The sequence below is a fragment of the Dunckerocampus dactyliophorus genome, chromosome 6 (assembly GCF_027744805.1).
Source record: "Dunckerocampus dactyliophorus isolate RoL2022-P2 chromosome 6, RoL_Ddac_1.1, whole genome shotgun sequence".
NCBI lineage: Eukaryota > Metazoa > Chordata > Actinopteri > Syngnathiformes > Syngnathidae > Dunckerocampus > Dunckerocampus dactyliophorus.
In genome coordinates this window covers 31,095,131-31,152,364 of record NC_072824.1, presented here as the reverse complement: position 1 = coordinate 31,152,364, position 57,234 = coordinate 31,095,131, and the positions used below count along the sequence as shown (strand labels likewise).

The 57,234-nt window shown below is 41.7% G+C and overlaps 1 protein-coding gene across 2 annotated transcripts; it reads right to left on the bottom strand.

Moving 5' to 3' along the window:
* Positions 1-13,723: 13,723 nt before the first annotated feature.
* Positions 13,724-47,908, bottom strand: LOC129183166 (high affinity choline transporter 1-like). Of its 2 annotated transcripts, none has more exons than XM_054780095.1 (9): positions 47,622-47,908; positions 36,014-36,215; positions 35,822-35,935; positions 33,483-33,638; positions 25,131-25,279; positions 20,546-20,689; positions 20,136-20,289; positions 19,817-20,034; positions 13,724-17,320 (listed from the first exon to the last, which is right to left on the bottom strand). In XM_054780095.1, the coding sequence occupies exons 2-9, from the start codon at positions 36,195-36,197 to the stop codon at positions 16,790-16,792; spliced, it is 1,650 nt and encodes a 549-aa protein (XP_054636070.1). In that variant the 5' UTR covers positions 36,198-36,215; positions 47,622-47,908; the 3' UTR covers positions 13,724-16,789. The 2 variants fall into 2 exon arrangements, with proteins under 2 accessions (XP_054636070.1, XP_054636071.1); XM_054780096.1 differs by having other exon boundaries at positions 47,685-47,908.
* Between the last annotated feature and the right edge of the window lie 9,326 nt (positions 47,909-57,234).

Here is a 57,234-nt window from a genome sequence, read left to right as displayed (position 1 = left end):
AATATCTGTTTTTTAAAAACAGCAAAAATGTAAAAATCAGATCAGGTTTTTCAATTTTTGGAATTGAACAATCAAAAGAGAATTTTAGTAGCATTAAGTTAAAATATTAGTTCTGTTTTTAATGTTGTAATATTGTGACAAACAAACTAAACTAAACAAAATTGGCATTTTTGGAAAATTGGTTTGGGGGGGAAATATGTTACGAGACTAAAGTCATCATTACCAGAAGAACTTTTACAAGAAGAAAGTTGAAATAGTTGGAAAATAAATTTTAAAAAGACCAGCAGAAACGGAACAAAACAGCTGTCATTCTACAAGAATAAAGTCGAAATATTAAAATAAAATAAAATAAATATTAAATAAATAAGTCAGAATTTTACGAGAATAAACTCGTAAAAAAATTATGTAGCATTGAGTTGAAATATTAATATTGTGTGTGTGTGTGTGTGTGTTTTCATTTTTGCTGTTTTTTTGTTTGTTTTTTGTATAATTGTGTTTACAATGTGCTGAGGACCAGCTTAAAAAAATTAAAAAAAAAATAGCAGCGGGCTGCAAATGGCCCTCGAGCGGCACTTTGGACACCACTGTCATAAAGGGTACTTAATTGTGACCCCCAAATCTCGCTTCTGAGCACTTCATTGTCTGGGAGGTTTTACATAAAATGTATTTCTCATCTCTAAGGTACAGCAAGTAGGGTTGTTTTTTGGCCCCACAGAGGCGCACTTGTGCCCCACAACCCCTGCACACACACACACACACACACACACTCACACGCCAATGCAGACGGGTGGCTCAGGCAGTGGAAAAGTACTGGGCATAGCAGCACTGGGAGTGTGCATGGACTCATATCACTGCTATCACAAACCAGTGGGAGCCTCCATGTGTATCTGCACATAGGAGAACAACACAATCCTTGATTAGGCGCTCCGGGGAAATTCTATTTTACGTTCTTTTATATGGAGGCTATAACAGAATCCAATGGCCGTGCAATCCTGAAGACAAGTCCTCCAGCAATCTGTGGGACCTTCTCCAAAACCGGTTCATAGCATTGATGAACTAGACGGCGTAGATAGAGATCATTGAACGAATTATTGATAAAACGGGCTTATTTTTGGGGAAAACCCGCCGCTTTGTGCTCATCGTCTCCATCGTTTTGCTGTTGGTAACGAGCAACACATGTAGAACAGACAGAATAGACGCACATGCACACTAATGCACATGCAAAACAATACTACTTTAGACGGGTGGTGCAGTTACATTGTGTGTGCTACAAGGCTTGCTTGTTTTTATTTGCACCGTGAGAATTTATGTTGGGCGACTATATGGGTGTCATTTGATGTTACGTACAGTAGCACCACAGATACCCCCTGGCTATAAATAGATGTTTTTATGGGCGTGTCAATTACTCTCGGATTTTCACCGTGCACGGGTGGGGTGGTCTGACAACGCAATCTACTACGACTGTATACGCATAGGGTAATCCCTCGCTATGTGGTGGTTCCAATATCACTCCCTCACTATATCGACATCACATAAGAATTAATCAAATAACCGATGGCTGTTTGGTGGTTGACTATGGCCTGTTATTCGTCCAAAAATATGTATCGTTTACCACACTCATATCAAAGCTCTTGCTGACAAGAGTTCTCGTTTGGAGCAAAGCTGTATCCTGAGAACAGGGCAGCCGGAAGCCAATCAGACTGTGAACTATGGCATGGCTTCTATGAACGATAATACAGTAATATGGAGGTGGCAGTGTGCAAGGCATTATTGGAAGTGCACCTTATGTGCTTGAGGCACACCTTGCAATCCAGCCAACTTGGTGTTCACAGCGTCAGCGAATGACATGTGACAGATGCTTGCTACTTGTTGATGTCTAAGCAGAAGCTGTAGTAGTTCTACGTTTGGTTAATTTTACTTAAGATTTGTCAGATCAACCCACGAAGATGTTTGGACTTGTCTGCACCCTTAATCACTGAGGGTTTCTATTGACGCTCATTGCATTTGGCTGAGGGCCAACTTCCAAGCACCGCCGATCACTAGTTTTGCGTCATAACACACCTCATCCATAGATGACAATTTAGCGACATGGTCGCTAAATCTAGCGAGTAAGGGTGCGCGTATAAGTGTTTCTTGCGTCATACATTTATTCAGCCATCAACAAAGGTGGAATGAGCAGCCGAGCGGGAGTGAGTGCAATGCACGTCTGAAAGCTGTAAAAACCCCTCCACAATGCAACCCTGCCCTTGATCAACAGCGCCAAATAAGCAGGGTTTGGACACAATCCTTCATCGCCTTGCAACACCCCGCCTTCCTGGCAAAACATGCATGGGTGTCAACAAAAACCCAGCAAAAAAAAAGAAAATAGAAAAATAGAGCAAAAAGGCATAATGTAACTACAAAAAGCTAAAATGTTGATACTAAAACCTAATCCTTTGGTGTGTGCAGGACTCTTTTACGGACCTTTTATGACTCTGTGGTGGCCTCAGCCATCTTCTATGCTGTGGGCTGCTGGAGAGGGGGCAGCACGGACAGGGACAGGAGCAGGATCAATAGGCTGATCAGGAGAGCGAGCTCTGTCCTGGACGGTCCTCTGGACTCCGTGGAGGAAGTGGGGGAGAGAAGGATGTTGGCTAAGCTGACATCCATCATGGACAACACCTCTCACCCGCTACATGACACTGTGGGTTCCCTTAGCAGCTCCTTCAGCAGCAGACTGTTACACCCACGGTGTAAGAAGGAGAGGTTCCGCAGGTCCTTCATACCGACCGCTGTCAGGCTCTACAACACCTGAACCACCTGAACCATGTTGTAGTCACTATGCGTTCTTTACTTGCGTATCTTGCTTGCTGCTGTAAGTGAATTTCCCTGCTGTGGGATTAATAAAGTACAACACAATACTATACAATACTATACAATACAATACTATACAATACAATACAATACAATACAATAATAAAAACAGAAATACTTGTTTTTATAAGTGAGAACAGTGAGCTGTATTATTATTATGATCTATTATTATATAATATCATAACATTAGTGATTTATTTGGTCTCACAAAATGTTGACAATAATATTTGTATCTTTGAGCATCAATTTGGGGGACGGTAAACATTTCAAAACGCACCTGCAGTGTTTTCTGACTATGATAAAAAAAAAGTGTCTTTGTTCAGTCCTATTTTTTTCATTGCATTTTTCTTAAAATGAATGTTAAAAATCTTGTCATATTTTTTTACTGGAGTTGATTGAGCAAAAAGATGTCTACCCTAAACAGTCAACTGTTGGTGTGTCCGTTTCATGGTTTCTGTTGGCTCTAATTACAAACCTGCAGAAACTCCTTCTGGACGGGTGTACTCCTGATTCCCACTAAAAGTCTGCTACTCTTTGTAGTCAGCCCCACCCAGTAGTCCAGCTTGATTTTTGTAGTTAAGGCATAGAAAACCTGTTTTACAATCTTGTATATGTTTTTTTTAACATTATTAGAGCCCTCCAGACATGACATAACACCCCTATAGCCACCTTTACATTCATATTACCCATTATAGTAGATATAATCAGAGAAAATAAGACATATTAGACATAAATAAGATAACATGATATGATCAGAAAAAATAAGACATATTAGACATAAATAAGATAATATAGACTCACATTTTAGCAGTTCCTTGTTGCTATTTTCTGGACAGCGTACTTCCTGCAGTGGCTATTGTGTCATCAGTGTATTGTAACGGCAGCTTGAAATGGGTTTACACTGGTATTTCCCAATATAGTAGACATGAGAAGACATTTAGGACTCCTGCTTGTGTGTTTCACAGTAAACGGGTTCCTTAGGGGACATTAGTCCCAGGTGGACAGGAAGTGACGTTGGAGGTTTCAAATTGAGTTTTCGGGGGTTATGGCCCCAACATTAGCCCGTGCTATTACTATGATTATTATTATTATGATGTTGAATGTTATTATTGTGTGAGATAATTCACACCTACAATAACTGCCTGCTCTGGTGATCACGTCTCACATTCTGGCGACACCTAGTGGCCAATGTAGAGTATGTAGAACGGTTCTTCTGCCTTGTATTTGTATTTTAGTTCATTTAGCTTGTCTGTGCTTGAAAATGTTTAATGTAGGCCATTTCTTTAAAAACTAATAATAGGGTATTGAACCACAAAACATGAATCTTTTTTTTTAAAACATGAGGGAGCGATATTTGAACCACGATGTAGCGAGGGACAACTGTGTATCTGTAAATTCACGCAATTCAGTGCGTCACCTTTATTCACCCGTTATGGAAACACATTTTTCCTTGTATGAAAAATGTCAATAATTGATGTTCAATGGAGGAAACCAAACATGGGGTTGTGTCCTCTTCAGGAAGACCTTGGCATGACTCAGATGTCAGGTCTCAGATGACCACAGCAGGTGACATTTCACATCAAGTGCTTAAGATTAGCGAGAGGGAATACAAGGGCATCACCGGGCCTTGACCGCATCACACAAACCTAAACTGTACAACCAAAACTGTGTTTACGTTATCAAGCGGCAATACATCCTATGCAGTCCACGGTGGGGCCTGGGGCCCATTTGTGGCCAGCGGCTGTTTTTTTTATTGACCGACGACAAAAATATAATTCATAAAATATAATTTAACAAGAAAACCTTTTTTTAAAAAAGGAAAAATCAGCAGTAATTTAATTTTAGTAGCATAAAGTTGAAATGTTAAAGAAATACAACATCATTTTTTTTTTTAAATGTCGTAATAATACGATAAACAAAACAAACATTTTTGTAAAACTGGGTTGGGAAAAAGTTATATTATTACGGGAATGAAGTCAAAATGTTATGGGCATAAAGTCATAACATTAAGAGCAAAACATTTACAAGAAAAAAGTAATCATTTTACGAGAATAAAGTTTAAAAAAATGAAATTTCAGAAGCATTAATTTGAAATAGTAAAGAAAAAAAGGGGTTGTTTTATTCTTGTTATAATAACAAAATAATGCCCAAATATTATGGGCATAAAGTTAAAAGTACATATATTTTTTTATTAATTTTAAAAACATAAAGTTGAAATATAAAAGAAATGAGATGTTTTTTTAAATTATTGTAATACTATGAGAAACAAACAAAACAAAAATGTAGCAATTTTTGGAAAATTGGTTTGGGAAAATGTACAATGTTATGAGAATAAAGTCAAAATATGATGGGCACAAAGTCATAATATTGCGCTGATCTTTATAATGAGGATAAGCGGCATAGAAAACGGTTGGATGGAGAATAAAGTCAAAATCCATCCCATCCATTTCTACTGCTTATCCGAGGTCAGGTCGCGGGGGCAGGGAAGCCCAGATTTCCCTCTCCCGGCAGATCCTGAGGCGTTTGCAGCCATAGTCTCTCCTACTGTACGTCCCCGAGGCCTTCTACCGGTCAGACGTGCCTTGAAGACCTCCCTGACCAGATGCCCGAGCCACCTCCTCTCAATGCTACTCCAAGTTCTTCTGTCAGTGCTTCTCACCTTATCTCTTGGAGAACCCAGCCATTCTGAAAACTCATTTCAGCTGCTTGTACCCTCAATGTTGTCCTTCCAGTCACTACCCAAAGCTCACGACCATAGGTGAGGGCGGGAACGTAGATCGACCAGTAACGGACCAATGCAGAATCATCACTGCAGACGCCGCACCAATCCGCCTGTCAAGCTCGCGTTCCATCCTTTCCCTCACTCGTGAACAAGGCCCCGAGGTACTTAACTCCTCCACTTGGGGGCAGGATCTCATTCCCGACCCACAGATGGCACTCCACCCTTTTCCGGGCGAGAACCATGGGCTCGGACGCCGGCTAAAATGTATCAGATCACCAACTAAAAACAAGTTTAACTCAAAATGTGCCCAGGGTATGAATAATGCGTCCTTACATGTTCCTTTTTTGAAGCACCTTCAAACTGCCTTGAAAGATGACATCGATGTTGTGTGAAAATTGTTTTTCCAGGCAGATGATCTTCACTGATACCAATCCGCTGGGGAGCAGCGGCAGCAGATGCTGTGAAACTTATCTTCTCTTTATTGGAGCCGTTTGCTGATTGCATCCACCTGTTCTAATGCTTCCACCGGCAGCTAAATAAAACAGCTGCTGAGCTTGTCTTATGCTGTCTTCAGAGTTTATTCTTAGCCTTTTTAAGTAAGATGATATGTGATCTCCCTTTCTTTTTCTCCTGGCCCCTTTAGATTTTGAGACGTTGTCCAGAAGTTTAAGAACAGTGAGGTCAACTCCTTTTATTTTTGAGATGTTGTTTCAGAGATGAGCCTCAAAAATTCATCAGTCTATGAAACTTTGTCTCAGACTTTTTAGGCTCATCTCAGTATGTTTTGGTCATTTCCTTGCTATTCTTCTTGCTCATTAGTGGTTTGCATCTTCTGGTGTATCTTTTGTTGAGGAAGTCTTCCAGGAACAGTACATAGTGATGCTATCACTCCTGCCCTCTGATGTCACTAACAGCTTTAAGCTCTTTCTTCAGATCTCTCACAATGTTTCTGTCATCACCTGCTGATGTTTTTCTTGGTCTACCTGTTCCACGTCTGTTACCAAAAACACCCGTGGTTCTGTCTTCAGAACCTGTCGTCATTTGAAATGGTTGTACCGGGTATCCCACCCAACCTGAAACAGAGCCTCGACATTCATTGCTATTTATTGACTGAATAAGTAATGTAATAGGACACACCTGGGCAACAAAACACATCTGTCAGTCCCATCTTCCATTACTTTTGCTCACATGAAAAATGGGTGAGTTCAAACAAAAGGCACTATCTTCTAAGTTGTGCACCCGATCCGGATACCTGGTCTCATAGACATCTTCTGATCTCAAACCCAAATGTTTTCAGTCTACAGCAAAAATAAAGGAATTGACCTCACTGCTCTAATACATTTGGAGGGCAGTGTGTAGTTTTGGGCAGTGTAGAGCAGACCAACATGTGAGTTTGACAAGTCCAAGCTACTGAGAGAGTCAGCAGCCTGTCTTATCAGTCAGCTGCAGACTGTTCTCATGCAAATGAGGCAGAGACGCCACTCAACATAGCTGATGGTTTGGCTTACAGCTAACACATTTAGAACACATTTAGGCAGTCAGAGGCTGTTGCTTATGAACTAGAAGTTTCAGTTCCCTCCACAGATTTGAATGGGATGAAGGTCTGGAGACTGGTTAGGCTACTCCAGGATCTTTACGTGCTTCTTCTTGAGCCACTCCTTTGCTGCCTTGGCTGCTTGTTTTCAGTCACAGAAGACTCACCCAACACCCACCTTCAATGTTCAGGCTGCGCCCTGGAGGTTGTAGTCCAAGACTGAACTGTGCATGGCCCCCTTCATCAGCCCCTCAATGAACGAGGGATGTTTTCACCTCCATGTTTGACAGGAGGGATGCTGTTCTCGATTTTGGTCTATTGTTGGTCCGCATCACATTCTTCCAAGCTTTATCTGAATCATTCATTCTTGAGCAGGGGGACCTTCTGAATCCATTACAACAAAGTGCATTACTAATGTTTGCTTGTTTTTATGACTGTGCGTGTGTTTTGTGGACTTTGTGGAGAAGGCATTCCACCGTGTTCCTCAAGGAGTCCTGTGGGGAGTACTCTAGTATAATGGGGCACCGGACCACCTAATTCAGGCCGTTCACTTCCTGTATGACCGGTGTCAGAGCTTGGTCCGCATTGCCGACAGTAAGTTGGGACTCATTTCCAGTGAGGGTTGGACTCCGCCACGGCTGCCGTTTGTCACTGATTCTGTTCATTGCTTTTATGAACCGAATTTCTAGGCGCAGCCAGAGAATTGAGGGAATCCAGTTTGGTGGCTGCAGGTGATGTGGTCCTGCTGGCTTGATTGGGCTATGATCTGCAGCTCTGACTGGATCGGTTCACAGCCGAGTTTGAAGCGGCAGGGATGCGTTCATGGTTCTCGCTCAGAAAAGTACTTTAGGGTCTTGTTCATGAGTGAGAGAAGGATAGAACGACGGATTAGTGCTGATGTGGATTCTGCTTTGGTCCGTTGTGGTGAAGAGAGAAGTGAGCCAAAAGGTAAAGCTCTCAATTCAGCAGTCGATCTACAATTCTACCCTCACCTATGGTCATAAGCTTTAGGGAGTGACCGAAGGAACAGGATTGCAGGTACAAGCGTCCAAGTTTCCTCCGTAGAGTGGCTGGGCTTTCCTTTCGAGATAAGGTGAGAAAGGTGAGAAGAACTGTCATCTGGGAGAACCGCTGCTCCTCCACATTGAGAGGAGCCAGATGAGGTTGATTGGGGATCTGGTCAGAATCCACCTGGATGCCTCCCTGGGGAGGTGTTCAGGGCACGTCAAACACGTTGGAGAGACGATGTCTCTCAACTGGCTTGGGAATGCCTCGAGATCTGCCGGGAGGAGCTGGGAGAGGAGGAGGAAGTCTGGGCTGTTCTGCTTTGGCTGCTGCGCCCGCGACCCGATCTCGGATGAGCAAAAGAAGATGAGGTTAGGGGTACTTTCTTAAAGGGTTCTCAGGACATTGCATGATGGCATCTGAACTATTCAGATTGTCTTAGAAGACATCTTTCCTGTCATCTGGGCAGGTTTCAGCAGTTTATGCTCAAAGACTAGGTCGGACAGCTCTAGTCTGACTAGTCTATGGGGTAAGAAGGCTTGCTGGATGGTCAGGATTCAAATACTGGACTCAGTCAAATACAAATTATTTCAAAACAACAATTTTTTTCAGAATTTTTTTACTTCATCTTTTGTTTCACTTAAAAATGTTGGACTGTTCATGTTTTTGCAAGGGGATCAAGTCATGATTTGCACATGCTTGCTTGCTAGGACTGGATGGTGCAGTTCCATGTTAATCAGCTCAGTTGTAAATTGGGTATATTCTTTCTGGACGGGGTTGGATTGGAGATTACAAAGTGACTGACTGATGCCACCGACATGACACATCGTCACTTGTGCACCTCAGACTCATTGAGTGTTTCGGTTTCTGTGTTTTGGTGCTTGCGTGGCACTGGGGCCCCAAACTGTCTCCTTTCTCTTCAGCCACAGGCACAGCCAGTGACTTCATCTTTCTGCATGGCTGGTGAGCTCCAACAGTAGACACGTGTATGCTTTTTCACAACCTTTCAATATAATAACAATGTCAGAAACATGGATCAATGGTGAAAGAGGAATAGATTTAGAAATGGAGGGTTATGATCTCACATATAAAAATTGCGAAAACAAGCGTGGTGGAGGAGTGGCTATACTGCATATGTCGATAAAACATTAGACTTCCAGGTTATAGAGGAAACGACAACTGTGGTGGATAACGTTCTTGAACGTATGTCAATGGAAATCTGCAAGAAAAATACAAAAAATATTATTGTGAGCTGTAGACTCGAGTATCGGAACCTTCAATGAATGAATGGAAAGTATGTTTTCAAATATAGGTAACAAAACAGTTTGTTATATGTGCGGATTGGAACATTGACCTTTTAAATACCAACAACCATAAACCTACAAGTGAATATGTCGATACAATGACCAGTATGAGCTTTTTTCCCCAGAATCACCAGAGCCAGCAGGATTACATCTAATTCTGCTGCTCTTGTTGACAACATATTCACCAATGACTTAGATAATACGGAAATTAGTGGATTATTGATTCATGATATGACTGATCATCTGCCAGAATTTACAATTAATCAGACAAACCTTGAAAAAAAAATAGACAAAAAACTGAATATAGATGAGTGAATCCATAAATGCACTAAAAAATGAACTTTGGGAACAGAATTGGGATATAATATATAATGATAACAGTGTTGACCGTGCATAATATAATAAATTCTTACAAATATTTATCTAATTATATAATCAACACCGTCCTATAAAGAAACACAGCAGAAAGTTAGCATATAATAGTTGTACTGGATAACAACAGGGCTACAAAATACATGTAGAAAGAAAAAAGCACTTTACAGAGATTTCATTAGACATTAGAGAACTATAGTGGCAGAACAAAAATATTTTTAAAAATCTAAAAACAGGTTAACTAATATTATAAGAGTGAGTAAGAAAGATTATTATAAGAGGATATTAGAGGATACTAAAAATAACATTAAACAAACATGGAAGATACGAAATAATATTATAAAATACAGAAATACGCACGGTACTTTACCTTTACCAGAATTAGCAAAACAAATCCCTGATACTGGGAATTATGGAAATACGCACGGTACTTTACCTAAGTATTTTCTTGGTAAGGATGCAGAATATTATAACATGGATGAAGTAGCTAATAGATGGAATGAATTCTTTGTAAATGCTGGACCAGAATTAGCAAAACAAATCCCTGATACTGGGAATTATGGAAAGTATCTACCGGAGAGAAATCCTTGTTCTTTATGTCCGAAAGCTTCGACAGAACAAGAAATATTGGATACTGTCATTAAAAGCAAGAATCTACAGATTGTAGTGATATTGATACGTTGGTGGTGAAAATCATAAAGCATCTCCAAACCATTAACACACGTACTGTATGTAATGTTTCATTTCAAGCTGGTTCTTTCCCAAATAAAATGAAAATAGCCAAGGTCATACCTCCGTGTAAAGCTGGGAACAAGCATCATTTCACTAACTACAGATCGCTCTCATTATTAGCACAATTTTCAAAAATATTGGAAAAACTTTCACAAAAGATTGGACTCATTCTTGGAAAAACACAACGTACTTGCAGAGAATCAGTAAGGATTGAGGTCAAATAGGTCAACAATAGAAGCAATAGAACTAATTACAGATGCTGTAGACCATAAGAAATAAGCGGCCGGGTGTTCATAGATTTCAAGAAAGCTTTTGACACGACCAATCCTAACATTTTAATCAGTAAACTAGGAAGAAATGGGATCAGGGAAATAGTGCTTGATTGGGTCAAAAGCTATTTCAGCGGAAGAAAACACTTTGTGAAGTTGGGTGATTGTTCCTCATCGTGTCTGGGCATTGTTTGTGGTGTCCCCCAGGGGTCAGTATTGGGCCCCAAAGTCTTTATTTTGTGTACAAGGTTTCTAAGCTAATGCATTTTGTATTACAGTAAGTTTTTTACTTTTTCTCACTGCTTTTAGAATATATAATTGATTATGTTTGTTTTCATTTATTCTAATTTATTCACATTATTATTATTATGTGTAGAGGGAAACTGTGCTTTTTTTGGGGGCCTGATTCAAATATTCAAAATAAACATTTCCGTCAATCAATCAAATCAAGGCGTTGGTGGTTACCCTCTTATTATCCATTGACAACATGAATCATGTGCTGAATTGCATTCAAATTCCAAAACAAAAAGTGTCAGCTACACCGGGGAGCAACATGTTCTTGTGTCAGCGCTGGTTGAAGAGCAGAACATCAGAGGCTTTATGTTGTTTTACCACAAGCACTGTGTGTGTAAAATGTGGCTTAGCTGCTGTCGCACTAATCTCTGCTTGTTTTAACAAGTCAGTCACTTTAAGCCAACTTCATCCAATCTAAGCAGCTCGCTTTAGGCTCACACTCCCGTTGAGAAAACAAATTTTGGACCTACAAATACAAATGCCATTCTCCCGTTAAATTGAAAAGCTGGCATGTTTCAAGCTTTTATGAAGATTGCTGTTGTGTATAAAATGCACTTCAACTGAATGGGGGGGACTCTAAATAGGTGAGAATGTATGTTTGTCGGCCAATGTCTACTAAGATTCCAAATGTTAGTAGACGTAATAAGAGCAAATAAGCCATTTAAGACATAATGTACTTCCTGTGGTGGCTATTGTCTCATCAATGCAATGTAATGACCCTTAAGGCCATTATTATTATCCATCCATCCATCCATCCATCTTCTACCACTTATCCGAGATCGGGTCACGGGGGCAGCAGCCTAAGCAGAGAGGCCCGGCCACTTCGTCCAGCTGCTCCCGGCGGATCCCGAGGCGTTCCCAGGCCAGTTGGGAGACATTGTCTCTCCAACGTGTCCTGTGTCTTCGCCGAGGCCTTCTACCGGTCGGACTTGCCCTGAACACCTCCCCAGGGAGGCTCATGACCATAGTTGAGGGTAGGAACGTAGATCAACCGCTAAATTGAGAGCTTGCAGACGCCGCACCAATTCGCCTGTCGATCTCGCGTTCCGTCCTTCCCTCATTCGTGAACAAGACCCAGGGGTACCTAACTCCTCCACTTGGGGCAGGATCTCATCCCCAACCCGGAGATGGCACTCCACCCTTTTCCTGGCAAGGACCATGGACTCGGACTTGGACGTACTGATTCTCATCTGGGCCGCTTCACACTCGGCTGCGAACCAATCCATTGAAAGTTGAAATTCACGGCTCAATAAAGCCAGCAGGACCACATTATCTGCAAAAAGCATGGCACGGCCCATTCAGACTCAATGTCCGCCACCTCCCTCAGAACACGGTCGACGCTCTCCCGGAGGTGGGAGTTGAAACTCCTTCTGACAGGGGACTCTGCCCGTTGTTCCCAGCAGACCCTCACAATACGTTTGGGCCTACCAGGTCTGACCGGCATCCACCCCACCATCGGAGCAACTTACCACCAGGCGATGATCGGTTGACAGCTCCGCCCCTCTCTTCACCTGAGTGTCCAAAACATATGGCCGCATGTCCGATGGTATGACCACAAAGTCAGTCATCGAAGTGCGGCCTAGGGTGTCCTGGTGCCAGGTGCACATGTGGACACGCTTATGCTTGAACATAGTGTTTGTTATTGACAATCTGTGACGAGCACAGAAGTCCAATAACAAAGCACCGCTCAGGTTCAGATCAAGGGGGCCGTTCCTCCCATTCACGCCTCTCCAGGTCTCACTGTCGCTGCCAACGTGAGGTCTGAAGTCCCCCAGCACAACAAGGGAATCCCCTGAGGGAGCACTCTCCAGTACTCCCTCCAGAGACTCCAAAAAGAATGTGTATTCTGAACTGCTGTTTGTTGCATAAGCACAAACAACAGTCAGGACCCCAATGCCCACCCGAAGGCGAAGGGAAACTACCCTCTCGTTCACCCGGTTAAACTCCAGCATACAGGCCAAAGGCCGGGGTGCAACAAAAATTGCCCGTCGCCTCTCACTGCTGGCAACGCCAGAGTGGAACAAAGTCCATCCCCTCTCGAGAGGACTGGTTCCAGAGCCCTTGCTGTGCGTTGAGGTGAGTCCGACTATATCTAGGCGGAACTTCTCAACCTCGTGCACCAGCTCAGGCTCTTTCGCTTGGCGTGGGTTACAGGGATTATTGTGCCTGTTGTGAGGCCATTCAAACCTGCAATAAAAGCTGGTTGCTCCGGCGATCGGGTCTGGTGATTTGTTACATTACATTAACATGAGTGACACCTCGTACCAGTATCCAATAATACTACATACTGTATCATCACGACGTCTTTGAACGTGTCTTCTGAATGCCTTAAATTTGTATTTTACTTCATTTAGCCATTTTTGACCATGTGTGTCGATGTTGTTTAGCAGGCACTTTTGGTCAAAATAAAGGGGTTCCATCACCTGGAAGTTTGCGCATTTTGAAAAGTTAAGTAATTTTGAGTTCAATTAAGGAATCACCTCAACAGATGTAACCTTTACACTACGGTAGTTATTACCATTTTATTGTCCAACGCATTCATACTTTTTACCCTTTCTTGCAGCTTAAAACATTTTCTGGCAAATGTGACAAAGAAAGCAAAGCAGCAATGTTTTTATATTAGCTTTTATTGTGAAAGAACCTCACCCCATGGGGATTTACATTAATTGATTACAAAGTAGAACCTTGCCAAGTGGCAAGAGAAGAACAGCCTTCACGAAAGTTCAGTATACGTACACGGTTAATTGACAACTGTCATGCATATAAGTATAAAACCAAATACAGACAAGGAGGGGCAAATAAAGAGCTCAATATATTTTTTTTTCATAAAACCAAAACCAGTCCAGGACGTTAGTGACCTTTGAAAAACCCGTGGAACACGAATATTCTTGTCCCAAGAATCACCAAGTAAAAGCACAATGCCACGCAAATACGCCATTATTAAGATGTAGTTTTCCATCGTGACAACTGCTGGCTGAATTTGTGCTTTGGGCCGGTGTTCATTGTGAGGACCATAAAGGCAAATAACACTGCTGGAAAGTGCAGGCCAATTATAAGGCCAATGTGAACAAAAAGTGATCAGGTCTACATTCCTTTTTCAGCAAAGCTGAGTGTGAATTTGACTTCAGACATTGCCAACTTGAAACGAATACATGTTTGTGTTTTTCCTCTAAAACTAACAACGCATGGAAATCAACCTTGATAAAAAATAAGTGTTAATGTACAAATTGCGATTAGGCTGTACAAGAGTATAATACATTTAAAAATCACGTCTATAAAAAAAAACAAAAAAAACAAAGACGCATGCAAATAGTCCTGTTTTGTGCTCTACAAGATGTCTTTGGAAAAACAACAGATTTTGACCATCTATTTCTTTTCAATGGCAGCGGGACTCATGTGATGAGCTCCTGAGCTACATTGCTACTCCACCACGTATTTGGTATACACCCGTTTTACGGTATCCAGCAAAACAACACTGACATGAGGAGAGGAGACCTGTTTCCAGTGATATTTAAGGTAAATGTATGATGCTAGGGCATGTTTAGATTGTCATACACATACTGCCTGATACAAAAAATACTTCTGAGGCTGTTAATAATAAAAGAAACCTTCTCTCAAGGCATTGAATCGATTGCAGCTAGTTTCTCTAAGATGTTGTGCTTTTCACCTGAGCAGGCTTTAGTAGTTCATGCTTAAAGACGAGATAGGCCAGCTGTAGTCTATAGTGGACTAGATAGGACAGCTCTCGTCCACCATTGACTAGACACCATAGGCAGCTCGAGTATATGGCGGACTAGATAAGACAGCTGTAGTCCACCATAGACTAAAAAGCATGTGGACTAGATAGGACAGCACAAGTCCACTTTTGACTTGACACCATAGGCAGATCAAGTCTATAGTGAACTCGATAGGACAGCTCTAGTCCACCATGGACTAGATAGGACAGCTCTAGTCCACCATGGCCTAGATGGGTCAGCTCTAGTCCACCATTGACTAGACACCATAGGCAGCTCTAGTCTATGGTGGACTAGATAGGACAGCTCTGGCCCACATACTGTCCTATCGACAATAAGATGGCTGGAAAGTGCAGGCCAACTCTATGGTGGACTACAAGCTGTCCTATCGAGTCATCATCAGTTTATACTCAGGACATATGAGACAGGAGCTGTACTATCTATCCTTTAAGGCCAAGATAGGACATAGGAGACAGGAGCTGCTCTATCTAGTCTTTGAACATAAACTGGTGACTAAGTAGGACAGCTCAAGTCGCTGGTGGACTAGAGCTAAATACTAGATAGGGCAGCTCCAGTCTAAGGTGGACTACAGCTGTCCTAGATAATCAACATCAGTTCATGAACAAAAAATAGATAGGACAGCTCCATTCTATGGTGGACTAGATTGAAAGGCTAGATAGGACAGCTCCAGTCCATCATAGACTACAGCTGTCCTATCTAGTCTTTGAGCTTGAACTGACGATGCCTGCTCAAATGAAAGGCAAAACCTCTTCTAAAAAAACCCTGAACAGTCCAGTTGCGATGCATTCAATGCCCTGAGGATACAATGACCTGGATGAATGACAATATTCACTGGGAAAAGATACATTTGCTCCATGCGTCGCATTGAAAGGAGTACAAGTCTTTTAAAAACATCAACACAAGTTCCATTCAAGACGTTAGAAGAGAAGTGTGTTTCAATAGTGTTTGTTGTTCACATTTGTGTGTTTGAATATTGGCTTAGCAGCAAGGGACTGCAAACCAGAGCAGTCACACCTGATTGGACAACCGTGGGGAAGGGGTTGCCTCATTGTCACAGCATTGTTGAAAATAATACAAAGTTTTGAGTAGGCTCGGTTGTTTACAGTACTTGTGCTTAAGGCAAAATGGTGTTTTCACATTATGGACATGTTCACGTGACCCTTCTTTCATTGGGTTGACAGTGACTGGACAACTGCCAGTTGACCTTTCTGTGTGTTTGATACTGTACTGATCAGGCCGCAATTCAACATGTCAAAACAAAAAAAAACATGCTGAGAGAGGCAGACACAATGGCCACCCTCTGAGGGTGACAATTTGGACGCATGCTACAAGCGCCAACAACCGGAGAAGGTCTACATTTTGTTATTCGGGAGCTGTAAACTACTTCATTGTTCTTCAGTTGGACTGAATATGCTGTTCATTTGCACAGATGGCCAAAAAGTGTTTCATGTGCACTTTAGTCTAGGGACTACATTTAGAAGCCAAAAAGGAACATCATCTCAATTTGCAAGAGTGATAAAATATATATTTCTACAAATCTGTACAAATCCAAATCCGTCCATTGAACAAACTCATTTCATTTCATAAAACTATCAATATTTTCTTTTCCAAATGGAAAGGAATTTAAATGGCTGAGCTCAGTCCGTCCATTTCAAGGCTGTGCGATATAGATTATAAGAAGGCTTACCGTAATTGATGAATGTGTTTTTAATCAGTCACATAATATGCGATATGTGTTCATGGATTGTTCACGATCATACACAAGCTAAAGTGATGATTTTTAGAGATTTTTTTGTAGAAGGTAACTGATGCTAAGGTGATCAAGTTGCTGTTGATCTGGATGTGACACAGACTCGCTGATTGTCTACAGATTCTGTGAACTCCTGTTGAGCAGACAAGCATATTTGCCTCCTGTCACAACTCATCTTTTTTGCTCCACGTGAGGCCCTTCAGCAGCTGGTGGTGTCCAGTAGCTGCTTGGACACGGAGGCCTCTTCTTTGTTTCCACTGGTCTTCTTGTCTTCAGGGACCCGCTGCTTGCGTTTGATCTTGTACACATCCCACTTCTCAGACAACAGGCCTTTGTTGAAAACGATAGCTGCCAGCCAGGAGAACAGCAGGATGGATAGCAGTGACGTGACCATGATAGTAGTGCGGAAGGGGAAGAACTGGGTGAGCGTGCCCTCCTCGTTCAGCCGGCAGCCGGGGTAGCGGATGACGGGCGGCAGGCCGATGAGGGGCTCTCCGCTCATGATTCTCATGATGATTCCCACTATGAAGCCCAGACTGGCCCCGTAGCCATTGGACACCTTGAAGAAGAGGATGCAGACCAGCTGAGGGAACATGATGGTGAAGGACATGTCCACACCCACAAGCCAGAAGACCAGCACGCTGCTGTCCAGGAAGGTGAGGCCAGTACCAGCCAGACCCACGACCACCACCGAGATACGAATCACCCACTGCATCTCACGGTCTGATGCCTGAGAAAGAGAAAGAGGCAGCACATTCAAATGTGGATCATAAAAAAGACCACACAATAAACATACAGTAAGTCAGAACAGTAGCATGCCTCAATACAGTTGACATTCTTTATAAACTTCGTGGTATTTTCTCTCATACAATGACTCTTTTCATAGACAACATTCAGTGCGACTGTGTGGATGCTATGCATTAATAGCCTCGATGTACAGAATAGTTACTTTGTTGCTGTCACCAGACTGTGCTGACTAACTCCTCTATAGATTTTTTTTCTGGTAAATGTGTGTAATGATAATTCAAGAAATGAAAAGAATTTGCTTTTTTTGGAATAACTTCAGTGCTGTATGCTGCCAATTCCGATACCAATTATCCAGGACTGAAATTGTCCAATACTGATCATCTCGTCCAGTGAATTCAATTATTTTTTTACTTATTTGCTAGCCTTCTGTCACGCACATATGGGCTGCGTTAGCTGCCGTTTGACTGATGATCACACACCGTGAGCCTCGAAAACTCACCGTACTCCTTCGTGTTTGTGCTTGCTCTATTAAATGAAAGCTTTTTAACGTGCTACCCCGTTCTTGTTCTATTAAATGAAAGCTTTTTAATGTGCTACCACCTGCAAGATAGCTTTTATGGCATGTGTTGGCAGTTAAGTTCCACACCACAGACATGATTGTTTTGGTTGTGGCAAGCTTGCGCAGTGTGAAGTAAAGTGGGTGGAGGACGGCGCCCAAGACTGTAGTTAGGGCAAGACACTACCTTGCACGCATGGATTGTGGCGGGCAGCAATAGTATGAGCCAAAGGCGATCGGCTTTTGTGATCGGAGTTTAAAGGCATTTCTCAGCATATGCCGATCATGTCATTTTTCATGGAAATTGAGCATCCCTAATAATTACAGAATCTGGAAATACACAGTCAGGCTTAAAAGGTTGAATGGAGGCAACTGGACTCTTCTTGTTTGTTGAAGATGTTTCAACTTTAATCCAAAAGGCTTCATCACTTCCACATTTTAAGTGTGGAGTGTCCCTATTTATGTTTGTGGTAGGTTTGTCCCCTGGAGACGGTCACAATAGGGTTGTTGTTGTGGTTGTTGCCGGGTATGCCTGGTGAGCGACCATCCTGCCTAACAATAAGTCACAACAGCATGATAGGGGCTATCCACACCGAATCGTTTTCATATCAAATATCCACACACAAACGGGGTTCTGGGTGCCCAGAAACCAGAGTGGGAACAGCTGAATTGCCATTTTATAGAAACGATGACGTCACCGACCCGTCGCCATCAAGTGACCAGAAGTGAGCTTTGACGACAAGCCAACATAATATTGAATATTTTGACAGACGTGACGAACACCAGTCGATATTCTCCTGATATTTTGTCTTCTTCTCCAAAGTGACTCATAGAAGTAATTCCACTTTGTCGTAAGTCTAGACGAGCCTTGGCAAGCGGAAGATGTCGGACTTATGCGCATGCGTTCTTTCTCCTTCTATAGTTTAGTGTGTCACGTGGTTCCGTCTATGTCTGTTTACAGCGCCACACGCAGGTGTGCCTTGTGTTTTACATCCTTTTCACCCATTGATCCGTTGCTGTTGCTGGATACAACCATTTATTAATGCTGCACAGTGTGGATGCACATTTTTTTCAAGCCGCCAAAAAAAAAATCCCACCAACGTTCCCTCTTGGACAGGGCCATAGTGGCCACTCTCCCCGTGGAATGAGACGATGTTTGTTGTAAGCTGACGATAGGTGATCCTCCTTTGTTTAGTGAGGACCTTACAAGTTTGACATAGTCCCTTCTTTTTGAGATGCAAATGAACTGCTGACTCTGGGCCCATAGAAACCGCTCTCCTGTGTTGCGCCATGTGTGTGTATAAGAGTTGCTTGGTCTCTCCAATGTAGGGGTCTTGTCATGCATGACGGTCATTCACCAGCCACGCTGGGCAATAACTCTATTGTAACCACTCCCAGGGGACACACCCACTCGAGACATAAATAGGGAGACTGCACACTTAAAAATTAAAGACGTCTTCAACAAACAAGAGTAGTCCAGTTGTCTAAATTAAACATTTGGTTATGGTCAGTTAGATTATTTTCTATAAGAAAATCCACTTTGGTTTTTGTACATTTCAGTTTTCGTCTAACTTTAGTAATGGAGTATTAATGAAAATCGAGCTTCTCCTTCACACCCTGTTAAACAAGAAGTGTTAACGACCATTTGAAAACAAATGTTTTACAACACATGTTTTACAACATGTTTTTCATGCTGACAGGCACTGTCCTTCAGAGCACATATTTGCTTGTAAGACCACACCTCCCGAAGTATCGACAAACTTGGATGATGCGTGTCGGTCAAAGTACGGTGTTCTTGCTCCAGACAGTACTCACTATTTACATTTAGGCATTGGCCCACCATACCCTGAACAGCAACTCTAGCATATTTTCACAGCACAGGAGTCAGTCTATTTAAGGACAGATATTGTTTAACATTCTCACCTGCTTTCTGATAATGTTCTTGTAGATGTTGGAGGAGAACAGTGAGGCAGAGGACAGCAGGGCCGAGTCCATGGAGGACATGACAGCAGCAGCTACAGCACCAATGCCAATGATGGACACGTAGGTCGGTGTGAGGGACTGCAGGGCAATGGGGAGGATGGAACCTGCCTCACCACGCTCATATGGAGTTGGCAGTCCATAGGTTGTTGAGTTCCAGTCTATGGAATGATTTTACACAAAGACCAGTGATCACAAAAAAAGTTACAAATAATTTTTTAAAAAGCTTACAGAACTCAAGTTAGAACGATTAAATATGTACCAGTAGATGCTGCAACGGCTCCGATCAGTACAGAGGGGATACCCAGCACCAGGCAAAAGGCAGATGAGGCAAAGCAGGTCACTTGAGCCTGGGTGTAAGATGAGGCGGACAGGATCCTTTGGTAGAACGCTTGGTAGGCCAACCCTCCCAGAGCCTGATAGAATCATAGTTAACATGAAGATGATAGAAGATGGGCAATCCTGACCAGCATGATCTTTTTAGTATCTATACTGTCTAAATACTATCTAGTATATAGCTCAAGTCTACCGTGGTTCTTTTTCAAAAGCAAATAAGTCTAGGTCAGTTTCATTTGAAGCTCCTCTGAGGCAAGGGTGATAAAACCCAACCCAAGTTGTGATATTTCCACTTTCCACAGTGTGTATTTATAAAGTCCACTTTGGTCCACTCACCAGCACCATGAAGTCGTCAAACCACTTGCCGGCTTCATCAAGCTCCACCGTGCCAACCCAGGGAGCCTGGAAGCTCTGGTTGTAGGCTGTCACTGAGATGTCCAAAGAGTGAGGGTTGGTCAACAGGAAAGGGACACACACCCACTGTGTACACAAACAAAAAAAAAAAACTTAGCTGATCTGATTACGTACTCAGCGGAGGAGGAAGTTTGCTGCCCGACACTGAATATTACGAATCTAAATCTAGAGTTTGAGCTCAAGTTTCTTTTAGCTGTGCCGTGCTGTGATGTCACAGTATGGTGAGGCTTAAATTGTCTTCGCTGGATGACAACTGTCATGTAATCACGAGGTTGAATGAAAGCATTTCCTGAACTGTGAAACTCAACACAGATGAATACATTCTCAGAAATATAAACTCATACTTTCGATTCATTTCCACAACAACAGCCAAGTGCATCTGCTCATAATGATCATGAGCTTCCAGGTCAGAAACTAAAAATAAATATAGCTTGTGGCGAGGTTGGTCAATCAGCTCCTGTTACGAGGATGAAGACCTTTTAAGCTCAAAAATTATTTAGGAAAATTACTCATGCTGGGACTGATATGGTGTGCAATAAATAGAAACTTGGAGCTCCTGTGACAGCTGTTCCTAGATGGCTGCATTGTTAGTGCTTAGCTCAAGTAACCAACCAGCACGGCAGGCTTACAGTCCCACGTATTACTCTATGAAGAGTTATGTTGCGCTCTAACATTTAATTCCGATTGCATTTGAATGCAGACATGCTATTGCATAGCCAAAATGCTAAAGAATGGTTTATACAAGGTGTGCTCCGATCAATCGGCCACCGATCAGCATCGGACGATTTCTGTGAAAAAGCACTGGACACTTGTCCGTGCGTGCGTGGCAGTCGGAGGTCTAAGGCAGACAGCCCGAAAAGTGGTTGGATTTGTCCGACGGGTTTGCCTGGGGTTCCTGCTCTCTCGTCCAAATTCTGCTTAAAGAAGGCGTCTGATCCACTAAGTTTCACGAGTAATTTAGAAAAAGTAAGTCAAATATGTTTTTGTCGATATGTTTTATGGATTCCAGGTAGCCCCCCACGACCACATGAGGGGCCTGCAAGCCTGCTTTTCATTCAGGTTTTCAGTTAATAATGTTAGAACACTAGAAGGATGCATTCTGAAATACAAAATGTGAGTTGTGGATACCAGCATTTTGTTAATGTTCTGATAAAACAAGCATATTTGGGTTGACATAAGCTACAAAAATAAATGTTACAAAAATGAGTAGCTCTTGGCCATTTGCATTTTGTAAAAGTAGCTCTCACAAGAAAAAATGTTGGTGACCCCTGATATAGCAAAAGAATTACACTCTATGTGATCGGTATTGGCCGATTTCACTCATAGATCGGTACCGGCAGCCTAAAACCCTGATCGGAGCATCCCTAGTTAATACCATACCACATGGCTACTAGGGGCTGTGAAAGACATGTGAAGGGATACTTCTCACTCGCACTGGGCCAGTTTTACTGCTAAGCCGCTAGTTTTTTCATCACGCTTTGAACCATGCGGCTTGTACAGTGCTGCGGCTAATTTATGTCTAAAACTACAGGTCCCATGATGCTTAGTGTGCAGTTCAGGAAGTAGTGGACGGTAATATCATGTTTTGAAGCCTTATGCAGCGATCGTGTTTTGATCTGCCTAATCTTATGTAAGATGGATCAAATGTAGAATTACTACAACTTCTCTTTGGACTGCTTGGACCGCCAACCGTCACTTTTGTCTGATTTAGTTTAAGTTGATTGGTCATGCCTGGAAAGTGGGCCGCATGGATGACGTCATATAAAGGTTGCTGTGATACTCTGTGCTCACATGTTGAGTTGAATGTTGAGCCAGCACGTCTGCTCCAAAAGAGTACAAGCTAGTGAGTTTTTGTCTGGTCAAAGTGTGACTTTAGAAGCCCTACACCTCGGACGCTACACTATCACCAACGGGTTTCAAAAGGTTGGACTACTGTTTAACTAACCATATTACACGCACTATTCGGCACTGTTTAAATAGCCATGTTACACGCACTGTTCTGTTTGTTTAATCTTAAGATAAAAAAAACTTTCTGTGTGACATCTTTCTGTGTATATTATCCCATGTTACGACTTGGATACCTGTGGCTTATAGACAGGAGCGGTCTACAGTCCGGAAATTGCGATTGTTTGGGACAATACAATCACAAGAGTCAAACTATCAGGACTTTGGGTATCAATTGTTGTTGAACACGGTACAGATTGGTGTGAGTGGCTGATTGGGCACAAGAAATATAATAACAAGCTGTGCATTTTGTTCTTTGACTGAGTTTAAATGCTTTGAGAAGTGGTAAAACATGTGTTTAATTTTGGGGGGATTGATGTATTTTTGCATAAATAGTGTCGAGTTGCCTTGCAGACAAAGTGTGACAACTTGATTCGCAGCCTTCTGACATGGTGAACATAAACAACTGCAAGACATTTCGTACCCTGACTTAGAAAATATACTACAGTTGTACTCAAAATTCTTCAACCCCCATTATGAGTTATGTTTATTTTAAAAATTGACAAACTTTAGGGCGAAAAGACCCAATTGCCCACTGACAATGTGTTGCGCCATTGTTCTCGCAGATTGCTGTTGTTTAAGCGTGGATACTATTAAGTACCAGAGAGAATTTTTTTTAAAGTTAAAATGTATTAAAAACAATTTCAAAACGGGAGGGCGATCGGAAAGAAGGGCAAAATCCAGTAGTTTCCTGGGGAAAACAGTGTTGACAGATATGTGTAAATCAGTGATTCTCAACTGGCAACCTTGCACTTATTCTGAAGGGGATTTTTTAAGCAGCAGGTTGTCGTCTATTAATACTCCTTAAGGTGGCGACAATGATCTGCAGCGCTACTTGAAACTACGTATACGGTGGAGCCCGTTTACGTCAACATCCCTCAGATTGGCTGACTCACATTGATATCAGCGGTCATCTACGTAATCGAAACTAGCCCTTGCTTGCGCATTTTCTTGTGACTTTGTCCAGAGACGTTAGGAGAAAGGGCGATAATGAAGGATATTTGAACCTACGGCAACTTGTTGACACGGTTTTCCTCCATTCGTGCAAAACTGAAATGGGTGCATTTTGTCAGTTGCAGAAAGAGGAATGAAGGAACAACTGAGAAGTCTACCACAAAAGACGAAAGGGGCTTTGGTCCTATGCTGAAGCTGTGAAGGTAAGTGGCTGCTCCTTTTTTTTTTGGACATAACATCAAGAAAGTGAAAGTTAAGTTTGTGTAGAAGTGAGAGTTAAAGGATCCCTGACATGATTCCTCAACTTTGCTTAAATGTTATAATTTGTTTGTAATTGTGTTCTACATTGTTCCATTTTTGAAAGCAAACAGTAAATTTGCAAAAATTACATTTACAGTTCATGGCGCCGCCCACCATGATGAACTAGCTCTTGCAGTTCAGCCTCATTTCCGGAAGAGACGTCATCAGGGTGACACCTCTGAGCTAAAGCAGAGTAAAGAAACGCTTCTCGAGGTAGATCGTCAACTTGGTTCAGTATATTTTCATCAAAATAGTAGTCATGCCAAAATGTTATGTCGCTGTCGGGTGTTCACAGTATCCGAGTGATACTGTAAGTTTACTTTCTTTTCCAAAAGAGGAATGTTTAAGACAACAATGGACAAAGCAACTGCACAGAACGAGAGACAGATGGACGCCCGCCACCAGTTCAGTTCTTTGCAGTGATCATTTCAATGGTGACTGCTCCGAAGGAACACCTTTACAAGAAGCATTTGGCTTGAAAGTAAATGCATTTTTTAAAAAGGATGTTATTCCGCCGGTACACAGGAAAAAACAAGAACAACCACTGCGTCAAAGTTGACACAAGAGAGAAAGTCATGTCTTGTTTACGTAACGTCTTCTAAATACTATTCCACAATAGCGACAAGGCTGTAAAGCAGTATACATCTTATACATGTTATACAAAGATCTTTTGACAGCGATATGTTTCTTCTCCAAAAGTTTCTTCCTCCTCGAAAATGTTCGCTATAATCACTGTAAACATCCTCTCTCGTACACCTCCACGTTTGTTCACCTGAGCCGTACTACCCCGATGGCGTCACTTCCGGAAATGAGGCTGAACTGTGATAGCTAGTTTGTCATGGGAGGCGCCATTAACTATAAATGTCATTTTTGCGAATATATTTAAAATCAAACAATGTAGAACATAATTCCAAACAATATATAACATACTTAAGCAAAGTTGATGAATCGTGTCAGGGACCCTTCAAGCTAGTCTCAGTGTCTCCCAGTGTTTTTCCATCAGTCATATGCACGTGTTGCGCAACTATGATTGTGCTATGTGGATCTTCTATGAGAAAATGCACTGAGCTACTAAACTGAATCTATAGGCGTGATAATAATATCTAACAAATAGAAATGAGCCCTTTGGGTCTCAAATTTTATGTCAACAAAAGCGGTACATCGACGTCGACTTCAGTGGGCACTTTTAGTAATAAGAAGACGACGATGGACCAGGACTTCAGACTGTGGATGAATAGACGCTACCTACCAGGCTGATGAAGATGAGGATGAGCTGGATGACATCTGTGTAAGCCACAGAGTAGAGCCCCCCCAGGAGCGTGTAGACAATGGCCACCACTGAGGAGATGATGATGGAGTAGACGTAAGAGAGGTCCAGGATCACACTCATAGTTCCACCTGGAACAACACAGCATCGCTGTCAGAACCGCAGGACTGATGGGGCAAACTTTTTAACAGTAAGTTGTCTAATGCACAGATATTTATTGCTGGAGATACATGCAACATTGTATTATCACAGGTTTAGGTGATTATTATTAGGTTCTCAATCTCTCGTTTGCTTTAAAATCTTTTCTCTCACACACAGACACACATATACATGCATCCACTTTTAAGAAGCTATGTATTTACGTTGCCCAGTTATTTATTCCATAATGCAGTATTACCTGAAAAAACAATGACGTGTGCATAGCAGTGCATGACTAGTCATCTACGTCAATAAAGTTACACTTGGGCAGCTTTAAACATCTTCAAAACATATTAAAGAGCTTAATGCAACACACTGACATAAAGTGATAACAGAACCATACAAAAAATGTTTAAAAAAAAAAAACAGAACAAAAGCAGCCTATTGATTGTGAGACTCCAAAAAATGTGTTCACCCTTTATAACAATTCAAGAAATGAAAAGAAAAACAAAGTGTGTTCAAGTAATGAAACAGCTGAAAGTGCAAGAAATTCAAATGAGTAAATGTAAACATGAATGGAAAAAAAAGACATCTTGTTACTCAAACAAGGCAAGCAAAACATCACTACCTTTACAGTCTCTTCTCCCACATTGCCAGGGTCCCCCCAGCCGCAGCCTGCAGCCACACCACAACAATGCCCTTAAACAGAGAAGTGTCAGATCTGCACCATCTATCGCCACTTACCACCCCTCTGACCTGCCGTGCCCACCCCCTAACTGACCCCAACACACGTTTCCCCAGCCCACTTTTCTACCTTTTGTGTTGAATGAGATACTTAAGTTTCCCCCCCCCCCCCCCCCCCCCCCCATTGAATGCATTAGTGATATTAGTCTATTAGTTTGTACACACCTAGAGTAACCCGTGACCTACTAACCTTTGCATAACTTTGACTGTAGTCATCAACGGTCTGTTCACACTTGGCACTAAAATGCCAAAATGTGCTAGGTGAGCCCAACATAGTGGTGTTAAAGCACAAGACACGGTGTACACCACGTTCACATGTGGCGAGTGACATAAGCATATACCAGTGACGTGCGGTCAGGGGAGGCTGCTGAAAAATGCAAAAATTAATAATAAGAAAATAAATATGAATATTTGTCCATTGAACTCTATTATTCATGTATTTTCTGTATGATTCCAATCGTTTTAAACATTTTCTTAAATAACAATTGCTGACTTTGCAGATTTCCTGATCACATACAGGAAAGAAAGAAGCAACCTAAGGTGAGGCCACCATGAGCGTGGCTTCTCGGCACACGGAGTCGTCTCATGGCGCCTGCTGGTTTGTGTTTGTCAGCCTGTGGCCGACAATGTAATGTTGCAGAAACGTTTACTATACCACCATGTGTGACGTCATTATTCTTGCTAGTCAGACAATAAAACACATAGAAATGTCACACGGGAAGCACTTGCAGTACTGCTGCATCCTGGAAGGTGCTTGTCAAAAAATCAAATGCATTCAATATATTTTTACGCTCTGTTGAATGTGTGAACGAATTTGACCAAGAGGGAGGATTACATACCCAAGCTCACCAGGAGGTGATCAGACCTTTACAACAAAGTATCAGAGGAAAGGCTGCAGGTACTTCATATACAGATAAAAGGTAAGAACACACATTTTTTTAGTTTATAAAATAAAAAAATACATGGGTTTTAGAAGTATCTGAAAACATACCAAACTAACCAAAGTGACATATTCTCTTTTTTTGGTTATCCTCTTAATGAGCAACCTGTAGTAACATTAAAAAAAACCTCCAAAGGAGTCAGTGCCTCACCAGCCGTGAACCTCACTGCACGTCACTGGCATATACTGAATAAAACCTTGGATGACAAATCTACAAAATGCCACTGTCGTCCTCCTGTCACATTGGTTGAAACCGTTGTCTAACGTGATGTTCCTCGGTACAGGTGGATATTACCTTGTGAATTACCTTGAAAACAAAGCAGTCACAGTCTGTCTGTGAATATTTCACAGATAATATATATTGTATTCTCAGGGCATTCAAATCGGCGGTGACTGGACTGTTCAGGTTGTTTTAGAAGATGTTTCGCCTCTCATCCAAGCAGGCTCATCAGTTCGCGCTCAATGACTAGAGAGGACAGCTCTAGTCTGAGAGGACAGTGCAGCATCCAGGTATTTATCACTAAGGTAGAGGCGGACCCCCAACCGAGACTGGCTTCACTCTTTTGTGGTGCAAATCGACAGTTGTTAAGATAGAGCGGAATGAACCTTGTTGGCATTCCATTCAGCTGTGTGGCGTGTTACATATTAAATGTTCAACGAGTGAGTCTTTTAGGAAGGGATGGAAGGACAGCATCGTATGTTGGGGAGACAAAGGTTGGTACACCCCAAAGACCGGACATCCACTGAGCTGGCGCATATCACAACACGGACGAGCTAACGGTCAGGTCAGGACTCAGCTGTCTACCTGCACTTCAAAGAAATGTAAATACCTGGAAATAAAAGCTGAAGCGTTGCTCTCTGGTGTCATATTTTGGTCTACAGCACAAATAAAATAATTGACTTCACTGCGCCAATACTTCTGGAGGGCACGCTACGTATTCTTGACAGATCAGATGGATGGCTTGAGAGGATTGAAGGAAGTCAAGATGCAGCCACTTTTGGTTAGACTGAATGGAATACCAACGAGGGTGAGTCCACCCAAACAACTGTCATTGGCTGGTTCCGCTGTAGCTTAATGATTGTCATTTCACACCACATAAGAGTGAAACCATTCTTGGTTGTGTGGGTTGGCTCTACCTTCGAGAATAAATCCTTGGATCCCGCAGCATTCCCTCAGACTAGAGCTGTCCTATCTAGTACAGCCTGCTCGGATGAGAGGCGAAAGCGTCTTCTAAGACATCACGAACAGTCCAGTTGCCATGGCTTCAATGCCCTGACAATTCTTGTCTTATATTATCAATTTGATTTCAATTTTTTTTTTCTCTTTCATGAAAAACAGGGCTAGTTTTTCCTTGACGGATTCACATTACACTTGCTTGTGCTTGTGTTTCATGTTTTTGTGTATGTATCTGTGCGTTATAATGATGCGTAACGTTTCTTCAACAAAAGTCTCTGCTTAAATTTGAAGTTGTAAGATGTCAGTTTGTCACCGAAAGCAGGGTTGTCCAAACTTTTTCCAGTGGCTAGTGAAACATGAAAAGATGCAAGGGCCACTCGTTATTTTAAATGTTGATATGCTAAAATGTTATATAAGAAGAAAAACTTCATCTCAGCTTTATGGTATGGGTGAAAATGCATGTATGAACTTCAGTCTTTGCAATTTTTTCCCCCCGTTTTTGCTGTTGTTTTTAGGGCCCTATGATTTCCACGTTACCAGAATCGCGGACGGAATCGCCGAATTGGCCAATAAAAAGTGAATTTGCTGTTAAACGCAGTATCTCACGGAAATTGGTATCATGTGAATGAAATGCTGTCATCGTGAGGAGAAGGAACGTTTGCCTGGGGAAGTATTTCCCCGGCGGACCGCTCAATTGTGGCGAATCCAAGCCCTCCCGAACTAAACTTGTCAAAATGGCAAACTGGAACACAAACGAAGGTTGGTGGAAAGTCCTCTAACGGCGCATGAATGGAAGCTAGTGGGGTTAGCTTAGTTTAGCAGAGCATGCTAGTGCGGCTGTGTGTGTGCAACTCAGGCTGGAAGAGTGTATTTTCACCGTGTTGTGTTTTACTGCTTTAATGTCAGCGAGCGTTTTACAAAGCCCGCTGACGTTGTTCAAGTTCTGAGTGCAAAAAGGCACGTTTATTCTTGCTCACAGCTCGTCTTAATCATCTTAATATCAACGGACATTCTCAACACACACAGAACACACTTCCAGCTTTCAAAACAAGAGCGCCGTTTGCCACATCTTGTCTGCTTGTGTAAAATAAAATAACATTGTCCTAAAAATGATCTTACATTAATAACGCAATTGGAATTGCATCGGGGACTACACCTTCCTTAATTCCTTTGTTGAAGATTTTGTCGCAATGTGTGACATCCCATTAGAAAAGTTACTGGCCATTTGTCAATTCCTGGCCAAAATTGACCTAATTTTCCAAAAATGATTGATTTTGTTTAGTTAGTTTCTCATATGAAGACTTTACAAAAAAAACAAAAACATCTTTTTCTTAACATTTCAATATTTCTTAATATTACAAGTTTATTCTCGTAAAATGGCGACCTTTTTTGTCGTTCGAACGCAGCTTTGTTCCCATAATTTACTTTATTCTGGTAAAATGACCACTGCTTTTTTTTGTCATTTCTGCTGTTGTTTTTTTTTTTTTTTTAATTTTCCAACAGTTTCAACTTTCTTCCTGTGAATTTTCTTCTCCTAATATTTTGACTTTATTCCCATATTTTTATAAACTTTTCCTCAACAGAAGTAACAAAAAACTTAATTCTTTGTTTTGTTTGTTTCTTATATTACGATAAAAAAAATACATTTTTCTTTATTATTTTAACATTATGCTACTAAAGACAATATTTTTACATATAATGTATTATTTTTCTGCATTTTTTTTCCATTTCTATTTTTTTTTATTTCAAATATTTCCACTTTCTTCTTGTCAATGTTCTTCTCGTAATATTATGACTTTATTTCCGTAATGTATTGACTTTTTATTCCTGGATCTTGACATTTTTCCAAAATGACAACTTCATTCTTTGTTTTTTTGTTTCTTATAATATTACGACTTTAGAAGAAATGTTCTTCACAAAATTAGGATTTTATTTCCATAATATTTTGACTTTATTCTCGTAACTTTCTAACTTTTTCTCGCAACCTAATTTTCCAAAAATTACAGCGTTATGCTTCATTTTGTTTTTCATAACACTGTATTACGACTTTTAAAAAATGTTTCAACTTTATGCTACTAAAATGTCGTTATTGTCATAAAATGATGACTTTTTCCTTGTTAAATGACATCTCTTTTCCTTTTCTCTTAATATTTTCATTTTATTATTGTAAAATTACTGCTGATTTTTTTCATTTTAGCTGCATATTTTTTATTATTACATTTTTTTTTTAATTATTTTTTTTTATTATTATTTTTACCGTCCTTTGGACACCCCTGACTTAAAGTTCGGTTGGGCCATGACATAACATTGACTGCATCATGAAGAATTCCTGGTTGGCGTGCTTTCCAGTTTTAGAACCAGATCTCTTATCTCTTGTGTGCTGAGCTGTGCCCTTTGCCACTGTGCTAAATTTAGGATTAAAAAAAAAAAGCTGGAATGAGATTCAGGGGCCCCTTTGGCTGCACGGAGAGGACGAGAGTAGACCAGATAGAGCTGCTTAAATACCCCCATGTTGTTTTTAGATCTTCTGCCTGCCCAGATACACGGCCCAGTGTGTGAAGAAACACACGCACGTATGCATGGACACACGCGCGCGCACAAACATACACCGCTTTCAGCATATTTGCCCTGTCCCGCTGACACTATATGGTCCTGACAGTAAGTGAAATTCAGTCTCACCCTACACGCACACGCACACACACACACACCAATAAAGGTAAGTGTATAGAACAGATAAACAGTTTCACAAGCAACAGCACCCATGTGGGCTAAAATCTGAACATACTCTCAGTCTAGCGCATCAAATGTGTGTCTGTGTGTGTGTTTGTGTCATGCTAGGTACACAGTAGGGATGCGTGGCTGTCCTACAAACGTTTTACTGAGGAGTGAGGCCCCCGCACCCTATGCTAAATTGGTTTAATAGGTTTGGACAAAAGTATCTCAGGAACATTCCTGTCTCCTCGCCATTCCTTTTGTGGTGTGCTAGCACAGCTTATACTGTAGTGCTACCGTGGTGACTCAAACACACATTTGACATGTCAACATATTACACACACATGATGTTACGTAAAGGCAGGTATCATTGAACCAGTCAGTCGGAGAATAGAAAAAAAGTCTCTCATCATATCGACAACCTGATTTTGAACAATCGATCACCTTTCACAATCAACAGGCTGCTACCACTGGAAAAAGAAGACAGCGTTAAAACACACACACAAAAAACATGATGAACGACCGCAAGCAAGCACATTCAAACTGCACGGCACTTGCACGCCAACGCCCACACACACGCAGCAACATATCGCACACACAAATAATACGGCAGCAATTATGCAAAGACAGGAACATCACAATCACATGTCACACCCAGGAAGTAAACAATTCGCCTCGATGCAACTGAAGTCATGACATACTACAAATATTCATTAAAAAAACAGTCAGTGCTCACGCTGCTCCTCAAAAGTTTGCAATCGCTCATAAAAAAACGACGGGCTTGTTTTAGGAATCAAAACCCCGCTTCAAATTTTCGTGACTTCACTCTGTCATGGTTTTTCAACAATGTATCACTGAATAAATCATCGCTGTTTTGTGGTTGAATACGGCCTATTATTAGTCAAAAAATATGCATATGTAAACAAATATGACTTATCTTTTGCCTGAATAAAGCATTATAAGGCATTCAGAAGACATTCAAAGACATGATGTGTAGTATTCTACACTGGTCACTAGGTGTCAGTAACGTTACACTGATGAGGCAATAGCCACTGCAGGAAGTACTGTACAGAAGCCAGAAGTTGAAAAAAAGGAACAAAGAACTCTCCCAATGCTAACATCTCCTTCATATATGCGAGGATGGAGGCTGCAGGCGTGGTTTCACTACCTGCACTTAGCCAGCAGTGTCCAACGGTAACCACAAAACTCTGGTCGGAACTTTGCTTGGCTTCCAGGCGCTGTACACACGAGAACGTTCATGGGTTTTTTTGGCGGGTTGAAAAAATTTGCATCCACACTGTGCTGGATTTGTAAATAGTTGCATCCGGATGGGAACAGATCACCGAAAAGGGTGTAATACACCAGGCACACCTGCGTGTGGTGTTGTAAACAGACACGCAGACGGAACCATGTGACACACCAAACTATAGAAGAAGAAAGAACGTATACGAGTAAGTCCTTCGTCTTCTGCTTTCTAAGGCTTGTCTAGACTTACGATGGAGTGGAATTACTTCTACGTGTCATTTTGGAGTATAAGACAACAAAATATCAGGAGAACATCAACTGGGGCGAGTCATGTCCGTCAAAATATTCAGATATTATGTTGGCTTGTTGTCAAAGCTCACTTCTGGTCAGGTGACGGGTTGGTGACATCGTTGTTTTTGTTGTCTACACGGAAACGACAAACCGGTGTTTTCAGATTTTCCCACTCTGAAAGCCATTTTCAAAAAATACTGTTTCAGGGCACCCAGAACGCCGTTTCTGTGTGGATGAAAGGCTAAAACGATAAAGTACTTTGCCCCTTTAGACGTACAGTAGAAGCAGCTTGGTACCACAGAGCTGTGCCCAGTGGATATCAAAATGGAGCACAAAATGTATCATTTTGCGTACAAACATATAAACACACAGTACATGTGTGTGCCACAATTTATCGCTGTTAATTGGGTCCAGACCCGACTGTGATGTGTGAATTTCTGCAAAGTAGGATTCCTTATTTATAAATAGAGTATTTTCATTGATAGCGCGTAGAAAACCTGTTTATGACCTTCTAAATACATTTTCCCTCCATCCTCGCAGAAGATCGCGATTGTGCGAAAATGCAAGATGGACTTGTTAAGATGCACCCGTAAATAACAGTTTTACTGCTAAACAATTACCGCTACTTTTCTTTTCTAAACAAGGAATTTTCCAAGTGATCCCACACTTTTGAGGAGTATATGCTTGGTGTCAACATTTTCATTTATTTCAATTTAAGCCTAAGAAATTGTAAGTGTCTTGAAAGTCTCTTTAGACCTCTAGAGCATGAACACAGGCCTTGACCTTGATTGATATTTTGGGGGACCCCATCCCCTACCAGCGCCATAGGACTTAACAAGTTAACATGCAAGCATAAATAGATAAATCATTCTTGAGCCGTGTCTGCAACACATGCAGAAATAAACACCAGATCCGCCATGCAAGTGATATTCCGTATTGGTTCTGTGTCTTATCTCTGACACCAATCATCAATGGACGTCTGTTTTACTTCAGGGTTGTAAACATTGCATGCCCGGATAGGTTTATGTCTGCATGATGCACTCGCACATTCTAGTCCCAAACTGTTCTACAGCGTGGAGGAACTCACCCAGGCTGACGAGTGTGCGTGCCACCCACAGCACATCAGCGACCAGTGCCGGAAAGATCAGAGCACTGGCCAGCACGTTGCCATACTTCTTCTGGAAAGGGTCCATCATTGTCACATAGTTGTTCTCTCTCATGGGCTTTGCAAAGAAAAAGCCACCTGTGAAAAGGATGAAGAAAAAAGATGTTAGGTTTGAGAAAAGATCAGCCATCGACGGAACAGAAGACAGGAAAGAGGGGGTACAAGTGAACAAAGAACACTATCAGCTAAACACTTAACCAAGAACAGAGATCGGGGCCTTTGAGGTTTCCATTTGTTCAAACCCTCGTACGATGTCGGCCATTGTGACTTTTGCCACTTCAAATGTTTCTGAGCGAGTGTGATTGCAGGTCTCTCGGGTTCAAGTCATCACTTTGCACCTGTTGCCTCAAATTACCATCCTCAACTGATTTCTTGTGGACCTATTTTTAACATGAGGGACACTTTAATACGTTTACAGGGTTACTGATGTTGCGTCAGCGGCCAACATCAATTTAAAGTGCGCATGACACTAAAACACACATTCGTCTTGTTGTTTCTGCCGTGAAAAATAACATTGAAAGGCATTTTGTGTGCGCGAATGTTCCATCCCGTTCCATATTCTTCCGCTTATCCGGGTCTGGGTCGCGGGGGCAGCAGTCCTCCCAGGCCCTGGCCACCTCTTCCAGTTCCACAGGGAGGACCCCAGGGCATTCCCAGGCCAGCTGTGAGACATAATCCCTCCAGTGTGTCCTCAGGACCTTCTCCTGGCTGGGCATGCCCGGAACACCTCACCAGGGAGGCATCCGGACTAGATGCCTGATCCACCTAACTGGCTCCTCTTGATGTGAAGGAGCAGCGGCTCTACTCTTAGCGCCTCCCGGGTGACCAAGCTCCTCACCCAACAGTATCTCTTTGGGTGAGTCCAGCCACCCTACGGAAGAAACTCATTTCAGCCACTTCAGTCGCCAATTAACCCAAGGTGCATATTTTTGGATATGTGGGAGGAAACCGAAGTAGCCGGAGAAAACCCACGCAGGCACAGGGACAATATGCAAACTCCACACAGAGATGCCCGATAGCGATCTTCCAGATCTCCTGACTGTGTGGCCAACAGGCTAACCACTTGGCCACCGTGCGTCCCAGTGTTGAAAATTTCAGGATAAATACTAAGAAAGATTGAGCTTTGGGTCATGACTAAAATAACGACGTTGCGGATACAAGCGGCTGAAATGAGTTTCCCCCGTAAGGTAGCTGGACTCACCCTAAGAGATGAGAGCTCGGTCATCCGGGAGGGGCTCAGGGTAGAACCACTGCTTTTTCACATCGAGAGAAGCCAGTTGAGGTGGCTCAGGCATCTAGTCCGGATGCCTTCCCGGACGCCTTCCTGGTGCAGTGTTCTGGGCATGCCCAGCCGGGAGAAGGCCCCGGGGCAGACCTAGGACACGCTGGAGGGATTATGTCTCACAGCTGGCCTGGGAACGCCTCCCGGTGGAATTGGAAGAGGTGGCCGGAGACCGGGAAGTCTGGACTTCCCTACTGAAGTCCAGACTGAAGTCCCTACTGAGACTGCTGCCCCCGCGACCCGGACCCGGATAACGTGGAAGAAAATGGATGGTTGGATAATAACAAAGAGTCAAAGTTGGGGGTTAATGTCCAGTTCGGCCTGCAAAGTAGGCTTTGAGTTTTGGCCCCGTGTGCGATTGAGTTTGACACGCCGTCCATTTTCAATGCCGCTTATCCTCATTAGGGTTGCAGGGGCATGCTGGAGCCTATCCCAGCTGACTTCGGGCGACATGCAGGGTACACCCTTGACTGGTCGCCAGCCAATCGCAGGGCGACACTCCCGTCATACGGCCGTTCAGAGCTTCTGGAAGGAATTAACGACGCGAACCGAGGTTCCACAGTTTATGCATTTAGAAATGTTACGTTTTTCTTGGAAAACTATAAAAACGTGCTTTGTCTTAACATTTTTGGCTTTCTTTACATTAGTTCACACAGGGAAAACTGTATTCGGTTGGAGTTGGTTCCTGACCTACTGGAATTGCATTTCTCCGATGGCAGCTTAAAGAATGTTGACCAACTTAACATGAGAAGCCCGTCCTTCCAGCTCAAGTTACATTTACATAGGGTGTATTGTGGAGGTTACAGGACACCTCCTCCTGGCATTTCCTGCTGCTTGCTGGAGTCATCTGCAAATCTGTCATTCTTGCGTGCAACTATGCTGGTCTTTCGTTTGGTGTCGTTAGCAATCAAGTCACATCATTTATCACTGGAACGTCAAAGTTTTCAGTTCATTGCTTCAGGCTTGAAGGCGTACTTACCGAGGAAGAATGTAAGGACATATGGCACAGGCATGAGAGCCCAAACTGCTCCTAATGTTGGGTTGTACGTTGCTTCAGCAATACCGAGGATGAAGCCTCCTCCTACCCATGTGGCTGCAAAAACACGACACGTTTCTTCTTAATACAAGTCCGTTCTGACTTGATTTCTTCTGAAAGCGTCCAACATTTTACCTGTAAGAGTGAAGACGCCCACAAGCAAGTTGATGTTCCGTCCGGCCAGTAGTGTGATCTCCATTCCATCCCCCGTCCACTTTTTCTCCTCCTTCCTGGAGCGCATGGATGCCCAGATGCCCGTTCCCAGGATGAGCAGGTAGAACGCCGCCATCACCACCAGGCCCGGTATGTTCATCGTCATTGTTATCGATTGTTGTCGCTGTTGAACAGAAAAGGCGTTAAAACACACAAAACAGGAACACGCTGTGGGAGCCAACAACAAGATCAGGGGTGTTCAAACTTTTTCCACATGAAAGGACACAACTTTGTCACTTTTTATTTTGTAAAGCAACACATGTACAGTGGTGTGAAATGATCTTATCCTCTTAAAATCCCATCCATCCATTTTCCATGCTGCTTATCCTCACTAGGCTCGCGGGTGTATGCTGGAGCCTATCCCAGCTGACTTTTGGGTGGGAGGCGGGGTACACCCTGGACTGGTCGCCAGCCAATGGCAGGGCACATATAGACAAACAACCATTCCCGCTCACATTCATACCTATGGACAATTTAGAGTCACCAGTTAACCTATCATGCATGTTTTTGGATGTGGGAGGAACCCGGAGTACACGGAGGAAAAAGATGCCCAACGAAGATTCAAATCCAGATCTTCACAATCTCCTGACTGTGTGGCCAACATGCTAACCACGAGGCCACCGTGCGGCCCATCTCTTAAAATTACAGCTGTTTTTTTGCTTTTCTTGTACATTGTATTTTCATACTTATGACTTTGTTCCCATAATGGGTGGATTTTATTCTAATAACATTTTAAGCAACCTCATTTTAAAAAATGGCAGCTTAATTCATTGTTTTGTTTGTTGTTTGATCATAGAATGACTTATACAAATAACATCCTTTAATATTTTAACTTTTTGCAACTTAAATGACGTTATTTTTCCTCATAGTATTGTGACGTTATTCCCATAAATGTAACATTTTTTCTCATGAGATTACAACTTTTTTGTAATATTTTGATTTTATTCTTGTATTTTTTTATTTTTTTTGTTAAATTAAATTTTTTGAATGTGCCACAGGCCAATGAAAAAACTGCCGCGGCCTGCAAATTAAAACTCTATGCAACTAAAATGATTTTTCCTCATAATATCACAAGTTTATTCTTCTAAACTTGCGCTTTTTTCCCACATTAGAATACGCTGTTTTTCTCTTGACTTTATTCTCTTAAAATTACAGCTGTTTTTTTTCCATTTTTGCTGTTGTTTTTCCGTTTTCCTCTTGTAAATTTTATTCTTGTAATTATGACTTCATTCCGGTAACTAAAAACGACAACTTTATTGGTTGTTTTGTTTGTTTTTCATAATATTCCGACTTTTCATTTTCCCTCATAACATTGTAACGTTACCCTTGTCAAATTACAACTTTTTCTCGTGAGATTTTTCTCTTAATAGTTTCACTTTATTCTTGTAAAATGACTGCTGATTTGGAATTTTGTTTTTAGTTTTCTTTTTAAATTATATTTTCAGAATGTACCGTGAAAAACACAGCCGCCCCCGAGCCACACGGTGGGCACCCCTGAAGTAGCTAATGGCACATCACCAGATATAGCCAGTCAAAAAATGGGCAAAGGGGAAGTTGTGGGTTTTAGTTTGCGCGAATTCTAAAACCACGTGTAAAAATATATTCATGATGTAAAAGTAAGAGTTTGATACGAGCGAGGCAGAGGAGAAATACTATCCGCCTTCTTGGAGGGTGGAAAGACGAGAGGCAACGGCGGGAGAAACGGGGTAGCGGCGGTATCTTCATGACCTGGCAGACGGGCGTGCGTGGTGAGGCGAAGTTGAAAGCAGGACATGAAAAAGAAAACCCAACAAGGCCAAGGGTGTAGGTGACGGGCGGTCGAGGGAAAAGATTGAGAAGGCAAAAGGGGGTCTCACCGTGTGCGACCCCCACCCCAACACGCACATATGAGTGCATGCTCATGTATATGTATGGATTATTTTAAAAAAGAAAATGTTTGTCAAGGGAAGGGTCTGAAAAACACAAGCCGAGCTGAGTATGTATGTGCGTTTATGTGAAGGCATGGAAGGAATGGATGACGGGCTGGGACTGTTGCCAAAGTCAACAAATGCCTGAAAAGCTCACTCACATGGCTGGCGTGTGTTGCGTATGTGCGTGCGCCGTACAGGACCGCTCTTACCAGGCCAAACGTTCAATACTTCAGAACGGCAAAAGTGCATCTCTGTAGCGCCGCAGGTTGTAACGTCACGAAAACGGTATAGCGATGCATGAACCGTTACTTTATTAGTCCCTTCGATAAGCAAAAAATAACCTGCTATCACAAAACACAATAGAATTCCTCTCAGAAAGAACGCTAAAAGCCGTCAGCATGTCAGTATGTGGAATCAAATTATGGAACGGATTGCGTGAAGAACTCAATGCACTCAAATGAGCCATTTCGAAAAACAGCACAAGCAGTTGCTGTCTCCAACGTATCAGAAGGAAGAATCGCGCTATGTTAACCGCAGGTAAATATTACGCTGAGCCATATGACGACTGCACTTTATGCACTTTTTGCTCTGTGTTATGAGGCGTTCAGGTTCGCTCGTAATTGTGGGTGTTTTTCATTTTTATTCACGTACCCCCTACGACAATTGGCGTACCCCACTTTGGGAACCTAGCTAATATTCTATTGTTGCTTTAGCATTTCTTGTATTACAACGTTTCCTCGCTCCATTGCGGTTTGTTTCGCAGATTTTTTTTGTGCAATTTTAGTGCTTTTATTTTGTTTTGTTTGCAGCGTATGTACGCTGTTCCAGCCGAGCCTGGCCCTTAAAGGAGAATTGCATTGTGGAAAGTTGAGTGTTGTAGTTCTGTGCGTTAGCACAAGGTGGCGGTGTCTCTATTCTCTCTCTCTTCTGTCTGCACTGCCCATTGTCTTCTGCGTCCCGATTGGCTGTAGATGTTGTCAATCAATCTCTATTGTTGTGGTCATGGCTGGCAAACTAGCTAACCGGGTGAGCTGCTTGCTAACCGCCAATACTGAAAACAATAGAAGAAACAGAAGAAGCTAACCGCGTTTGACTCTGAACACTGCATGGTTGCAAGTACAAAACCCTCCAAGTCGACGAAACGTTCTGCACCCAAAAGGTAGAGGAAGCCAGCAATCACACCAAAGGTTGGACTTGTGGACATGCTGAAGGAAGGCAGAAGTTGCGCCATTACGGAATACTGGAAATTAATCTTCCAACCTACTAGGTTGATCATTAAAATTCAAACGAAGTTTTGAATTTTGAGAGTGTTTAAACAAGAGAGAAATGTGAGAAAATGTTAATGCCCGTCTGGAAAAGTGTAAAAAAATTTTGGTGAGGGGTTTTATATATAACATATATAATATAGGGGGTTTACATACAGTATAATAATTGTAAACGAATAAAGTTGGCTACTTCGCGGATTTCACTTATTGCGGGCTATTTTGGGAACCTATCCCCCGCGATAAACGAGGGAACATTGTATTCAATGCATTAGCAATTTGATGTGAAACAAAGGGGGGGTAGGATTGGATACTCCTTTTGTTGTTTCCATTAATCAGGTAATTCATTAGGCCTTCATTGGGCTTTTCCACACCACTGTACAAATACATACAGTAGATGTCAGAGAACAAATGTGAAAAAAACTTGACAACTGACAAGTTTTTACATTCTAAAAAAAGTTGCAGTAAAGCTAGTATTGGCACAAAAATAAAGTGGTGTGGAAAAGTGTCTGCCCCCTTCCTGATTTCTCTTTTTTTTTTTGCATGTTCGTCACACTTAAATGTTTCAGATCATGAAACAAATTTAAATATTAATGACAACACAACTGAACACACAAAGCAGTTTTTAAATGAAACTTAACTCGTTATTAAGGGAGAACAAAAATCCAAACCTACATGGCCCTGATCTATCAGTCTGGAAAATGTTATAAAGCCATTTCTAAAGCTGTGGGACCCCAGCAAACCACAGTGAGAGCCATTACCCACAAATGGTGAAAACAGTGGTGAACCAACCAAAATGACCCCAACAGCGCAGCGACAACTCATCCAAGAGGTCACAAAAGACCCCACAACAACATCCAAAGAACTGCAGGCCTCACTTGCCTCAGTTAAGGTCAGTGTTCATGACTCCACCATAAGAAAGACACTGGGCAAAAACGGCCTGCATGGCAGAGTTCCAAGACCACAACCACTGCTGAACAAAAACAACATTAAGGCTCGTCTCAATTTTGACAGAAAACATCTTGATGATCCCCAAGACCTTTGGGAAAATACTCGGTACGATACGGTGTGTGCCGCATTTCAGAAAAAGAATATCATGCCAACAGTAAAATATGGTGGTGGTAGTGTGATGGTCTGGGGCTGTTTTGCTGCTTCAGGACCTGGAAGACTTGCTGTGATAAATGGAACCATGAATTGTGCTGAAGGAGAATGTCCATCCATCTGTTGGTGACCTCAAGCTGAAACCAACCTGGGTTCTGCAGCAGGACAATGATCCAAAACACACCAGCAAGTCCACCTCTGAATGGATGAAGACTTTGGAGTGGCCTAGTCCAAGTCCTGACCTGAATCCTATTGAGATGCTGTGGCATGACCTTAAAAAGGCGCTTCATGCTGGAAAAGCCTCCAATGTGGCTGAATGACAACAATTCTGCAAAGATGAGTGGGCCAAAATTCCTCCCCAGCGCTGTAAGAGACTCATTGCAAGTTATCACGAACGCTTGATTGCAGTTGTTGCTGCTAAGGGGGGCCCAACCACTTATTAGGTTTAGGGGAAAATGACTTTTTCCACACAGGGCCATGTAGCTTTGGACTTTTTTCTCCCTTAATAATAAAAAGTTTTATTTCAAAACTGCATTTTATGTTCAGTTGTGTTGTCCTTGACTAATATTTAAATTTGTTTGATGATCTGAAACATTTCAGTGTGACAAACATGCAAAAAAAAAAAGAAATCAGGACTTTTCCACACCACGGTACACCCTAGAATAACTAATGGTATACAGGCTGAGACATAAAGCACAGCAGAAACAAGTGACGTCTGGAATGAGTCCAGGACTATAAAATGCACATGGAGAGGTACATAATGGCAGGGGGGTATAGCAGAATCCCCTGGAGGCTGCTGGTATTTTTCATCAGCTTGTGAAACAGCGCGTTCAGAAGGATATGAAAAGTGACACTGTCTCAGTCGGTGATATGTTTGGCCTTCTGTCAGACTCATTTTTAATCCAACTTATTTTTTACATTTGGCATTTGCCCAACGTGACTCAACTCTAGTGCAACCTTGCAATCTGTGTACATTTAGTTGCTTGCAGTTGGCCTGGCCCGGACTATTTCTTGTACGCACGCAAGAGATTTCACGTCGGAGTGTGGCCGGGATTCCTCCATCAGGATGGAGACCTGGCCAGTGATTGTGCATCGTCTGCCATTCCCCGGCGAGGCAGGATATACTCACGTTACGCTCTTCTGGAAACGCAATATGTGACAAATGCATTGCCTTGAACATCTCAACCGATTCAGTCACATTTAATCTGGCGCTCTACATGCTAAATTCTCTTTCATCTGTAGGTCGGGTCTGTATTAAAGGTCTGGATGCAATATAAGTTGGGTTACTCCAAATGCATGCATCCTTCTGAGGATGTCTGAAAGGATGCCAAGTTAATCTTTAGCACATATGTGCTGCAGACGGCTCCTAGCCAAACTGGGTTCAGTATATGTGAATGTTGGATCCTAGGGAGCATTCATCAGATTTTATGGGGGGAGGGTTTGCCTAAATGAAGCATTGTCAAGCATAAAAATGGCTAAACAAAGTAAAATATGAATATATGGCATCCAGGAGACACAATATTGTTACAATATAACGTTACGCCAATGAGACGATAGCCACCGCAGGAAGTGCTGTACAGAACAGGAAGTAAAAAAAAGGAACAAGAACAAGGATACCGCAGAATACGAACGTGTGAGTCTATATTATGTCTTATTTTGTCTATGTTGGATAAAGCGAGTGGAAAGGTGTCTATCGGGGTGTTATTTCATGTCTAGAGGGCTTTAGTCATGTTAAAAACCTTATTTATAAGGTTGATACGTAGTACGGTGCCGAACCTTGGTTAGCGTCACTAATTCGTACCGACTGAGCGAAACGGATGCTAACCCGATCAAATGTTCCCATAACAAATTATGTAAATCCAATTCACCCGTTCAAAATAAGGAAGTTTTTATCATTTTTCAATTATAGTTACGTGCAGGAAACAATGGCAAATGCATATAATCACATGTAAATGATAAATGAAAGGAGTAAATTAACATTTAATGTTACTTACCTTCACTGACAGGACTGAAAGCAGGAAGGTGGTGGTGGCTAACGTGAGCATATTAGCATTCTTTGTGATTTTCATGAATATGAACTTAAGCAGACACTTAGCGCTATCATGCTAGGTGTTAGCATGCTAACAATTATACCAACATTTTTCGTATTTTCAGAGGTAGGCACTTACACAAACACTGAGCACTACTATCTAAGGTGTTAGCAAGCTAATGTTAGCATTGTTAACATTCTTTAAGTCATTCAAAACCTTGCATGGTATGTTTTCATGGTCGGGGAATCTAAATATGTAGATAAAATAAATGTAGGACTAATATTTTTAAATTGTGGAGGTCTGTGCTCTCTGAGTGCTTAGTTTTCCCTTATTATGTCTACTATATTGGGTAATAGGAGTGTAAAGGTGACTGTAGGGGTGTTATTTCATGTCTTGCGGGCTCTAATAACGCTAAAAACCCATTCAGAAGGTCGTAAACTATGCTTCTATGCTCTAACTACGAACATTTTTCATTTAAAAATAAGCAATCCTACCTCACCGAAATGGTCTGGAGGAGATTAGTGGAGATAAACGAGGGTTTTTACTGTATTGTCTCGTAAGACAACCCGAACAGTCCAGGTGTGATGGAGACAGTCCCGTCAGAATAAAATAACCCTGAAGGATGATAATATTTTATTTCATATTTTCTCAGACAGACTGCTACGGTCAAATCCCCTTTCTTTGTGCGTTTTTCTGTTCATTCACATACAGGTGGACCTCCCCTGCCTGCTAGCTACGTCCCTGACTGAGACCACAGACCCTGTTGTCGCATTCTTTCTCGGCATGCACTTTGGCATCCCAAACTGTGTTCACCTTTCTGGTTTTACAAGAAACCTTAAACATAAACTACAGAACTCACCTAAGCAGCCTGAAGCAACATTGCAATCCGGGGTGTTTGTAAGCCACAGAGCTAATGAAACAGCGGTTCACAATGGACGACATTTCAACTGAATGTTGGCCAATTAAACACCACAGGGGTCAACGGAGCATATTTGGGTCACTCATTCTGAGCAAGATCCGCCACGTTTTTTTGTTTTTTTTCTTTGTATATAAACATTCACTACCCCAAAATATACAGGTACTGCTACTCAGGGCGTCTGGCAACGCTGTCACGTGTAGCGCTCCGTGTGAGGTACACAGTAAAGAACACTTCAGTTGCTTCTAAGCCGTCCTAAAATGAAGGGCTGCCCATTGACCTCCACAGGACCAGCCCATGTGAACGCAGTGACATTGACAGACACGTCACGTCACCGTTTAACAGGCGTACACAAATATGTACTCTTTCACAAGTGAAGTGGCAGTAAACACTCGGGTGTGGTGCCGCATCTATGCTAAGAAGCGACGCCATTTACACAATCGTGTGACAGGACTACCGGCTCGGCCAAGCAACAAACAGCAGGGGTCTTCATCTTTCTAATACACTGCATGAGTCCGAACACAGCTACACCGCTGCTTCTCTTCTTGATCACGGCTGCAAAATAACCCACAGTCGAGCCAAAGAAAGTTGAAAGTGGCAGGATTTTGATAAAAAGGGTGTGAAACACCATTTAGAAACAGGGTTTTCAGAAATAAATTAGTTAATAAATGATGGCCGTTTAGTGGTAGACTACGGTCCATTGTCAGTCAAAACATATTGAAATACAAGCGGTGTGTGTTAATAGTTCATGGTGTTCTATTTGTAAATACATTGTTATTTTGGTGTAAAACAACCGTTTCTTGTGTTGTTTATGTTGTGGTACAGTTGTTTAGATTTGTGAGCTGTCACACAAAAGTAAAAAATGTGTGTCAAAGTGAAAGTTATACGTAGTTACACGTTTTTATAAACCCAAATGGCCGACCCCAGCAATGTATTTATACATCTTTTATGTTTTTGTTTGGGTTTTTTTTGCGCCAGAGGCTATAGAGGTGATGATGCAACGCCTCACCAATAGATTAGCCTTGAGAGCAATTTTAACGCCATGAAAACAGCCATTAGTTGGCAGAAGCGTATCGTGACAGGAAGGAGAAACACACATGACAGGAGGAGGAAGCCCTTGCATAAAGGTAGCTGTTGCATTGCGTATTACACAGAAAAAAAAAATACACATTGGAAAATGTGTATTAAACGCGCACACACACGCGCACGCATGCACTTTTTTGTGTTGTTTATGTTGTGATATATTTGTTTAGGTATTTAAGATGTCACAAAAGCAACTAATATTTGTATCAAAGTGAAAGTTATGCTTGAAAGCTGTTATTCTCTTTTTAGTTGGGAACTGATATTTCCCTGAAACTTACCTATGTTCTACTGCTGATTACTAAAGGACGGAAAAAGGTAGAAACACATTTTTTTTTCTTATGAAAGACGAGAGTCTAACTCAGGGGTGTCCAAAGTGCGGCCCGGGGGCCATTTGCGGCCCCCAGCACATTCTAAAAATGAAATTTAATAAGGAAGCTTAAAAAAAAAAGCAACAGCAAAAGTGGGAAAATCAATCAATAGTCAAAATATTAAAAGAAGAGTTGGAATCTAGCGAGGAAAAAAGCCATCATTTCACGAGATGAAAGTAATAGTATGAGGAAAAATGTCATTTTAGCAGCACGAAGTTAGGTTGGGCGAAAACTTACATGAGAACATGAGAATAAAGTGAAAATACCAGGACAAGAAAATATACAAGAAGAAAGTTGAAATAGTTGGAAAAATTTGTCCAAAAAAATCAACAGCAGAAATGGAAAACAGCAGAGTAAAGTCAAAATATTCAGCGAAAAAAATTGTTTTCTAATGAGAAAAAAGGTGAAATTTTATGAGAATAAACTTTTAATATGAGGAAAAATATCATTTTAGTAACAATGTTGAAATAAAGAAAAAATATATTTTTTTAAAGTAAAAAAAAAATATTCTGGGAATAAAGTAAAATAAATTTAGAAAAGGAAAGCTGAAATGAAATAGTCAGCCAATTTAAAAAAAAACAGCAGAAATGGAAAAAAACAGCTGTAATTTTACAGGAATAAAATCAAAATACTAAGAAAAAAGTAACGATCGAATGAAGAACAAAAGTCGCAATTTTACAAAAATGAACTTGTATTATTATGGAGAAAACGTCATTTTTAGTAGCATTTCAGCTCTCTTACAAAGGTGAAATGCAGATCTTTCTTGAGCTCTATATAGCGTCTTAGCATATCTCTATTTGTTGCTTGTTGCAAAATATCAAAGTGGCCCTTGCATCCTTTCATTTTTCACTATGTGGCCCTCGCTGGAAAATGTTTGGACACCCCTGGTCTAACCTTTCCTTTGGTAGGTTCCATGTTTATACAGCCATAGAAAAATCTGTTAAAATTGTTTAGAATGGCCGGTACCGGAGGGGTTGAATTTTGCAAAATGGCTGGGATTGAATGAGTTAATAACACACCATGTTGTATGCTAGCCGTAAAAATGCACGCAAACTGAGGCAAATTTTGGCGTAAATTTTCAAAAACATGTTTACCAGGGGCGTTCGCTAACCGAACGGTTCCACTGTATTTCAATTGTGATTCGTCCTAAGCGGGGGGAAAAAAATGTTTTGAAATGCCAACTAATTTCCAAGCGGACTCGCTAACCAATTTGAAGGTCGCGGTCTGAAAACAAGGAAACCAAACCAACCGGTCGTGTCATTCGGAATAAATCTACAAGTGAAGAGTTAGCACGTGATGCTGAACATCTTCACCAAATAATTACATTTCTGGAAGAAAAAAAACCAAACAAATCACATGATCACAGGATCATGTTCTGTCGCTCTTAACATCAGTGACTTGCATTGGTAACATCAGTGACTTGCATGCGTAACATCAGTGACTTGCATTGGTAACGTCAGTGACTTGCATTGGTAACGTCAGTGACTTGCATTGGTAACGTCAGTGACTTGCATTGGTAACGTCAGTGACTTGCTTACACAGCACTTGGTAACTTTCCATAACTCACCAAGCTTCAGAGGAAGGCACGGGGGGGCGGGGCTGATGCGTTTCAGAAAAGTATGCAATCATGAAGATGGATGACTATGACCTCCGCCGTTTGTTTTTCCATTTGTCTTTCAGGTGCGAAAAAGGATTCGCAATCTGAAGCCGCTCGGACTGGGATCAGAGTCCTCAATAAAAAAAAAAAAAGGGTGTGGTGCAGCTACAGGTTTTGTTGTTCTCTACACATTTCGGGCCTTGCATCGCACGCAGTGGCGGCGGTCGGACATATTTCCTGTTGACAGTCAATGGCTTCACCTACTGACATTTGAAGCTGTGGCATCAATGTAACCTTTGGTAGCCCTTGGCTGACAGATAGCTGGCACAGGATTTATTTATCGCCAATGTAACCAGATCAGCCTCGGACATGAGGACCCTCTCTGTCAAAATAAGCCATGTTCTTTGATACAGGTGCCGAAGTGTGACTTGGCAAAGCCCAGCTAATACTCTCCATGAATACTTTCCTCCCTATAGCCACACAGGTCTCCATTTCCCTGCCTCTCAGTACTTTTCCGCTGCCCACCGCTTCTCCATCCCCGCCCCTGCAATCCCGTGTTTGTTGATAGGTTATTCGCCGCCGCTATTAGCGTGTAGAAGCCGACTGTATGCAAATATTGACTTGCACGGATTCTGTACAAGCACATGCATATAAGAACTGTTAAAACTGCAGTGAAATGTGACCCGTGTGCGCCCGAAACACAAACATGTCATCTTTCAGAGAGAATGCAGAGTATTTACACCGAATGCAAATGTCACACGCTGATATCAACCCTTAATTGTTTTTAGGGCAGGTTCTTTGGAATACAGCCCGGCCTTTCCAAGAAACCTTTCATCAAGGAATTAGACAGCTGGACCGGAACCAAGACAAACAGGCCTCAGGGATTTATGACATTGAGGGAGAAACGTCGCCTACAGACATTTATAGCTACCAGGAATATCTTTTCAAAATTGGTGAAAAAGATCAAGTCATGGGTCGGGCCCTGTGTGTAAAATGAATGACTAACGTCGAGAATGGACAAAACAAAAACAGCGAGTGTACACCAGAGGGAGACCCACCAGAGCCAATGTAGCCCCAACACAATCACTCAAGGCTATTTGGAGCACTGGTATGTGTCCTGTCCCAACTTGAAAAGACATGTAAAGCACACATGCATGCATACAGTGGCCATATGTACTCAATGCAGCGATGGAATAGATCAGCAGCTCATTGGAAACCTGAAACAATGAGGGGTCAATACGGCAACCCCAGTATCATACATACCTACAACGTGGAAAAACACAACTTCTCACTGAGTGATGGTGTGCAGACGGGAGAGATACACACCAGATGATTAAGTCAGTCCAGGAAAGGTGAAAAAAAAAACGTGCTACACTCTTATGGCACACGCTGTCCAAAGAGAATTGGCAACTCAAAGAAACAAAAGGGTTGGTTATGATTGGTTTTCTTCAAAAAAAAAGAAAATCAATGGCTTCAAAGATGGCTTTAGTGGCGTATCAAAAAAAGGAGTTTAAGAGTTGAGGTTGACTCATTAGGAGTCATTCAATGAGGGAGGATGGAACTCTCTAGAAGCGGCATCCAAGCCTTTCTTTTAAAGCTCACCAAGTGGGTGTGGCCAAACGGTCAAAGTGGAAGGGGGAAACGCGACCACAACCACCCGATTGGTGGTCATTCCAAGGCTCCTGTCTGGCAGCCTATTAGGTGGGCTTTCAGTGCAGTGGGAGGCCCAGCCCACGTGGAGCTGCCATCTATATGGGGGCTGTGGAGTGACACTACAGTACACTATCAGCTCTTTAACCCCCTTCTCTGGACCCTCCTTGGAGGAGCTCAGTGATAACTGCAAGAAATGGAGCCAATCAACAACTTACATGTTTTAAATGTGCTCCAAATGAGCTGGTGCTGGGATTTGGCGCTTGACGTTAAACTCGGTGAAGAAGTGACACTGGTTACAACACATGGAGAAAAACATCTCCTCTGTTGCCCCCTTGGAGGTGGATTGGCGTGTACTCGTGTGTGTGTGTGTGTGTGTGTGTGCCTCGTTGCTGAAGACTTCCACAAAGCTCTCCTTGTTACTTTCCATATGCTCGAGTGAGCGAAACAGTTAGCAGTAAATCACATGGGATGCAACTGCGCTGCAGCGCTGACGAAGTAGGCATGAATTCTGCAAAGAAATGTACAAGAATGTGTTTTGCAGTATTTCAAAGTGCATTTGTTCCAGGTGAAGTCATGCTTTCACTCCGGTGACAAAACCATTTCACATTCAGCAAATACGGCATAGGTGTGACTTTCAGGTTCCTTACATAGTAACCGTAGCCAGGCTTGCTGCACGCACAGATTCAACGTTCTCATGCTAACCCATCTTCTCATCCAAGCCAGGGGTGTCCAAAGTGTCCGCCGCACATTCTCAAAATGGAACAAAAAACAACAACAACAGAAAAAATACTAATACTCTTGTAATTTTACAAGAATAAAGTCAAAATATTAAAAGTTGTAATCTAACGAGAAAAAGTCCCATTTTTACGAGAATAACGTATATTACGGGGAGAAATAACGTCATTTTGGAAGATAAAGTTGAAAAAACAGTTGAAAAAAGAAACAAAATGAAGAATTAAGTTGTCATTTTTGGAAAATGAGGTCACGTGACGAGAATAAAGTCCCAAAAAAATATGAAGGGAATAAAGTCAGAATGACGAGAAGAAAAGTGACAAGGTGAAAGTTGAAACAGTCCGGGAATGAAAATAACAGACTTTTTTTTTTAAAAAGGTGTCATTTTTACGAGGATAAAGTCAAAATATGAAGAGAAAAGAGAAAAATGACGCAATTTCACGCAAATAAGTTCTTAATATTATGTCATTTTAGTAGCATAGAGATGAAATATTAAAGAATTTTGTTTTGTTTTTAAGTCGTAGTATGAGAAACAAACAAAATTAAGTTGTCATTTTTGGAAAATGAAGGAGGCCTTAGGTGAATTTAGGCTTTGGGCATGGGCGGGGTAAGGACGGCGGAAGTGAGATGATGCTAAGCCAGTCATAAAACAAAATAAGGCATAGATTAAAAATCGTGTTCTTTGCTGTAAAAGTGTTTCGGTGCTGGGGGAGCTGAGGTGTGGGGCGGACAGGAAGTGGCGTCGGGGGTTCAGAGTTGAGTTTCAGCTCGGCCCCAACAGTAGCCCGTGTTTGGGATTATTGTTGCTGTTGTGAGATCATTAAAACCTGCAATAAAAGCCTGTTGTACCGACAATCAAATGTCACCCGACCTTACAGTAACATTACTGACACCTAGTGACCAGTGTAGAATACTACATATCATCACAACATCTTTGAATGCGTCTTCTCAATGCCTTATATTTGTATTTTACTTCATTTGTTTGGAGATAGCACAGTATTAACTACAAGATTCAAGAGTATTTCAATTATGCTAGGTTGGTTTACAATGTTCGTAAAAAATTGCGAAAGAAAAGTTACCTTAATAGGAAGTGTCAGCTAAGTTTGTTGTGTTAGCATTTTATGAAATTTTTCATGACATATGTGACATTTAAGTGCTTGTTTTTTTGCCTTGGTTGAGTTTATCTGATGTCGTTCCGGTTTACATGGATGAATAGCATGCGTATACTGATACAAGCGTACCAGTTACCATAGCGCTAACATAAATACCACCATTCACCCTCATAATCATAATCATGTATACATTTGGAACAGCACCTCAAAAGAGTAGAATATCATTGAAATTAGGACATGTTGTTTTGTTAAAGTGTGTGTTTTGCTTGGGCAGGTCCAATATGTAATCCAGGTTGAAGCCACTGTGGTAAAAAAACAACAGGCAACATCGTCACAGGCCAAGTCAATGAATGCTAATGAAACAAAACTCACTTGCGTCATCACATCATTTGATCAAACTTTGAACTGGACACAACTCTGAGAAGTAGCGTCAGCACCTTCCTGTCATCAAGAGTCTCTACAGAGTTTCAAGCCTTATTTCCCGGTACAATCGACCCTCCCTACATCACGGTTTTTCAGAAATTAATTAATAAATGATGGCTGGTTTGGTTTTAGACGTACAAGTGTTATGTTGTATTCTGGTCACTAGCAGGGCTGGGCGACATGGACCAAAACATATCCTGATATATTCATGTTTAGGGATGCCAGATAATATCGGCCTACCGATATGCTCGGCCCGATATTAGCATAACAATGTAATATTGGTCAATATCGGCATTTTTCCCTATAATGAAATCCACTAATAAACATAATTCTGTATATAGGCCTCCTGTATTTGCCAGCTCGCAAAAGATGACCTCATCAAACCGCCTCTCAAGCGTGTAAGCAAACGTGGGCGGCTAGTAAGTAGCAAGCTAGCTCACTTCTTCCATCCATCCATTTCCTATGCCGCCTATCCTCACTAGAAGGGATGTTATAATTCCCGGAAGTAAGCAAAGGTAAAACGTAAGGTGAGGGGTTTTACAACCTTAAAACATATACACTCCTGATCAAAATCTTAAGACCAGTTGAAAAATTGCTAGAATTTGCATTTTGCACATTTGGATCTTAATGAGGTTTTAAGTAGAGCTCCAATATGCAAAAACAAGAAGGGGGAGTGAGACAAGAAGCATTTGGAAAAAGTAATTTATTGAAAACAACAATTAAACTAAAATAGGCTGTTTATCAGCTGATCAAAAGTTTAAGACCACAGGCTATAAAAGCCAAAATCTGCTCCAAATGTTCATTTTCTGTCAGGCATTCACACGGTCATGCCCTCCTGATGGTAAAGCTAAGAAGCTTTCTCTTTTTCAACGTGGTGGGATTGTTGAGTTGCATAAGCAAGGCCTCTTGCAGCGTGCCATGGCTGCTGAGGTTGGGCGCAGTAAGACATTCTACATTTCTGAAAGATCCTGAGCTTTATGGAACAAGAAAGTCAAGTGGTAGACCCAAAAAAATCACACCTGCGCTGAGCCGAAGGATCCAATTGGCTGTCCATCAAGGCACAGGGCGGTCTTCCACACACACACGTGCATGTGCATGCGCTTGCACACACATAGTTCAGTTCCGAATGTGAAAATTGCGACTAGGTCATGGTGTTATATTTGTAAATAAATAGTAACTGTATTCTAATTGTCGTAAAGTGTGGTACATTTAACACTAAACACAATTCTAAATGCAAACAAAGACACATCACTGATGAATGAAAGGGAAAAGTAACCTTTTCATTCATCATTTATGTGCATTTAGAATTGATTGATTGATTGATTGATTGAAACATTTATTCCATTCCAGAAAGAAGAAAACAAACAAACAATATTAAAACACTATAACATAAAACCAAACACTCTTCAAACCAGAATGAAAGGGAGCAGAAAGAAGACAAGTCTTATTATCTCTGCCCCTTTTTCAGCCACAAACAAAATCATATTTAAAAACAATAAAAAGAAAAACATATACCTGTAGTAACCAGCCGCACAGGTGGTTACACATTTCAATTACAACTCAACCAATGCCATTTCCCACAACAAAAATAACCGTAGTATAACAACCAATCATAACCAAGATAGTTCATATTTCCTCAACATACTCGTTTTAACCATTTTTTTTAATATGGTATCAGACTTGGATTCTTTAGTTTATTCAGATTGTTCCATAAACTGACTCCTTTTACAGAAACACAACGTTCCATCATTTTAGTCCTGAATTTAGGTTGTTTGAAAATCATTATACCTTTTAACAAATACTTACTTTCTCTTCTTTCAAATCCTTTCTGAATATTAATTGGCAAACTTTTTTTTTATAAGCTTTCAGCATAATTTGCAATATATTATATTCTGCTAATTCATAAAATTTCAATAGTTTTAACTTAAGAAATAGTGGATTTGTTGGGTCTCTGTATTGTTTTCTACTGATTATTCTTATTGCTCTTTTTTGCAAAATAAATATTGACTGAGTTTATGTTTTGCAAGCATTTCCCCATACTTCAATGCAATAAGTCAGATGTGGAACAATCATGGTGTTTTGTTTTATGCACGTAAAACTCTCATTGTAAAACCGTAAAAAACCTGTTTTGTGTTAACGTTTTTGAGAGTCAACCGCTGATGACGTCATGGACGGGCGACGTAACTTCATCTGCAGATTGACGGGTTGAAACAGTCGAGCCTAGTAACTGAAGGAAGGCAACATGTGGCCAACGCAGAAGCGGTTTCAGCAATGAGGTTATTTCTCTTGTCACGTGAGAGCCGCGGGTGTCTGTGAATAAATGTTTTCATGAATAAATGTACAACTGGACTTTGACGTCAATCTCAGCACACGGATCCAACTTCAGAGGTAAATGGAAAGGCGGCATCATTCCATGACGGGGCATAGTGGGGTAGTGGGAGGGGGGAGTGAGGGCACGTTGCCTGCTATGACCGTTCCAGTTTGTGAGTAGGCACACAAATCGTTGGTAGTTGTCAGCTGCCATGGGATGTATGCCTTGGTTGTTTGTTCCTCTGCACTTTCTTCTTTCTTCTGTTTACCAACAGGCTACTCGTCATTCCCTTCGTTCATGAGTTGATTTTTTAGCTACAGTGGTGTGAAAAAGTGTTTTCGGATTTCTTATTTTTTTTGCATGTTTGTCACACTTAAACGTTTCAGATCATCAAACAACTGTCAATACTCGTCGATGACAACACAGCTGAACACAAAATGCAGTTTTGAAATGAAACGTTTTATTATTAAGGGAGAAAAAACTCCAAACCTACTTGGCGAGGGCCGACTGTATTTTCTTTGTGCGGAAATGGCAATTACCATTGCAAAAATGTTGAACGCATGTCATTTTGTCCTCATAACAGCAACAAAAACACATGTTGCACAATTTAAAATGATGTGTTTTGTTTCTTCCAGGGACATAGATTGATATCATTGTATTCATTTAACAAATAACTCATTTCTGAAATGAATTCATCACATTCAATTTAACCCCAAGAGTATAAGTGCCAACACAGTTAAATAACGTCCAAAAACACTACCCACTTGAAAGAAAGTAGTGCACAAAGCAAGAGAGACAAAATCCAACCATTATGAGGTCTAACGCTGGAATAGTCCTGGAAAGCTTGACTACGGACATAGTGGAAGTTGGGGGGTAGGGGTGATAAAAAGACACAAGTGATACATATCAGGCAGGGCAAGCAGTCACAGCTGCAAGAGACACAAAAGCCTTGGAACCAGTTCATGAATCAACATGTAATGATAGTGAAAGGCGCTAATGGTGCCACCTCCTGTCTGTTTTATCCTCGGCAGTAACAGCGTTGGACCAACAAATCCTTGAGAGGAACTATTTGTTCTCCTCATAATCCTCTTGTCTTCCTCTTAATATTGTCACCTTCCTAAAATAGTGGTCTCGGTCATATTTTGTCATTGGAGTTCATATTTTCCAGGTTTTCAGGAAACACGAAATTCATCAGCAAGAAAACCATCACTCAGTGCAACCAGCAGTAGCAGCAGTGGCGGCAGCTCCAATATGTAGCGTTACCTTTTTGGTAGTGGTCTGAGGCGTTGTGAGCGTGGCGAGTGTGTGGTCGTGTGTTAGCCGTGTGGTCTGGCGAAGTGTCAATGCGCCAGTAACGTAGTTGGATTGGCGTAACAATGATAATAATAATAATAATAATAGCAATAACAATGTGCTGTAGCTTGGTTCATGTGCACGTCACATGATATGTAAATGGAGCATTATTGGCGCTTTTCAGAGTTTTTTTCAGACAGTTTTATAGGCAGAGTATAGGCAGAGTACTGTTTTTAAATCTTTGGAACGCACAGAAACGAGAAAGACATGTGCTCATGTCTCACATAAGGTTTGTGGTTGATGGGCAACATTCCAAAAAAGGTGCAGTTTTCCTGTAACCTTAAACCGAATCCTAACCCCTAAACTCTAACCCTAACTAAGTCAGAGAATATGATACGGTTGGAGCCTCTTGCACGACCCAAAAAACACACATTTCTGCAGTTTATTGTGTAGTTTTCTACTCCCTCTCAGACTCTGTTTACTCTAAAAAAAATGGATTTCCTTCGCCTTCAAACAGTGTTTTATCTGACCAGCTAATTCAGGCTGTTCGTTCCCTGTATGACCGCTGTCACAGTTTGGTTTGCATTGCCGGCAATCAGAGTCGGACCCGTTTCCAGTGAGGGTTGGACTCCGCCAGGGCTGCCCTTTGTCACCGATTCTGTTCATTACTTTTATGGGCAGAATTTGTAGGCGCAGCCAGGGAGTAGACGGGTTCCGGTTTGGTGGCGGCAGGATTGGGTCTCTGCTTTTTGCAGATGATGCGGTCCTGCTGGCTTCATCGAGCCGTGACTCTCACTGGATCGGTTCGCAACGGCGTGTGAAGCACAAACCAGAAGAGAAACATCAAATAGCTTTCAAACAAAATTCACAAAGCTGAAACGTTATTCATCACAACTGTGGATGTTTTTGTCAAGGAAAACCTTCCAAAATCCACTTTTGCCGTTTTGCTTTATTTTCCCATCAGAAACATCAGAAATACATTTAGGAAGGCTACACAGTAATGATGGTAAAATCAATTCTTTTGCTGACTCGAGTTTTGATGAGTCACTAACTTAAGTGAATTGAGGACTCGATTCACTTGAGGCGAGTGTCACAGCACGCATGCGGAAAAAAAACCTCCCGTGAAAGTCTCGTAGGTATACATACGTACCACGCATACACCGCATTGAGAAGGTTGGCACATTGGAACGATACGTTTGGATGTGGCATATCTGCACCTCAAACAAATGCAAAAAAAAGGACCAAAGTTAAAGGAAAACTGCACTCTTTTTGGAATTTTGCCCATCAATCCTTAAGGGGGTGTTACATCCCGACCTACGTGCTCCTCCTTGCTGGCTACGTGCAACGGAGGGCGAGCGGCAAGCACGTGGATGTCACGAATCACTGATACCCCCTTAGTTCGACACACTTGCAGCCCCTCTGATCCCCTGCTTCCTGTACGTGCTGGCCACGGCCGACAAATTTCCCAAAAAGCGCGGAGCCTGTGCGTGTGGTTACACGTACGTCGGGATGTAACGCCCGCTTTATGTGAAACATGAGCACACATGACTTTACCCTTTTCAGGTTTGAGCGACTCAATACTCGACCATCCTTCCTGCACAGCACAGAATCCAAACACGCGACACATGCAAAGCGCATGGAGGATTTAGTTAACAGAGCCCAACACTTGACACTGAAAGTCCCGTCTTTACACAGAACAGTGTGTTGCACTATGCCCTGAATCTTTTCTTCTGATCAACTTGATGGAACAAAAAGCAAACTAAAATATACAACAAAGACTAAACATTTATTGGGGAATGGTTCATACATAAAGGCAGAGAGTGGGGCGAATGAGAACAACATGTCAAAACGAAAATAAACGCAAATGTACTGAATCAACAAAAGGGGTCGACTCTTGAAGAAGATGGAAATGAGTGTCGGAGCTGTGCTGAATGAAGTCCCATTTATTGTTCCAGATTCCTGGATTCTTGCCAAGCCCTTTGTTTCCACTGACTTTTGTGTAAAAAAAAACACCAAAAATAAATAAATGAATTAAAGGGGGGAGTCCTGGTGGAGACGGTGTCTTTTGGGGGCTTTTAAATAGCTTGAAACAAGTTCAGCTAGTTTGATGGTCAACATTCTGCACGTAAGCTCTACAATGTCTGCATTATCGTGTGTCAGTGCATTATCAGTGTAATAGCTTATCATAGGAGGCCTCTGTGACACACACACTCACATAGCACAACCATTCATTCAATCATTTTCTGTGCCGCCTAATCCTCATGGGGCTGTACTGGGGGTATACTGGAGCCTATCCCAGCTGACTGTGGGCAAGGGTACACCCTGGACTGGTCACCTGCCAATCGTAAGGCATATATAGACAAACAACCATTCACACTCACATTCATACCTATGGACAATTTAGAGAAATTGGTAGGATGCTGGAGTGCTCGGACAGGGAGAACATGCAAACTCCACACAGAGATGCCCAACGGAGACCCGGCCCCAAATCTTCCAGATCTCCTGACTGTGTGGCCAACATGCTAACCATGCAGCCACACTCACATAGCACAATCAGAGTAACGCACCACTTACACATGACTGATGGAAAAAATATTGGCAATAGACAGACGCACGAAGGATGCATTGTTCTCACACTCTTACACAAGCTTAACTCTCACGTTCACACAAGCTTAGGTGCAAGTTTCACGTGCAGTTGCACACCAACTGAACTTTCACTTTTTGGAGGGGTGCAGCAACTGCTTCATTGATACTTTTTAATAAACTTTAAAAACAATAAAACAAATTTAAAGCTAATAATTGTAATAGTAACAATAAACTAGAGAAGCAATCGGAGAGCGCCAACCTCCACCACGCGCCATAGTTCCCCCCCCCATATTGTGATTCACACCAAAATAATAATCTGGAAAAGTTGTCCAGTATTTTTTTTTCCCAAGTGCTCTGACCATTTGTTGTGGCGTTATATGCACAAATGCCGAAAATGGTCCGATCTTATCTTAAAGAATCCTTTAAAAAAAAATGTCTGGAACCAAATCACGCCCAAAATGTAAGCAGTTCTTCCATATCCCATTTCCGATAATTCCTGAAAATGTCATCAAAATCCATTCAGAACTTTTCAGGTCATTTTTTAACACAAACAAACAAAGAGATAAACGCAAAACATAACCGGGAAGAGAAGCTGAAGAAAAGAAATATCTTTTACAGTAGCGTTATTGACTCATGACAGGGCAAAATGAAATGTTAAAACAATAAAACACGGCGTGAACATACAGTAAGTGTCGACGTAACTGAAAGTAACCTTTGCTTGCATATTTGGGTTCTGGAGTCTTGTTCTACTGTGGGAATGGATTTG

Coding starts and splice junctions, on each gene's coding strand:
- LOC129183166 (XM_054780095.1), bottom strand. CDS start 36,197: ATGACGATGAACATACCGGGCCTGGTGGTGATGGCGGCGTTCTACCTG. Junction 35,936..36,013: donor GGGCGTCTTCACTCTTACAG/GTAAAATGTTGG, acceptor GTGTTTTTGCAG/CCACATGGGTAGGAGGAGGC. Junction 20,290..20,545: donor TTGACGACTTCATGGTGCTG/GTGAGTGGACCA, acceptor TGATTCTATCAG/GCTCTGGGAGGGTTGGCCTA.